Genomic DNA, 72,089 nt, shown 5'->3' with positions numbered 1-72,089 from the left:
TAGACTATAGACTAGACTATAGACTAGACTATAGACTAGACTATAGACTAGACTATAGATTAGACTATAGACTAGACTATACTATAGACTAGACTATAGACTAGACTATAGATTAGACTATAGACTAGACTATACTATACTAACTATAAACTAGAATATAAACTAATCTATAGACTATATAGTGTAAATTATACCAGATTATACGCTACACTATAGACTATTCCTTAGATTAGAGCAGTTTAATATTTGTGTTTTAATTTATAACTTTTAAAATCAATACAGAGAGTTTGTAAATCTTTTAAAATGTTCTTATTAAATAAATTTTCCATATTGCAACTGTAACTAAATAGATATGAATGTCTGTTTTTTTGTGTTTATTGCTTACAAAAATTTACCTGCTGTTCCTTTACGTTTAAGCTTTATTGTTTGGTAAACATTTTATTTGATTTCATTGCAAAATGTTATTGTGTGTATATTAAAATATTTCGACCAGTAAATTTGATCCACTCATACAATGTATCAAAGATAAATGCACACAGATACACACACACTTACCGCAATGAGACTTATGCATGGGTGTAGACGTAAAAGTTATTGTAAAGTTTTTAAGTATTTCTTGAAATTTAGACAATTTATGTTTGGTTTCTGATTAGAAACGAGAGAAGATCGTTTAACGGTTGGTACAGATTTTACTATAATCTCCTGAGCATTTAGTTGATATATTTGATCATTGACTGTTCTGGGAGCTACCCAGATTATAATTCTTAAAAGTTATGTTTGATTTGGATTATATTGATATTTACTTTTTTTCGATTGTCCTCGTAAAATTTGTATACTATTGTATCAAGTCCTGGTATTATTGTGTGAATGCCTGAGTATGTCTATTATTTAGACATTCATTTATATGCATATTGTAAATATTTGTATATCGGTATATCTATGTGTGTATGACAATCTACATGTATTTGTGTATTAAAACTACGATCAGTAGGTAGGCTCAAGTTTATCAAAACAAATATCTCTAAAGTAGCACCAGAAACTAGACTGCATAGCAGATCCTATATCTTTCAATTTCATAACCAGCTGCAATAATATATAGTTTAAATCCCATATCTATTTTTGAGATCCCCCCTAATAAATCTATATATGTTTATAAGTATACACTCAATATACATTAAAACCTGCCTTGTGTGTGATTGTGGTTTTGTTGGTTAAAGTTAAAGTGACAGCAATATTTTTGGTTAAAATTTAATTATGTTTTGTTGAATTTACAATATAAATACATTGAAACAAAATATACACATTGAAAAATATATGTCTACACACAAAATACAATGCAAAATATTTACTACTACAACAATAATAATAATACAAAAACGATACTTTAACGTTTATTTCGTTTTTTTTTTTGGACAAATACATATAATAGAGTTCAAATGTCAGGAATACATTGAGGTTAAAACAAATGATTATTGTTGACCTGATGTTGCCAAAAACGAAATAATTCGTTACAAATTTGTTGTATTTGCAAAAAAAGGTAGAATTAAATATAGATCTTATTTATTGATTTGGTTTTTTGTTTGAAAGTTAAATAGTTTAAAAAGGGTTTAAATGGAATTTATTAATAAACTTGAAACTTTATTTATATAGGAAAGTTGCTCCACCAAAAAAAAACTTTTTTGTAGAAAAGTTGCTTGTCTAAAAGACAATGTTTCTATAGAAAAGTTGCTTGTCTAAAAGATAACTTTTCTATAGAAAAGTTGCTTGTCTAAAAGACAACTTTTCTATAGAAAAGTTGCTTGTCTAAAAGACAACTTTTCTATAGAAAAGTTGCTTGTCTAAAAGACAACTTTTCTATAGAAAAGTTGCTTGTCTAAAAGACAACTTTTCTATAGAAAAGTTGCTTGTCTAAAAGACAACTTTTCTATAGAAAAGTTGCTTGTCTAAAAGACAACTTTTCTATAGAAAAGTTGCTTGTCTAAAAGACAACTTTTCTATAGAAAAGTTGCTTGTCTAAGAGACAACTTTTCTATAGAAAAGTTGCTTGTCTAAAAGACAACTTTTCTATAGAAAAGTTGCTTGTCTAAAAGACAACTTTTCTATAGAAAAGTTGCTTGTCTAAAAGACAACTTTTCTATAGAAAAGTTGCTTGTCTGCAAAACATCTTTTCTATAGAAAAGTTGCTTATCTGCAAGACATCTTTTCTATAGAAAAGTTGCTTGTCTGCAAGACATCTTTTCTATAGAAAAGTTGCTTGTCTGCAAGACATCTTTTCTATAGAAAAGTTGCTTGTCTGCAAGACATCTTTTCTATAGAAAAGTTGCTTGTCTGCAAGACATCTTTTGTATAGAAAAGTTGCTTGTCTGCAAGACATCTTTTCTATAGAAAAGTTGCTTGTCTACAAGACATCTTTTCAATAGAAAAGTTGCTTGTCTACAAGACATCTTTTCTATAGAAAAATTGCTTGTCTGCAAGACATATATTCTATAGATTTGTTTGTCTTCGAGACATCTTTACTATAGAAAATTTGTTTGTCTTCGAGACATCTTTTCTATAGAAAAATTGCTTGTCTTCAAGACATTTTTTCTATAGAAAAGTTGCTTATCTACAAGCATTTTTTTATAGAAAAGTTGATTGTTTGGAGGGTATCTCTTCCATAGATTCTTACTGATAGTTTTTTGAAGTTTAAATAGTTTTAGAGTTTTCATAGTTTTTTATAATTTTGTACATTTTTTTGTTATTTTACAAATGAATTTGTGTTATTTCATCATAATTCGTCTACAGTTTTATTTATTTTTTTTTAATTTGTTGTCGTTTTTTTTATTTAAAACTTATTTTTTTGCGCCAAAAACAACAAAAGTTTTGTTAATTGAAAGTAATGACTTCCATTAAGCCAAAAAAAAAGAACACACGAAAGCAGACACAATATCCGCAGTTTTTTAAGTTTATTAAAATTTATGTAGAAGACACCACCAGGAGGCATTAACTCACAAAAAAAGTAGTAAAATGAAACAATATACAAGATAAAAACTATATAAAATTAAAATCAAAATAAATTAAAATTAAATCAAAAGCTAAAACCTTTAATTCATAAAAATTTTGTTAAAAAATCTCTAAAAATTATTAAAATTTTAAATGCAATTTGTTCTATTACACAATTATTTCTATTTATATATTTTTCATAATCATTATTAATATTTTCTATTATTTCTTCTTCATTTCCTTCTCCTTTGACCCCCTTATGCATGAATTCCTGTAAAGGAATGTTGGCTTAACAAATTATCATCAAATCAAAAATATAGCGAGAAATATTACTCAATAATCACTTGAATTAACGCATCAATAAATAAACTTAAAAATGTATTTCCGTGCAAAATGCATTCAACAGCAGTATTACTACAATAAGGAAATACAAGGAACATTTCACCAAAAATAAGATGGTACAACAGGAAACAAAAAAAAAGGAAAAATATTCTTATTGCACAGATCCTTGAAGAATTTTTAAGCGAAATTTTTACCGTTGCCAAGGAATGAAAGTTAAACAATTAAATAGAAAAACCATAATAGAGAAAGTAAATAATAAGGAAAACAAAACCATAACAAAAATTGGAATTTATTTTAATATATAGTAAGAATTTTAACAGCATCTTCTGGCATTTGCAGAATTTAGTTTTAAACTTTTCTATAGAAAAGTTGCCTGTCTCCAAAGACAACTTTTCTATAGAAAAGTTGCTTGTCTCAAAAGATTACTTTTCTACAGAAAAGTTGCTAATCTCAAAAGACAAGTTTTCTGCAGAAAAGTTGCTTGTCTAAAAGGCAACTTTTCTATAGAAAAGTTGCTTGTCTAAAAGACAACTTTTCTATAGAAAAGTTGCTTGTCTAAAAGACAACTTTTCTATAGAAAAGTTGCTTGTCTAAAAGACAACTTTTCTATAGAAAAGTTGCTTGTCTAAAAGACAACTTTTCTATAGAAAAGTTGCTTGTCTAAAAGACAACTTTTCTATAGAAAAGTTGCTTTCTAAAAGACAACTTTTCTATAGAAAAGTTGCTTGTATAAAAGACAACTTTTCTATAGAAAAGTTGCTTGTCTAAAAGACAACTTTTCTATAGAAAAGTTGCTTGTCTAAAAGACAACTTTTCTATAGAAAAGTTGCTTGTCTAAAAGACAACTTTTCTATAGAAAAGTTGCTTGTCTAAAAGACAACTTTTCTATAGAAAAGTTGCTTGTCTAAAAGACAACTTTTCTATAGAAAAGTTGCTTGTCTAAAAGACAACTTTTCTATAGAAAAGTTGCTTGTCTAAAAGACAACTTTTCTATAGAAAAGTTGCTTGTCTAAAAGACAACTTTTCTATAGAAAAGTTGCTTGTCTAAAAGACAACTTTTCTATAGAAAAGTTGCTTGTCTAAAAGCAACTTTCTATAGAAAAGTTGCTTGTCTAAAAGACAACTTTCTATAGAAAGTTGCTTGTCTAAAAGACAACGTTTCTATAGAAAGTTGCTTGTCTAAAAGACAACTTTTCTATAGAAAAGTTGCTTGTCTAAAAGACAACTTTTCTATAGAAAAGTTGCTTGTCTAAAAGACAACTTTTCTATAGAAAAGTTGCTTGTCTAAAAGACGACTTTTCTATAGAAAAGTTGCTTGTCTAAAAGACAAATTTTCTCTAGAAATTTGCTTGTCTAAAGAACAAATTTTCTCTAGAAATTTGCTTGTCTAAAAGACAACTTTTCTCTAGAAAAGTTGCTTGTCTTTAAGACATCATTTCTATAGAAAAGTTGCTTGTCGTCAACACATCTTTTCTATAGAAATGTTGCTTGTCTTCAAGTTGCTTGTATTCGAGACATCTTTCTATAGAAAAGTTGCTTGTCTTTAAGACAAGTTGCTTGATCGAGACATCTTTTCTATAGAAAAGTTGCTTGTCTTTAAGACATCTTTTCTATAGAAAATTGCTTGTCTTTAAGACATCTTTTCTATAGAAAAGTTGCTTGTCTTTAAGACATCTTTTCTATAGAAAAGTTGCTTGTCTTTAAGACATCTTTTCTATAGAAAAGTTGCTTGTCTTTAAGATATCTTTTCTATAGAAAAGTTGCTTGTCTTTAAGACATCATTTCTATAGAAAAGTTGCTTGTCTTTAAGACATCATTTCTATAGAAAAGTTGCTTGTCTTTAAGACATCATTTCTATAGAAAAGTTGCTTGTCTTCAAGACATCTTTTCTATAGAAAAGTTGCTTGTCTTCAAGACATCTTTTCTATAGAAAAGTTGCTTGTCTTCAAGACATCTTTTCTATAGAAAAGTTGCTTGTCTTCAAGACATCTTTTCTATAGAAAAGTTGCTTGCTTTGAGACATCTTTTCTATAGAAAAGTTGCTTGTCTTCAAGACATCTTTTCTATAGAAAAGTTGCTTGTTTTCAAGACATCTATTCTATAGAAAAGTTGCTTGTCTTCAAGACATTTTTTCTATAGAAAAGTTGCTTGTCTTCAAGACATTTTTTCTATAGAGAAGTTGAGTGTTTTCAAGATATCTTTTCTATAGAAAAGTTGCTTGTCTTCAACACATCTTTTCTATGGAAGAATTGCTTGTCTTCGACACATCTTTTCTATTAAAAAGTTGCTTGTCTGAACACATATTTTCTATATCAAACTTGCTTGTCTTGAAGACATATTTTCTATAGAAAAGTTGCTTGCCTTAAAGACATCTTTTCTATAGAAAAGTTGCTTTTGTTTAAATCAATGTAATACTTAATGTATTCTATTAATTCAGTTATGTAATACCATTCTTACTCTATTTCTGTGCAATTAACATATTATATAATTTTTCTATTTTCTTGACCTTATTAATATTAATTTCCTTTAACATTATTGAGTAATATTAAAAAATATTTATTGTCTTTCATTTCATTTCCATATATATTTTTTCTCTTATATAAATTCTATGACTTTTTGTTTGACCATCTTAAACATTCTTTACTTTTCACCCCATCACCCCAATTAATTATTGTTTTAAAGAGAAGGGTGCATAAATTTTCTATTTAGTTGCCCCATCATGATTCTATAAATGATTCGAGAAAAACTTTAGTTTTCGATTAGAAACTACAGCAAAAGAAATGTAAAGAGCTGTAAGAGAAAAAAACTAAAACTTAAACAAAGGATTTTCTAGTTTGAATTTCTACTTTTCGCCAGAATCATGTTACTTTTGTACTTTTAACAATTGTCTGTTACTATTTACCATTTCAAATGAATTGAGAATGAGTGGTAAGCACGATGATGAAGAAGTACAAGAAAAAAAAACTAAAGAAAATTATATTAAAAAATAAGAAAAACGTAGAACAAAATTGCAGAGAAAAAAAAAAAACACTAAAATAAATAAAGAAATCGAATGAAAAACCCCAGAGATTGTTGCTTATACACACACACACATATATATACAAACAAATACAAATACATACATAAATGCACTGCAGTTTTCCCAAAACATACAGAGACAGACAAGCAGCGATTTGCAAACAAAGGCAGTGGGACAAAGGTAGATTTTTGTGAAGGCAAATCTTTTCTATAGAAAAGTAAATTGTGTAATATAATACTTGCTTGCTTGAAGACATCTTTTCTATAGAAAAGTTGCTTGTCTAAAAGACATCTTTTTTATAGAAAAGTTGCTTGTTTAAAAGACATCTTTTCTATAGAAAAGTTGCTTGTTTAAAATACATCTTTTCTACAGAAAAGTTGCTTATCTAAAATACATCTTTTCTATAGAAAAGTTGCTTGTCTAAAAGACATCTTTTTTATAGAAAAGTTGCTTGTTTAAAAGACATCTTTTCTACAGAAAATTTGCTTGTTTGAAAGACATCTTTTCTATAGAAAAGTTGCTTGTTAACAAGACATCTTTTCTATAAAAAAGTTGCCTGTTAACAAGACATCTTTTCTATAGAAAAGTTGCTCGTTTCTATAGAAAAGTTGCTTGTTAACAAGACATCTTTTCTATAGAAAAGTTGCTTGTTAACAAGACATCTTTTCTATAGAAAAGTTGCTTGTTAACAAGACATCTTTTCTATAGAAAAGTTGCTTGTTAACAAGACATCTTTTCTATAGAAAAGTTGCTTGTTAACAAGACATCTTTTCTATAGAAAAGTTGCTTGTTAACAAGACATCTTTTCTATAGAAAAGTTGCTTGTTAACAAGACATCTTTTCTATAGAAAAGTTGCTTGTTAACAAGACATCTTTTCTATAGAAAAGTTGCTTGTTAACAAGACATCTTTTCTATAGAAAAGTTGCTTGTCTTCAAGACATCTTTTCTATAGAAAAGTTGCTTGTCTTCAAGACATCTTTTCTATAGAAAAGTTGCTTGTCTTCAAGACATCTTTTCTGTAGAAAAGTTGCTTGTCTTCAAGACATCTTTTCTGTAGAAAAGTTGCTTATCTAAAAGACACCTTTTCTATAAAAAAATTGCTTGTCTTTAAGACATCTTTTCTACAGAAAAGTTGCTTGTCTTGAAGACATCTTTTCTATAGAAAAATTGCTTGTCGAAAAGACATCTTTTCTATAGAAAAGTTGCTTGTCTAAAAGACATCTTTTCTATAGAAAAGTTGCTTGTCTAAAAGACATCTTTTCTATAGAAAAGTTGCTTGTCTTGAAGATATCTTTTCCTTAGAAAAGTTGCTTGTCTTTACGACATCTTTTCCATAGAAAAGTTGCTTGTCTTCTATAGAACAATTGCTTGTCCAGAATGTTGTTGGTAGTATTTTTTGTTAGTATTTTTGTTGCTTTTGCTTCACTGTTTTTCCCTGCTAAACAATTGAATTTTTGTTTGTTTTTAGTATATTTTCGGTTCATTTATTTTCAACTCAAATACTTTGAACTGAGTAAAGACTAGAAGAACTCATGTTTTGAAAAGGGTCTCAATGTTAACAATTGCTTGAATATTGTAAAAGATTTTTACGTATCTTCGTTTACTTTTTTCGTTCTTGATTATTTTTTTGCTGCTTATTTAGAAAGTAGAAAAAAAAGAGAAAAATTAAACTTAAATAAAATAAACTTTAATAACAAATTAACCCTATAAAGGGTTAAACAACAAAAGTTTTTAGTGAACTTTTAAAACTTAGTTTTAAATGCATTTAAAAATTGTTTAAAAAACAAACATAAATTTAATGTTACTTGAATTTTTCTTTCAAATAGTTTTCTTATAATGTTTTTATAAATTTTTGGGTAATTAAGGGTTAAATTTTATAAACAGTTTATATAAGAGTTCATGTGTGTAAGTACGTATGTGTCTTGTTTTTGTATTTGCTTACCGTTATTTGTCCTTTTATATGTATGTATATGCTGTTTAACTAATACCAACACATTTTATATGATTTGAACTTTTGTCGAACTTCCGGTCAAATGTTAAAGCAACTTATCTCCTGCTTGAGAGCAATATTTGTTTGAATGTTTACAAAGCAAAGCAATAATAGTTTGCGGTTTATTTTAAAGCATATTGTTGTAAACTCAAAATACTTTAGTTAACGTGTAAGTAAAAGTTCAAGACAAATTTTAAAGTTTGCATATATATATATATATATATATATATATATATATATATATATATATATATATATATATATATATATATATATATATATATATATATGACTACAATCTCTCGACTTTGCTGAATTAAAATCTTAATCATTTAACGTTTAAATTAAATAATTCAATAGTTTGTCTTTCATATCCTTAAAATTATCGATTTTTATTAACAAACGCACATAAATTTCACTTAAAGTGAGTGAAAAGGAATGTAATAAAATCACAAGACCTGAGTTCTTATACCCGCTGGTACATTAAATTATTGTACCTTCACTTAATTCAACAAACAATGAAATGAAAATGAAAAAACTGAGGAACTTAAGCATTCCCCTGGGCAAATAATTCACTAGTATAACAATTGTAACATTAAACAGATGAAGACAAGGAAAATAATAATGATATAAAGAGAAAAGAATTAAACCAGGAAGAAAACAAGATTCAATACTTTATACAAAAGAAGAAAGTTCTTCTAAGATATACAGGCTACTTATGTTGAAAGGCATAAAAAAGTATTCATAAACGAATATTTATAGCAGCTACATATCGATACAAATAAATTTCTATAGAGAAGATAGGTTTTGAAGGTTACATTTCTATAGAAATGTTGTTTGTCTTAAAGGCAACTGTACTACAGAAAAGCTGTGTGCCTAACAGACAACTTTTCTATAGAAAGTTGCTTGTCTAATGTCCTGAAGACAAGCAACTTTTCTATAAAAATTATGTCTTGCAGACAAGCAACTTTTCTATAGAAAAGATGTCTTGCAGACAAGCAACTTTTCTATAGAAAAGATGTCTTGCAGACAAGCAACTTTTCTATAGAAAAGATGTCTTGCACACAAGCAACTTTTCTATAGAAAAGATGTCTTGCACACAAGCAACTTTTCTATAGAAAAGATGTCTTGCAGACAAGCAACTTTTCTATAGAAAAGATGTCTTGCAGACAAGCAACTTTTCTATAGAAAAGATGTCTTGCAGACAAGCAACTTTTCTATAGAAAAGATGTCTTGCAGACAAGCAACTTTTCTATAGAAAAGATGTCTTGCACACAAGCAACTTTTCTATAGAAAAGATGTCTTGCACACAAGCAACTTTTCTATAGAAAAGATGTCTTGCAGACAAGCAACTTTTCTATAGAAAAGATGTCTTGCAGACAAGCAACTTTTCTATAGAAAAGATGTCTTGCAGACAAGCAACTTTTCTATAGAAAAGATGTCTTGCAGACAAGCAACTTTTCTATAGAAAAGATGTCTTGCAGACAAGCAACTTTTCTATAGAAAAGATGTCTTGCAGACAAGCAACTTTTCTGTAGAAAAGATGTCTTGCAGACAAGCAACTTTTCTGTAGAAAAGATATCTTGCAGACAAGCAACTTTTCTATAGAAAGTAGCCTGTCTTCAGGACATCTTTTCTACGGCAAAGTTGCTTCTCTTCAAGACATCTTTTCTATAAAAAAGTTGCTTGACTTCAGGAAATTATTTCTATAGAAAAGTTGCTTGTCTTCAGGACATCTTTTCTATACAAAAGTTGCTTGCCTTCAGGACACTTTTTCTATAGAAAAGTTGCTTATCTTCAGGATATTTTTTCTATAGAAAAGTTGCTTGTATTCAGGACATCTTTTTTATAGAAAAGTCTCTTGTCTTTAGGACATCTTTTCTATGGAAGATTGCTTGCCTTTAGGACATCTTATCTATGGAAAAGTTGATTGTCTTGAGGACATCACTTCTAAAGAAAAGTTGCTTGTCTGTAAGACATATTTTCTATAGAAAAGTTGCTAAACAGTAAAAAGTAGCTTAATTAGGTTTTAGTCGCAGAATATTTATATAAATCATACGCACCGTAAGCCTCTATTAGAGTTTTATTTTATTTGGAATTTTCTTCTTATATAAGAGAATTCACTTAAATTTAATAGCATTTTTTAAATATTTAACTCCAATTGAAAACTATTTATATTATTTTAAATTCTCTATAATGATTTTTAACTGCATTTTAATGTCAATTATCCACACACATATGTATGTATATAAATTAACATGAGGAGTATATGTGTGCGTACAATTTAATGCTAAAATAAATGACATTTTTAACACTTAAGTCATATATATTTCAAAACATTTTAAAAACCTGTAGAAAATGTCACCTACATGGTATAAAGACTATAGTAGCAGTAGCAAAAGCAGCAGCAGCACTAGCAGTAGTTGCAGTAAAAATGTAGTAATATTTACATAAAACACACACGTTCATGTATATGCATGTAAATGAATTAATAGTAGACTCCTATACAAGTATTTGTATTTGTTGTATGACAGTCAGTGTATTTATAACTAGCATACGTACATATGTATGTATGCATGCAAGTACATGTTTGTATTTTTATGTACGTATATAAACAATACATAATTTACAAGTACCGATTAAACAACTGATACGACAGTCAGCAGCCACCGAAAAGAGAGCAAAAGAGAGAATGCAGGATTGTTTTGTGTTAAAACGGAAACAGAAATGAACAAAAACAGCAACAACAACAAGGAGGTGTTAATTTCATTTGCATATACAACAAATTAATACAAAAACAATAGTAGCATCAGCAACAAACTGTAATAAATACAGTAGAAAAACAACAACATCAAAAAAAAATTGTTTAAATAAAACAAACAACAATAACAACAATAAGAAGAAGATGATTTTATGCAACAAATAAATTGTCATTGTACAAGTACATACCAAAAACTGTGTACCATTTGTATGCAAAAACGTATTTAAATGATGCAATGCCATAGACACTCTAACACATGCACACATACACGAACTAACTAACTCTCTCTCTGTTTCTCACTGTGTCAGGATTTCTACATTTACATATAAATATTGTGAGAGATGAGTTCAGTTGAAAAAAAAAAAAACATCAACATCTACATGAACTTCATCATGGAGTGCATCAGTCACAATATACAACAACAAACATGTAGTAGATTGTACTCGTAAAGTATTAAAAATCAAAAAACCAGTCAAGTCGGAGATATAAAGGAATGCAATTATAATTTCAACACAAGATTAAAGACTATTCTATAGAGAAAAAAATAGAGTATTCTGTAGTCGAGACTATAAAAGTCGATACTATAGACTATTCTATAGTTGAGACAATAGACTATTCTATAGTCGAGACCATAGACTGTTCTATAGATGAGACTATGGACTATTCTATAGTCGAGACTGTAAACTATTCTATTATTGAGACTATAGACTAATATATAGTCGAGACTATAGACTATTCTATAGTCGAGACTATAAACCATTCTATAGTCAAGACTATAAACTATTCAATAGACGAGATTATAGACCATTCTATAGTCGAGACTATAGACTATTCTATAGTCGAGACTATAAACTATTCAATAGTCGAGACTATAGACTATTCTATAGCCGAAGCTATAGACTATTCTATAGTCGAGACTATAAACTATTCTATAGTCGAGACTATAAACTATCCAATAGTCGAAACTAAAGACTATCATATAGTCGAGACTATTGACTATTCTATAGTCGAGACTATAGACCGTTCTATAGTCGAAGCTATAGACTATTCTATAGTCGAAGCTATAGACTATTCTATAGACGAGACTATAAACTATTCTATAGTCGAGACTATAAATTATCCAGTAGTCGAAACTAAAGACTATCATATAGTCGAGACTATTGACTATTCTATAGTCGAGATTATAGATCGTTCTATAGTCGAAGCTGTAGACTATTCTATAGTCGAGACTATAAACTATTCTATAGTCGAGACTATAAACTATCCAATAGTCGAAACTAAAGACTATCATATAGACGAGACTATAGACTATTCTATAGTCGAGACTATAGACCGTTCTATAGTCGAAGCTATAGACTATTCTATAGTCGAGACTATAAACTATTCTATAGTCGTGACTATAAACTATTCTATAGTCGAGATTATGGACCATTCTATAGTCGAGACTATAGACCATTCTATAGTCGAAACTATAGACTATTCTGTAGTCGATACTATAGACTATTATAAAGTGGATACTATTGACTATTCCATAGTCGAGACTATAGACCATTCTATAGTCGAAGCTATAGACTATTCTGTAGTCGAGACCATAGACTATTCTAAAGTCGAGGCTATAGACTATTCTACAGTTGAGACCATAGAGTAGTCTATAGTCGAGCCTATAGACTATTCTATAGTGGGGACTAAAGACTATTCTATTGTAGAGGCTATAGACTATTCTATATTCAAAATTATTGAATATTCTATAGTCTAGACGATAGGCTATTCTAAAGTCGAGGCTATAGACTATTCAATAGTCGTGACTATAGAACTATTCTATATAGACTATACTATAGTCTACACTATAGACTATTCTATAGTCGAGACTATATAGAATAGTCTATAACCTCATCTATAGAATAGTTTATAGTCGAGACTATAGACTATTCTATAGTCGAGACGAAACTATAGACTAGTCGAAACTATAGACGAGACTATAGAATATTCTATAGTCGAATCTATAGACTAGTCTATAGTCCAGACTATAGAATATTTTATAGTGGAGACTATAGGCTATTCTATAGTCGAGGCTATAGACTATTCTATATTCAAAACTATTGTATATTTTGTAGTAGAGACTATAGACTATTCTAAAGTCGAGCCTATAGACTATTCTATAGTCGAGACCATAGACTATTCTATAGTCTCGACTTTATACTATTCTATAGTCGAGGCTATAAACTATTCTATAGTCAAAACTATAGAATATTCTATAGTCAAGACTATAGACTACTGTATAGTCGAGCCTCTAGACTATTCTGTAGTCGAGACCGAAGACTAAGTATTCTATAGTTGAATGTCTTTACTCCTTTAAATCTTCAATGATTTACGTAGCTCTTACTCTCATACGTGTCGCCTTATATGATGTATAGTTATTGTATAGTATACACAACCAAACAGTGCTGAGTCGTAAATGAGGATGAGGATCATGATGAGAATTGTGACTATGATGATGACGATGCTGATGCTGATTGTTGAAGAGATACTAATGTATGTGACATGGAAAAACAAATATATGTATAAGAGCAATAGCTGAACAGAATCTACAAACTGCAACAACTCCAAGAATGAATTATTTGTGGCACATACAAACAGAAAACAAACAAAATGAAAAGAAAAAAACCTCCAGCAGTAAGAGCTAAAAATGTATAAAGACTAGGAGTCAACAAAGATGTTCATAATTTATGAATACAACAAATAAATATGAACATGGTGGTTGGGAGTGGAAGAGTATAAAGTCAAGATATTACAAATACTTTTTGTACATTCACTTTTAGTTATTTTTTGTTTCGTTTTTTTGTTTTTGCACACTCACTCACTTATGATGAATAAACTTGAGTTGTGGTTGGATTTAAATATTATTTGATTATGTGACCAAACTAATGAATAAATACTTATCTGAAGAGTTTTTATGTGGCAACAGAAAACAAATAATTACATTTCAAGTTAAATAAATTATTTGCATGACTAGAGTTGTATTATTTGTTTAAATATGAAATAATGTTATAAAATTTTGGGAAAAGAATTAATATTTTTTATTTTTTTTTTAACAAAAGATTTTTAGAAGATTTTAAGGTTAGTTTTTGGTATATTATAAACATTTTGAATTTTTAGATTAAATTTAGAGGTTTTTAAATTGTTAAGGTTTATATCTCAAGTTATTTTTATACCCACCATCAAAAAAGATGGGGGGTATATTGATTTTGTCATTCCGTTTGTAACACATAGAAATATTGGTCATAGACCCACAAAAGTATATATATTCTTGGTCCTCATTAAATTCTAAGACGATCTAGCCATGTCTGTCCGTCTGTCCGTCCGTCTGTCTGTCTGTTGAAAGCACGATAGAGTCCGAATGGAAAGTGCTAGAGGGTTGAAATTTCACATAAATATTTCTTATAGGTAAGGTTTGTTTGGTATTGAAAATGGGCAATATCGGTCCACGTTTTCGGATAGCCCCCATACAAGTGGCCCCTCGAAAAGCAGCTTTAACAGCCATAACTTGTTTAAAAATACGAATATAGCGATGAAATTCGATATAAGTAAGTTTCTTATGATCCAAAATCAATATGCGAAATTTTATGAGGATCGGTCCATAATTAACCCTACTCCCCATATAAGGTCCCCCTCAGAAAATGACTTTAACGCTCATTACTGGCTTAGAAATACTAGTATATAGATGAAATTCGACATAAGTAAGTTTCATACGAGTAAAAATCTATCTAAAAAATTTTATGAGGATCGGTCCATGATTGACCCTACCCCGCATATAAGGTCCCCTTCAGAAAATGACTGCAACGCTCATTAATGGTTTAAAAATACGAGTGTAGCGATGAAATTCGACACAAATAAATTTAATACGAACCAAATTCTATCTACCAAATTTTATGAGGATCGACCCATAATTGACCCTACCCCCCTATACATGGTCCCCTTCAGAAAATTACTTTAACGCTTATAACTGGCCTAAATATGTGAGTATATGATGAAATTCGACATAAGTAAGTTTCATTCGAGTCAAACGAGGTTTGATGGTGGGTATATAAGATTCGGCATAGCCGAATATAACACTCTTACTTGTTTTTATTTAGTTTTAAAAAAGTTACGAGAAAACGTGTAAGGAATTTCATAATTAAAATTAATCATACGTCTAGGTGGTTGACATATTAAAATTCAGTTTAAGTTTTGATACACTTACAATCAGTTAATTTTACTATTAGACCATCATACCTGTAAAGAAACAAATATATTTGGTTAAAAGCAAATTTTAAAGAAATAATACTGCTAAAATTAAAAAATATATATTTTGATAAAATTTTGTTAAAATAAGACTTCATTTCTCTTAAACTTCATTAAACATAGTTTACAAATTTATCAAAAATCTTACAGTAATAATAACATTATCAAAAGAAAATCAAAGTAACACTAATTGCTCTAAAATGTTTCTAATCAATTTTCGAATATAATTGTTGCTTTCATGGAAACGTAAAACGTAATAAAATGCTTCGTTGATTTTCCAAATCGTTGTAATTTTTTTAAAATATTGTAGTTTTTCGGTCATTTCTCAAAAAAAGAACGAAAATAAAATACATACATACATACATATGTATGAGGAAAACTTTATAAATAAAGAAAATTTGGAAAAAATATAACTCTGATTAAAGAAAATTAGTTACGAAAGTAAATACAAATATTTTGTATGTGAACTTTTTCACAGAGATTCAATAATTTAATACACTGAAATAAGAACGTTAGTTGGGGATACATAGATTGTTGATTATATAAAGTAACTAGAACTGATTAGAACTGAACTAGAACTGAACTAGAACTGAACTAGAACTGAACTAGAACTGAACTAGAACTGAACTAGAACTGAACTAGAACTGAACTAGAACTGAACTAGAACTGAACTAGAACTGAACTAGAACTGAACTAGAACTGAACTAGAACTGAACTAGAACTGAACTAGAACTGAACTAGAACTGAACTAGAACTGAACTAGAACTGAACTAGAACTGAACTAGAACTGAACTAGAACTGAACTAGAACTGAACTAGAACTGAACTAGAACTGAACTAGAACTGAACTAGAACTGAACTAGAACTGAACTAGAACTGAACTAGAACTGAACTAGAACTGAACTAGAACTGAACTAGAACTGAACTAGAACTGAACTAGAACTGAACTAGAACTGAACTAGAACTGAACTAGAACTGAACTAGAACTGAACTAGAACTGAACTAGAACTGAACTAGAACTGAACTAGAACTGAACTAGAACTGAACTAGAACTGAACTAGAACTGAACTAGAACTGAACTAGAACTGAACTAGAACTGAACTGACTAGAACTGAACTAGAACTGAACTAGAACTGAACTAGAACTGAACTAGAACTGACTAGACTGACTAGAACTGAACTAGAACTGAACTAGAACTGAACTAGAACTGAACTAGAACTGAACTAGAACTGAACTAGAACTGAACTAGAACTGAACTAGAACTGAACTAGAACTGAACTAGAACTGAACTAGAAATCTACTGTACCTCATATAGAACCGGACTTAAACTAGAACCGACGTATAGTGTGGATTAGAGTCTGGTGTGGACTTTAGTCATAACTGCAGTATGTAGTCTAAATGTGGTCTAGACTGTACGTGGATTTTTGTGTCAATAGTAGTATTGTGTTTGCATTCCATTTCTTACCCTGCTATATATGTATGTATGTATTTGCATACTACTTTGCAAAATAATTACAATAATTAACATCATTAAACATCCAAATATACAACAACATATTATTGTGTTTATGCCTCATATTACTTATTACCAATTTACCATTCAAATTTCTGACACTTAATCGATCAATTTGGTCATTTCGTCAAAACTCAACACATTTCTGTTGGACATCAATCATTTGGTTTTGGTTCGGCGCGCTTTTGAATGGTAACGTTATTATTGTCATTATGTCATTTCATAAAATTTGTTTCCCTCACCCCCTTGATCTTGCCAAAACAACCTAGTATGTGGTATGTGCAACATATTTATTTTTGCAGTTTTTATAAATCAGTTGAAGAAAAAAACATATTTATAAACAATTAAAACAACACGCAATAACAGAAAAATACAATGTAGCTACAAAAACAAAATGCTAACATACTGCAACAACATAGTACTTATGTATGTTCAGACTAGTATTTGCTGTTACGCCTGTTTAAACATAGTTGCAAGTAGTACTAGTATAAAGATTGCATGTTGCATACTGACTTGAAATGGCTTGACTAATAAAGTTAGACAAACGTACAGACGGACGGACTACTAATATACAGAAATGCTTTTAAAACATTTCTTCCATTTCTTTTACCTGTTTTTACTGATTTCTTTTGCAAACAATAAATTAAAGTTTTTTCCACGACTCTTCTTGTGGCAAGTGTCTGCGCGTCCGTTCGTCTGTCTCTCACTCTATAAAGCATTTCTATGTTTTCTTCTACATCTTCTTGTGTTAGCCGCGGGCTTAATATTCACATGAATGTGTTTATGTATGAGCAAAATTATAGAAGAGGGTCAGGAGGTAAAAAATGCTGTTGGAAAAAAATCGCATGTCAGTTAAAGCGATTAAAGACACTCACATGGGCGCCTATGCTTCCATTCACCAGGTTTTCTTTCATTAATGAGTCATAATAAATGAATTTAAGACACAGCACAATAAGCGAAGAAATAAAGAGAAAAAATAGTAAATTTCTGCTTAAATAAAATTATGATGTAAAAAAAAAAACAAATATAAGGAAAGAAGATAAAAAAATAATTGTGTTTCTAATGACTGATTGAATGTATTATGTTGATAGGCTGTCATTTCAAATGATGTAAGGGGAAGTAAGCCTCATATACCTGTTAATTACTTAAAAATTGAACCGAACTAGAACTGAACTAGAACTGAACTAGAACTGAACTAGAACAGAACAGAACTGAACTAGAACTGAACTAGAACTGAACTAGAACTGAACTAGAAACTGAACTAGAACTGAACTAGAACTGAACTAGAACTGAACTAGAACTGAACTAGAACTGAACTAGAACTGAACTCGAACTGAACTAGAACTGAACTAGAACTGAACTAGAACTGACTAGAACTGAACTAGAACTGAACTAGAACTGAACTAGAACTACAGAACTGAACTAGAAACGAACTAGAACTGAACTAAAACTGAACTAGAACTGAACTGAACTGAACTAGAAACTGAACGAGAACGAACTAGAACTGAACTAGAACTGAACTAGAACGGAACTAGAACTGAACTAGAACTACTAAACTGAAAAGAAAACTGAACTAGAACTGAACTAGAACTGAAACTAGAACTGACTAGAACTGAACGAGAACTGAACTAGAACTGAACTAGAACTGAACTAGAACTGAACTAGAACTGAACTAGAACTGAACTAGAACTGAACTAGAACTGAACTAGAACTGAACTAGAACTGAACTAGAACTGAACTAGAACTGAACTAGAACTGAACTAGAACTGAACTAGAACTGAACTAGAACTGAACTAGAAGAACTAGAACTGAACTAGAACTGAACTAGAACTGAACTAGAACTGAACTAGAACTGAACTAGAACTGAACTAGAACTGAACTAGAACTGAACTAGAACTGAACTAGAACTGAACTAGAACTGAACTAGAACTGAACTAGAACTGAACTAGAACTGAACTAGAACTGAACTAGAACTGAACTAGAGAACTGAACTAGAACTGAACTAGAACTGAACTAGAACTGAACTAGAACTGAACTAGAACTGAACTAGAACTGAACTAGAACTGAACTAGAACTGAACTAGAACTGAACTAGAACTGAACTAGAACTGAACTAGAACTGAACTAGAACTGAACTAGAACTGAACTAGAACTGAACTAGAACTGAACTAGAACTGAACTAGAACTGAACTAGAACTGAACTAGAACTGAACTAGAACTGAACTAGAACTGAACTAGAACTGAACTAGAACTGAACTAGAACTGAACTAGAACTGAACTAGAACTGAACTAGAACTGAACTAGAACTGAACTAGAACTGAACTAGAACTGAACTAGAACTGAACTAGAACTGAACTAGAACTGAACTAGAACTGAACTAGAACTGAACTAGAACTGAACTAGAACTGAACTAGAACTGAACTAGAACTGAACTAGAACTGAACTAGAACTGAACTAGAACTGAACTAGAACTGAACTAGAACTGAACTAAACTGAACTAGAACTGAACTAGAACTGAACTAGAACTGAACTAGAACTGAACTAGAAACTGAACTAGAACTGAACTAGAACTGAACTAGAACTGAACTAGAACTGAACTAGAACTGAATAGAACTGAACTAGAACTGAACTAGAACTGAACTAGAACTGAACTAGAACTGAACTAGAACTGAACTAGAACTGAACTAGAACTGAACTAGAACTGAACTAGAACTGAACTAGAACTGAACTAGAACTGAACTAGAACTGAACTAGAACTGAACTAGAACTGAACTAGAACTGAACTAGAACTGAACTAGAACTGAACTAGAACTGAACTAGAACTAACTAGAACTGAACTAGAACTGAACTAGAACTGAACTAGAACTGAACTAGAACTGAACTAGAGAACTGAACTAGAACTGAACTAGAACTGAACTAGAACTGAACTAGAACTGAACTAGAACTGAACTAGAACTGAACTAGAACTGAACTAGAACTGAACTAGAACTGAACTAGAACTGAACAGAACTGAACTAGAACTGAACTAGAACTGAACTAGAACTGAACTAGAACTGAACTAGAACTGAACTAGAACTGAACTAGAACTGAACTAGAACTGAACTAGAAACTGAAAGAACTGAACTAGAACTGAACTAGAACTGAACTAGAACTGAACTAGAACTGAACTAGAACTGAACTAGAACTGAACTAGAACTGAACTAGAACTGAACTAGAACTGAACTAGAACTGAACTAGAACTGAACTAGAACTGAACTAGAACTGAACTAGAACTTAACTAGAACTGAACTAGAACTGAACTAGAACTGAACTAGAACTGAACTAGAACTGAACTAGAACTGAACTAGAACTGAACTAGAACTGAACTAGAACTGAACTAGAACTGAACTAGAACTGAACTAGAACTGAACTAGAACTGAACTAGAACTGAACTAGAACTGAACTAGAACTGAACTAGAACTGAACTAGAACTGAACTAGAACTGAACTAGAACTGAACTAGAACTGAACTAGAACTGAACTAGAACTGAACTAGAATGAACTAGAACTGAACTAGAAACTGAACTAAACTGAACTAGAACTGAACTAGAACTGAACTAGAACTGAACTAGACTGAACTAGAACTGAACTAGAACTGAACTAGAACTGAACTAGAACTGAACTAGAACTGAACTAGAACTGAACTAGAACTGAACTAGAAACTGAACTAGAACTGAACTAGAACTGAACTAGAACTGAACTAGAACTGAACTAGAACTGAACTAGAACTGAACTAGAACTGAACTAGAACTGAACTAGAACTGAACTAGAACTGAACTAGAACTGAACTAGAACTGAACTAGAACTGAACTAGAACTGAACTAGAACTGAACTAGAACTGAACTAGAACTGAACTAGAACTGAACTAGAACTGAATTAGAACTGAACTAGAACTAAACTGGAACTGAACTAGAACTGAACTAGAACTGAACTAGAACTGAACTAGAACTGAATTAGAACTGAACTAGAACTGAACTAGAACTGAACTAGAATGAACTAGAACTGAACTAGAACTGAACTAGAACTGAACTAGAACTGAACTAGAACTGAACTAGAACTGAACTAGAACTGAACTAGAACTGAACTAGAACTGAACTAGAACTGAACTAGAACTGAACTAGAACCGAACTAGAACTGAATTAGAACTGAACTAGAACTGAACTAGAACTGAACTAGAACTAAACTAGAACTAAACTAGAACTGAACTAGAACTGAACTAGAATTAAAATAACAATAAAAAATGGAAATGGAAATATCATTATTTTGTATACATGCGTACATGTGTATGTATGTATGCGGATATGTATTTTAATTCCACACTTATTTCATACTGTGCTCTTAAATATAACCTTTATTTATTTTCTTAAGAGTAAAACTTAAAATTTGTAATTAAATTTAAATAAACTACCAAAAGTTTTTTATTGAATTTACTGTCACTCACTTTAGTAAATATTCTAATGCATTTATACATTCAATTCTAAATTTCTTAAACACACTTTAAATGCGTCATCCTTTCGCAATAAGCATTCGTAAAAACTTAATAAAACTTCAAGTATTTATTTAGATTTTCATACAAATCATTAATATAACATACTAGAGCATCACACAAACACGTCCTTAGAAACTAAAATGACTAAAGGAATCCAGAAAATTCAATCACATGTGTGTGCGTATGTTTGTGTTTATGCGTCTGAGATATATTTCATAAATCTTTTAAACACAATTACTAAGGAAAACAAGTCAAGAAAGAAAATAGGGGGGGAAAACAAGAAATAAAGATTTTTGTATTTAGTTTTCCATACGTTTGCAACTTGTTCACTCATTCAGTCATTTTTGATTTTTCATCTTTTATTGTTTCTTCTTGTTGCTCGATGTATGTAAGTGTTTATGTAGGAAGAAAATGCCTTAAACTTAATCTTGCAACAATTTTGATTCTTAAGTTTTCATTCTTCTTATTATTGCTTTTGTTTTTTTTCTGCAAAACTTATTGTTTACTTGTGTTACAGCCAACGCATCAAAATGATACTTTTGTTGCTACTGTTGCTGCTGTTGTTTGTTATTGTTTGTATTATAATAATAATACTGCTGCTGTTGCACAACATATTTTCTACTTGTTGTTGCAAGAAGAATTTTAAGCGAAAGTGTAAGATTGTTAGGCGTTTTTATTGTTGCAATTGTTGTAGCTGCTGCTTCTAAATGCTTTCAAGGCATAAACAATGTGTGTATCAACTGTATCTATCACATTTTGCTTCAAACACCCATACTCATATCCTGCAACTGCCACATATTATAAAGTGGTAGTGAAATAAATAGTAAAAAAAAGAAGAAGACAAAAACAGCAACAAGCATTTTGCTACAATTGATAGACAGTGGAAGGCAAACAGATTTATTTAGAAACTCGCCTAGGGTACAGTCAAGACTATGGGCTATATATTAGACTACAGACTAGACCATAGAATAGACTATAGAATAGACTATAGACTAGACTGTAGGCTAGACTATATAATAGACTATAGACTAGACTATAGACTATAGACTAGACTATAGACTAGACTATAGACTAGACTATAGACTAGACATAGACTAGACTATAGACTAGACTATAGACTAGACTATAGACTAGACTATAGACTAGCTAGACTAGACTATAGACTAGACTATAGACTAGACTATAGACTAGACTATAGACTAGACTATAGACTAGACTATAGACTAGCTATTATAGACTAGACTATAGACTAGACTATAGACTAGACTATAGACTAGACTATAGACTAGACTATAGACTAGACTATAGACTAGACTATAGACTAGACTATAGACTAGACTATAGATTAGACTATAGATTAGACTATAGACTAGACTATAGACTAGACTATAGACTAGACTATAGACTAGACTATAGACTAGACTATAGACTAGACTATGGACTAGACTATAGACTAGACTAGACTACAGACTAGACTATAGCCTATACAATGGACTAGACTATAGACTAGACTAGCGACTAGACTATAGACTAGACTAGAGACTAGACTATAAACTAGACTAGAGACTAGACTATAAACTAGACTATAGACTAGACTATAAACTAGACTATAGACTAGAATATAGACTAGACTATAGACTAGACTATAGGCTAGACTATAGACTAGACTATGGACTAACTAAGACAGATATAGACTAGACTAGCTATAGACTAGGACTATAGACTAGACTATAGACTAGACAATAGACTAGACTATAGACTAGACAATAGACTAGACAATAGAGTAGACTACAGACTAGACTATAGCCTATACTATGGACTAGACAATAGACTAGACTCTAGACTAGACATAGACTAGACTATAGACTAGACTATAGACTAGACTATAAGACTAGACTATAGACTAAGACCTATAGACTAGACTATAGACTAGACTATAGACTAGACTATAGACTAGACTATAGACTAGACTATAGACTAAGCTATAGACTAGACTATAGACAGACTATAGACTAGACTATGTAATAGATATAGACTAGACTATAGACTAGACTATAGACTAGACTAGACTAGGACAGACTATTGACTAGACTATAGACTAGACTATAGACTAGATAGACTAGACATAGACTAGACTATAGACTATACTAGACTAGACTATAGACTAGACTATAGACTAGACTATAGACTGGACTATAGACTAGACTATAGACTAGACTATAGACTGGACTATAGACTAGACTATAGACTAGACTATAGACTAGACTATAGACTAGACTATAGACTAGACTATAGACTAGACTATAGACTAGACTATAGACTAGACTATAGACTAGACTATAGACTAGACTATAGACTAGACTATAGACTAGACTATAGACTAGACTATAGACTAAACTATAACAGACTATAGACTAGACTATAGACTAGACTATAGACTAGACATAGACTAACTATAGACTAGACTATAGACTAGACTATAGACTAGACTATAGACTAGACTATAGACTAGACTATAGACTAACTATAACTAGACATAGACTAGACTATAGACTAGACTATAGACTAGACTATAGACTAGACTATAGACTAGACTATAGACTAGACTATAGACTAGACTATAGGCTAGACTATAGACTAGACTATGGACTAAACTATAGACTAGATTATAGACTAGACTATAGACTAGACTATAGACTAGACATATACTAGACAATAGACTAGACTATAGACTAGACAATAGACTAGACATAGAGTAGACTACAGACTAGACTATAGCCTATACTATGGACTAGACAATAGACTAGACTATGGACTAGACTATAGACTAGACTATAGACTAGACTAGAGACTAGACTATAGACTAGACTAGAGACTAGACTATAACCAGACTATAGACTAGACTATAGACTAGACTATAGACTAGACTATAGACTAGACTATAGACTAGACTATAGACTAGACTATAGACTAGACTATAGACTAGACTATAGACTAGACTATAGACTAGACTATAGACTACACTATAGACTAGACTATAGACTACACTATAGACTAGACTATAGACTAGACTATAGACTAGACTATAGACTAGACTATAGACTAGACTATAGACCTAGACTATAGACTAGACTATAGACTAGACTATGGACTAGACTATGGACTAGACTATGGACTAGACTATGGACTAGACTATAGACTAGACTAGACTATAGACTAGACTATAGACTAGCTAGACCTAGACTATAGACTAGACTATAGACTAGACTATAGACTAGACTATAGACTAGACTATAGACTAGACTATAGACTAGACTATAGACTAGACTATAGACTAGACTAGAGACTAGACTATAGACTAGACTATAGACTAGACTATAGACTAGACTATAGACTAGACTATAGACTAGACTATAGACTAGACTATAGACTAGACTAGAGACTAGACTATAGACTAGACTATAGACTAGACTATAGACTAGGCTATAGAACTAGACTATAGACTAGACTTAGACTAGACTAGACTAACTATTAGACTAGACTATAGACTAGACTATAGACTAGACTATAGACTAGACTAGAGACTAGACTATAGACTAGACTATAGACTAGACTATAGACTAGACTATAGACTAGACTATAACTAGACTATAGACTAGACTATAGACTAGACTATAGACTACTAGACTAGACTATAGACTAGACTATAGACTAGACTATAGACTAGACTATAGACTAGACTATTGACTAGACTATAGACTAGACTATAGACTAAACTATAGACTAGACTATAGACTAGACTATAGACTAGACTATAGACTAGACTATAGACTAGACTATAGACTAGACTATAGACTAGACTATAGACTAGACTATAGACTAGACTATAGACTAGACTATAGACTAGACTATAGACTAGACTATAGACTAGACTATAGACTAGACTATAGACTAGACTATAGACTAGACTATAGACTAGACTATAGACTAGACTATAGACTAGACTATAGACTAGACTATAGACTAGACTATAGACTAGACTATAGACTAGACTATAGACTAGACTATAGACTAGACTATAGACTAGACTATAGACTAGACTATAGACTAGACTAGACTATAGACTAGACTATAGACTAGACTATAGACTAGACTATAGACTAGACTATAGACTAGACTATAGACTAGACTATAGACTAGACTATAGACTAGACTATAGACTAGACTAGACTAGACTATAGACTAGACTATAGACTAGACTATAGACTAGACTATAGACTAGACTATAGACTAGACTATAGACTAGACTATAGACTAGACTATAGACTAGACTATAGACTAGACTATAGACTAGACTATAGACTAGACTATAGACTAGACTATAGACTAGACTATAGACTAGACTATAGACTAGACTATAGACTAGACTATAGACTAGACTATAGACTAGACTATAGACTAGACTATAGACTAGACTATAGACTAGACTATAGACTAGACTATAGACTAGACTATAGACTAGACTATAGACTAGACTATAGACTAGACTATAGACTAGACTATAGACTAGACTATAGACTAGACTATAGACTAGACTATAGACTAGACTATAGACTAGACTATAGACTAGAATATAGACTAGACTATAGACTAGACTATAGACTAGACTATAGACTAGACTATAGACTAGACTATAGACTAGACTATAGACTGGACTATAGACTAGACTATAGACTAGACTATAGACTAGACTATAGACTAGACTATAAAATAGACTATAAAATAGACTATAAAATAGACTATAAAATAGACTATAAAATAGACTATAGACTAGACTATAGAATAGACTATAGACTAGACTATAGAATAGACTATAGACTAGACTTTAGACTAGACTATAAAATAGACTATAAAATAGACTATAGACTAGACTATAGAATAGACTATTGACTAGACTATAGAATAGACTATTGACTAGACTAAAGAATAGACTATAGACTAGACTATAGATTAGACTATAGACTAGACTATAGACTAGACTATAGACAAGACTATAGACTAGACTATAGACTAGACTATAGACTAGACTATAGACTATAGACTAGACTATAGACTAGACTATAGACTAGACTATAGACTAGACTATAGACTAGACTATGGACTAGACTATAGACTAGACTATTGACTAGACTATAGACTAGACTATAGACTGGACTATAAAATAGACATAACTATAGACTAGACTATAGAAAAGACTAAAACCTAGACTATAGACTAGACTATAGAATAAACTATAGAATGGACCTTAGAATTAACTATAATCTAGGCTATAGAATAGACTAAATGCTGCATATATAGTATATAAATTAGACCATGGACTAGCTTATATATAGAATATATACCTGTCTATAAACCACACTAAGGATTAGACTAGTTATATGCTTAACTTTAATATTAAATAAGTTTTACACTCCACTGTTTTTATCCACTGCTCCTGTTCCATTTGTACCATAAGTCTGTATGTCTTGTCTGGCATTGCAAGTTCTGTAAGTTTTGTAGAAAAGTCAAAAGATTTCATTCATTTCTATGTAGTTCACTTCAGTATGATTCAGTTTAGTTTTTTCATAGTTCTTGATAGTACATTTAATACATTGTACAACTAAATACAATATGATGTTCTTCTCATTCTGTCTCTCACTCTCTCTTTTATAACAATTTCCTTGTATTTTAGAGTATGAGCTTAGGATTGAAAATGGTTTATAATGTACAAGTTATTAGACATTTGCTGTCATACAAACCAAAATGAAAACTTGACAAACCAAAACTTTAACTAAAGCAATAGTAATGTACTGAAGATGTACTGGAAGAGAGGGAGAAAAAATACCGAAAATTAAGAAGGATAAAATTTATTCTTTTGTTGTATCCACATGTGGGGGATTTCAGTTTGAGAAAAAAACTATTTAACTTTTGCTGATTCTCTAGAGAGACCAAAATATAATTGATACGACAACCGTGATTGCAATAAACAATTGAATTTTTGGTGGATTTAGTTATGGAGGGTTTATTTTGTTACAAATAACGTAAATAATTGTTTAGCAAGTTATGTATAGAGGGAGTGGGGTTTAATTAAACAGTTTTATTTTTGTTAAATAAATTATTTAAGAAGAACTCTTAGTTGTAGTGTTCCTTAACATTCTGATTCCTTTAAATTGATGATAAAATCTCCAGTATTTTTTATTTTATTTTTTTTTTTTTTAAATACGAAATATCTCTTGTTTATTTATGTACAATACTTTTTAAAATGTGTCATAAATAAAGCAATAGGAATAATAATTCGGATTTTGTTAGTTTATTCTCACATGCACCAATTTTTTTAGTTTGTCATGGGTTATGGAGTGTCAATTAAGATTAAAAGTAAAATAAATATATTTTTTAAAAAATACAATTAAGCAAAATTTTATAGAAGTTAGACTCATAACTTAAGCAAATTTTATTATTAGTACTAAATAGTTTAGTTCTAGTTCTGTTCTGCTCTGCTCTTTTCAGTTCTAGTTCAGTTCTAATTCCGTTCTAGTTCCGTTCTAGTTCCGTTGTAGTTCCGTTCTAGTTCCGTTCTAGTTCCGTTCTAGTTCCGTTCTAGTTCCGTTCTAGTTCCGTTCTAGTTCCGTTCTAGTTCCGTTCTAGTTCAGTTCTAGTTCAGTTCTAGTTCAGTTCTTCTAGTTCAGTTCTAGCTCAGTTCTAGTTCAGTTCTAGTTCAGTTCTAGTTCAGTTCTAGTTCAGTTCTAGCTCAGTTCTAGTTCAGTTCTAGTTCAGTTCTAGTTCAGTTCTAGTTCAGTTCTAGTTCAGTTCTAGTTCAGTTCTAGTTCAGTTCTAGTTCAGTTCTAGTTCAGTTCTAGTTCAGTTCTAGTTCAGTTCTAGTTCAGTTCTAGTTCAGTTCTAGTTCAGTTCTAGTTCAGTTCTAGTTCAGTTCTAGTTCAGTTCTAGTTCAATTCTAGTTCAGTTCTAGTTCAGTTCTAGTTCAGTTCTAGTTCAGTTCTAGTTCAGTTCTAGTTCAGTTCTAGTTCAGTTCTAGTTCAGTTCTAGTTCAGTTCTAGTTCAGTTCTAGTTAGTTCTAGTTCTAGTTCAGTTCTAGTTCAGTTCTAGTTCAGTTCTAGTTCAGTTCTAGTTCAGTTCTAGTTCAGTTCTAGTTCAGTTCTAGTTCAGTTCTAGTTCAGTTCTAGTTCAGTTCTAGTTCAGTTCTAGTTCAGTTCTAGTTCAGTTCTAGTTCTAGTTCAGTTCTAGTTCAGTTCTAGTTCAGTTCTAGATCAGTTCTAGTTCAGTTCTAGTTCAGTTCTAGTTCAGTTCTAGTTCAGTTCCAGTTCAGTTCTAGTTCTAGTTCTAGTTCAGTTCTAGTTCAGTTCTAGTTCAGTTCTAGTTCAGTTCTAGTTCAGTTCTAGTTCAGTTCTAGTTCAGTTCTAGTTCAGTTCTAGTTCAGTTCTAGTTCAGTTCTAGTTCAGTTCTAGTTCAGTTCTAGTTCAGTTCTAGTTCAGTTCTAGTTCAGTTCTAGTTCAGTTCTAGCTCAGTTCTAGTTCAGTTCTAGTTCAGTTCTAGTTCTACTTCAGTTCTAGTTCAGTTTAGTTCAGTTCTAGTTCAGTTCTAGTTCAGTTCTAGTTCAGTTCTAGTTCAGTTCTAGTTCAGTTCTAGTTCAGTTCTAGTTCAGTTCTAGTTCAGTTCAGTTCTAGTTCAGTTCTAGTTCAGTCTAGTTCAGTTCTAGTTCAGTTCTAGTTCAGTTCTAGTTCAGTTGTGGTTCTAGTTCAGTTTTAGTTCAGTTTTAGTTCAGTTCTAGTTCAGTTCTAGTTCAGTTCTAGTTCAGTTCTAGTTCAGTTCTAGTTCAGTTCTAGTTCAGTTCTAGTCCAGTCCTAGTTCAGTTCTAGTTCAGTTCTAGTTCAGTTCTAGTTCAGTTCTAGTTCAGTTCTAGTTCAGTTCTAGTTCAGTTCTAGTTCAGTTCTAGTTCAGTTCTAGTTCAGTTCTAGTTCAGTTCTAGTTCAGTTCTAGTTCAGTTCTAGTTCAGTTCTAGTTCAGTTCTAGTTCAGTTCTAGTTCAGTTCTAGTTCAGTTCTAGTTCAGTTCTAGTTCAGTTCTAGTTCAGTTCTTCCTCTTGATAATGTTTTGCTAGCATTTAGAATGGTTGCGGAACAAATTTGCCTTGTCCTGTTTTAACCATCCACCCTTCACTTACTTTTCCCTTGACCCGCATCAAAACCTTAAGGTCTTTTAAACAGCCATTTAGACGCCACTCTGTTCCTGAAAATATATGCGTGAAAGTAGTTTCACATAAATTATAATTTCCCTTTTTGTAGATGTAATAAATCTTCAGCAAAGAAATTATAAACCATTCTGACATGTTTGTTTTCATTTCATTTAGAACATTTTTTTTAAACTTTACAAGTTTTCAAGTTTATCTCAGATTATCAGTTCAGTTTTTTTCTTGTTTTTTTTTTTTTTTTTACTTTGTTCCAACAAATATTTGTAGTCATTTGACTTTTACAGATGTTGGCAAAACAGTTTTGTTTTCGCTTTTCTTTTTTTATGATTTTTTGTTCCTCAAACTTCTTAGTTTTCCTGAAACATACAACGACTGTAAAAGTATATTGTGGTAATTTCATTTGATGAACAAAAAATGTGTTCAAAGAAATTTTGCAAAAAACAAAGAAACTACAGTCGAACATGTCAGACCATATGTTGACCTACAATAGTTATGAGAATTCTATATTTAAAATTATTCGGAAGGACCGATTTCAGATAAAATTAATAGGAATATGCAGATGGAGAAAAGACGTTTAAAAAGCATGGTATACTTTGAGGGGCTGTACAGCCTTTACTTATGGCAATTATCAGCACAAACGCATAATACCCACATACTGTTGCTGGTGTAGGATGGATATAACAAAGATTATTTACCCAGAAATACTTTAAGTTGTAAAGCAAGAAGAAAATATGATGTAAAACGTAAGCTTGAAGTGTAAAATAAAACTAAATATGAAATGATGAAAAAAAAAAATGAAAATCACTAACAACAAGTAGAAGAAAATTAAATAAAATGAAAAGTAGTTTTTCTTTTAGGCCATACGAAACATAAGTATACATTATGCTGCAGTTTGTTTTCATTTGGTTTCCTAGTAACTTAGTTAAACGTAGTTTTTAAACAAGAAGAGAGTAAAAAAACTTAAAGCAAAAGAATTCAGATAATTAACCGCACAACATTTATTAACCACTGTAATTTTTGCAAGTTTTTTTCTACTACTTCTTCTGTTGCTTTTCCTATTACTGTGTTATTAAATATTTCTCGGTAACAACATAACTGACGTAGTCATAACTGGGCCTTTTTTAATGCGATTATGTAACGTTGTCGGCTAAACGCAGAAAAATTTTGTAATTTTTTACTTTTACTGGTGCATGTTTAACTCTTGATTGTGATTTTTTCTGTAATTTTCACAATTTTTCATTAAATACTCGTGCTGGTTTCACTTCGATTTGTGGTAAGCTCTTTCTTTTGTTTTTCTTTTCTGTGGCACTAATCTAGTCGTCGTTTTTGTAGATAATTACTATTGCATCAGTTTTATTTTTTTAAACCATCCGTCAAAGTAAATATATTGACAGGTCTTGTTTTTTGATTTGGTTTTTTAGTTTTTCTTCTTTTTGCTTTGTCTTTATTGTCTATTAAGCATGTTGCAGTTGTGATAAGATTGTGGTTACTCTTACTTTTAGCTCTTTTCGCGCAAAGTGGGGAAGTATTCCTTATTTTCAGTATATATTCAGAATATTATAGACTATAGACTAGACTGTAGACTAGACTATAGACTAGACTATATACTAGACTATAGACTAGACTATAGGCTAGACTATAGACTAGACTATAGGCTAGACTATAGACTAGACTATAGACTAGACTATAGACTAGACTATAGACTAGACTATAGACTAGACTATAGACTAGACTATAGACTAGACTATAGACTAGACTATAGACTAGACTATAGACTAGACTATAGACTAGACTATAGACTAGACTATAGACTAGACTATAGACTAGACTATAGACTAGACAATAGACTAGACTATAGACTAGACTATAGACCAGACTATAGACTCGACTATAGACTAGACTATAGACTAGACTATAGACTAGACTATAGACTAGACTATATTGGACTTCTCTGTAGGATATAGACAAAATAATTTCTGATTTTATTCAATACTAAGCTTTGGATAATATACGTTTCTTTGTTTATTTTAATGATATTCCGAATTTATACTAAAGTCCTAGTCTATAGTCTAGTCTATAGTCTAGTCTATAGTCTAGTCTATAGTCTAGTCTATAGTCTAGTCTATAGTCTAGTCTATAGTCTAGTCTATAGTCTAGTCTATAGTCTAATCTATAGTCTAGTCTATAGTCTAATCTATAGTCTAGTCTATAGTCTAGTCTATAGTCTAGTCTATAGTCTAGTCTATAGTCTAGTCTATAGTCTAGTCTATAGTCTAGTCTATAGTCTAGTCTATATTCTAGTCTATAGTCTAGTCTATAGTCTAGTCTATAGTCTAGTCTATAGTCTAGTCTATAGTCTAGTCTATAGTCTAGTCTATAGTCTAGTCTATAGTCTAGTCTATAGTCTAGTCTAGTCTATAGTCTAGTCTATAGTCTAGTCTATAGTCTAGTCTATAGTCTAGTCTATAGTCTAGTCTATAGTCTAGTCTATAGTCTAGTCTATAGTCTAGTCTATAGTCTAGTCTATAGTCTAATCTATAGTCTAGTCTATAGTCTAATCTATAGTCTAGTCTATAGTCTAGTCTATAGTCTAGTCTATAGTCTAGTTTATAGTCTAGTCTATAGTCTAGTCTATATTCTAGTCTATAGTCTAGTCTATAGTCTAGTCTATAGTCTAGTCTATAGTCTAGTCTATAGTCTAGTCTATAGTCTAGTCTATAGTCTAGTCTATAGTCTAGTCTATAGTCTAGTCTATAGTCTAGTCTATAGTCTAGTCTAGTCTAGTCTATAGTCTAGTCTATAGTCTAGTCTAGTCTATAGTCTAGTCTATAGTCGTCTATAGTCTAGTCTATAGTCTAGTCTATAGTCTAGTCTATAGTCTAGTCTATAGTCTAGTCTATAGTCTAGTCTATAGTCTAGTCTATAGTCTAGTCTATAGTCTAGTCTATAGTCTAGTCTATAGTCTAGTCTATAGTCTAGTCTATAGTCTAGTCTATAGTCTAGTCTATAGTCTAGTCTATAGTCTAGTCTATAGTCTAGTCTATAGTCTAGTCTATAGTCTAGTCTATAGTCTAGTCTATAGTCTAGTCTATAGTCTAGTCTATAGTCTAGTCTATAGTCTAGTCTATAGTCTAGTCTATAGTCTAGTCTATAGTCTAGTCTATAGTCTAGTCTATAGTCTAGTCTATAGTCTAGTCTATAGTCTAAGTCTATAGGTCTATTCTATAGTCTAGTCTATTCTATAGTCTAGTCTAGTCTATAGTCTAGTCTATTCTATAGTCTAGTCTAATTCTAGTCTAGTCTAGTCTATAGTCTAGTCTTGTCTAGCCATATGTCTAGTCTATAGTCTAGTCTATAGTCTAGTCTATAGTCTAGTCTATAGTCTATCTATAGTCTAGTCTATAGTCTAGTCTATAGTCTAGTCGATAGTCTAGTCTATAGTCTAGTCTAGAGTCTAGTCTATAGTCTAGTCTATAGTCTAGTCTATAGTCTAGTCTATAGTCTAGTCTAGTCTAGTCTAGTCTATAGTCTAGTCTATAGTCTAGTCTATAGTCTAGTCTATAGTCTAGTCTATAGTCTAGTCTATAGTCTAGTCTATAGTCTAGTCTATAGTCTAGTCTATAGTCTAGTCTATAGTCTAGTCTATAGTCTAGTCTATAGTCTAGTCTATAGTCTAATCTATAGTCTAGTCTATAGTCTAATCTATAGTCCTAGTCTATAGTCTAATCTATAGTCTAGTCTATAGTCTAGTCTATAGTCTAGTCTATAGTCTAGTCTATAGTCTAGTCTATAGTCTATCTATATTCTAGTCTATAGTCTAGTCTATAGTCTAGTCTATAGTCTAGTCTATAGTCTAGTCTATAGTCTAGTCTATAGTCTAGTCTATAGTCTAGTCTATAGTCTAGTCTATAGTCTAGTCTATAGTCTAGTCTATAGTCTAGTCTAGTCTATAGTCTAGTCTATAGTCTAGTCTATAGTCTAGTCTATAGTCTAGTCTATAGTCTAGTCTATAGTCTAGTCTATAGTCTAGTCTATAGTCTAGTCTATAGTCTAGTCTATAGTCTAGTCTATAGTCTAGTCTATAGTCTAGTCTATAGTCTAGTCTATAGTCTAGTCTATAGTCTAGTCTATAGTCTAGTCTATAGTCTAGTCTATAGTCTAGTCTATAGTCTAGTCTATAGTCTAGTCTATAGTCTAGTCTATAGTCTAGTCTATAGTCTAGTCTATAGTCTAGTCTATAGTCTAGTCTATAGTCTAGTCTATAGTCTAGTCTATAGTCTAGTCTATAGTCTAGTCTATAGTCTAGTCTATTCTATAGTCTAGTCTATTCTATAGTCTAGTCTATTCTATAGTCTAGTCTATTCTATAGTCTAGTTCTATAGTCTAGTCTATTCTATAGTCTAGTCTATTCTATAGACTAGTCTATTCTATAGTCTAGTCTATTCTATAGTCTAGTCTATTCTATAGTCTAGTCTATAGTCTAGGCCATAGTCTAGTCTATAGTCTAGTCTATAGTCTAGTCTATAGTCTAGTCTATAGTCTAATCTATAGTCTAGTCTATAGTCTAATCTATAGTCTAGTCTATAGTCTAGTCTATAGTCTAGTTTATAGTCTAGTCTATAGTCTAGTCTATAGTCTAGTCTATAGTCTAGTCTATATTCTAGTCTATAGTCTAGTCTATAGTCTAGTCTATAGTCTAGTCTATAGTCTAGTCTATAGTCTAGTCTATAGTCTAGTCTATAGTCTAGTCTATAGTCTAGTCTATAGTCTAGTCTATAGTCTAGTCTATAGTCTAGTCTATAGTCTAGTCTATAGTCTAGTCTATAGTCTAGTCTATAGTCTAGTCTATAGTCTAGTCTATAGTCTAGTCTATAATCTAGCCTATAGTCTAGTTTATAATCTAGTCTATAACCTAGTCCATAGTATGATCTACAGTGTAGCTTGTAGTCTAACTTTTAGTCAGGTCTATCTAGTCTATTGTCTAGTCTGTATTCTAGCCTATATTATTGTCTATAGTCTAGTCTATAGCCTTGTCTAAAGTCTAGTTAGTTACATTATGGACGAGAACATGAATATGTTAGTCTATATGCCAGGCGGAATGATTAAATTTTATGATTACAATAGTATAGCAGGAAAAATAATTGGCTTTAAATATCGTTTTAAACTTAGTAAAACTTTTAAACCATCAGTTCCCCAACAACTATTTCTCCAACAATAAATCATCAAAATAATTACATGCAAACTCCTAGAAGTACAAACAAATCATTGTTAATCCATTATACGCTCATGATACAAAACAATTCTATACTTCCAGTAATTTAGAAAATAAAACCAAACTTTCAGAATAAATACTTTTTAAGCCAGTGATGGGCAACGTAAGCATAAATTGAATCATGTGAAAAACTAAATAGTATTTGTGCTGTCTCTTTACATTTGGCAGATCTTTGTAATGGGTAATTTGTTAGCTTTTCTTCATCATATAATTTTCGGTAACCCCCTTAACTGTTATACACATACATACTTACAAACCTACTTAAAAACTCCACTTTATTTAATGATCAAAAACAAATTTTTCGAAGAAATTTTAAATACCAGCTTCCCTAATTTGCCACCAACGTTTTGGCGCAACAACAACATTTAAAGTTGTTGCAATCAAATTTCACTGAAAATTTTCTGAGAAAATTTTGCAGAACACAATACAAACAACAAGTTCTATTTAAGAATGTATTGCTATGTTCAAGCCCGACTTTATGACATCCTATAACAATCTCAAGAAATTTTCAGAAACTGGAGTTTAGTGGAAACTGTCGCTTATTTTGGACCGATTATGAAAACTTAAAACAAAACCCAATACATGCTAAAGCTAGAACTCCACTTCAACATCTCTAAAAGATGTGTGTTTTAAATTGAACCCATTAATCGTAATTCGACATATAAATGTCCGAATGTTGCCTGGTTACCAACATTATATGCTATATACTAGTCCCAATATAGGACTGTAGGACCATCATTTAAAGTCGTTACAGAAATCAGCACAAATACATTATACCTCCTCTCGACTATAATGAAATAGAAACCAAAACTACTAGAATTACCAAGAAATAAATAAGAAAACGAAGATGACGAATGGAGGAAAAAAACCTCAACAAACTTCTATTTACATCCAACAAACTTAACTAAACATCATATTAAAATATTCCTACACACATGTACAACATGTGAATATAAGTATTCGTATCTGTGTGAATCCATGAAATGAATGCACTTAGAAAATACCACTGCATACTTACAATATACATTCTAAGGAACATGCATACATAAGTATTTATTTATATGCAACGGCATTGTACAACAGCAAAATATGTTGATGTATTTAACGATGAACAAAATTTTAAATTCTAAGGGAAGAATGGCGAAACCTTAAGATCATCAGAGATTAGAAATACTTTTGGGATTTAATGCCAAATTTTTTAATCAAGGAAGTTTGAAGAAAAGGTGTAAAATGTTAAGTTATAGTTCTAGTTCAGTTCTAGTTCAGTTCTAGTTCAGTTCTAGTTCGGTTCTAGTTCAGTTCTAGTTCGGTTCTAGTTCAGTTCTAGTTCAGTTCTAGTTCGGTTCTAGTTCAGTTCTAGTTCAGTTCTAGTTCAGTTCTAGTTCTAGTTCAGATCTAGTTCAGTTCTAGTTCCGTTCTAGTTCAGTTCAAGTTCAGTTCTAGTTCAGTTCTAGTTCAGTTCTGGTTCAGTTCTAGTTCAGTTCTAGTTCAGTTCTAGTTCAGTTCTAGTTCAGTTCTAGTTCAGTTCTAGTTCAGTTCTAGTTCAGTTCTAGTTCAGTTCTAGTTCAGTTCTAGTTCAGTTCTAGTTCAGTTCTAGTTCAGTTCTAGTTCAGTTCTAGTTCAGTTCTAGTTCAGTTCTAGTTCAGTTCTAGTTCAGTTCTAGTTCAGTTCTAGTTCAGTTCTAGTTCAGTTCTAGTTCAGTTCTAGTTCAGTTCTAGTTCAGTTCTAGTTCAGTTCTGTTCTAGTTCTGTTCTAGTTCTGTTCTAGTTCTGTTCTCGTTCAGTTCTAGTTCAGTTCTAGTTCAATTCTAGTTCAGTTCTAGTTCAGTTCTAGTTCAGTTCTAGTTCAGTTCTAGTTCAGTTCTAGTTCAGTTCAGTTCTAGTTCAGTTCTAGTTCAGTTCTAGTTCAGTTCTAGTTCAGTTCTAGTTCAGTTCTAGTTCAGTTCTATTTCAGTTCTAGTTCAGTTCAAGTTCAGTTCTAGTTCAGTTCTAGTTCAGTTCTAGTTCAGTTCTAGTTCAGTTCTAGTTCAGTTCTAGTTCAGTTCTAGTTCAGTTCTAGTTCAGTTCTAGTTCAGTTCTAGTTCTGCTGTGTATTTACACCATTTAAAAATAAGCACACGTTTTGTTCAAGCTGCCGAATTCAAGTGGCCTTTTTTATTTAGTTCATATTCTTATATTCTATTCTTTGTTTTTATCGCTTAATCCTATGACAGCTTATAGAGCTGCCAGATTGTTTTTCTTGTAATCAAGGTATATTAACTACAATATCTAACACGCCTCTCCTTAAAATAGTTTATGATTATTAAATTCATTTTCAGATATTTATAAAAAATTATATTAATTCTAGTAGATATATGTATATAATTTACAATATAATCATGCAAATTTCAAATAACAAATTTTAACAATAATAAATTTTAACAATAATTTTTAACATTTTTAATTAAATATTATACAGATGTGTTGATACAACGAAGTTCATAAACAATAATTAATTTATTTTTCAACATCTGAAAATGCTAAACTTGATTTAACTACCTTACCATCTCTTCTAGGTCTTAAGTTTCTATTTGATGTATCTTCACACACTACCTCTCCATTCTCATTTTTGACATTAATTGGTGGAAGACTTGCATCATTGTTGTTTTCGTTGTTTGTTTCAGACAACACATTCTCTCGTTTAGAATTATCAAAATTATTGGTGTATTGTGGATCATTTTCGTCCAAACTACGGATTTGATCTAAATGTCTTTTTATTTCCCGGTTGTTGTCTGACATAATACACAAATAATTTTGTTCTCCCAATTTTTGTTTAACTGTAGCTGGTGACCAGCTTGGTTTATTGCAATCTTTATAATTTCTGATCAAAACTTTTTCACCTTCAGAAAATTGAAAACTACGCTTTCCTTTGTGAAGAAGGACACTTTTTTCTTGACACTCCTTTATTTTCTCCTTCACCAAAGGAGGTCTTAAAATATCGAAACGAGTTTTAAGTGAGCGACCAAGAAGAAGTTTTGCTGGCGATTCGCCAGTTGAGCAATGTGGAGTATTGCGGTAATCAATTAAAAACTGATTTAACAAAACATTAAGGTCCGCATTATAATTTTCCTTTAAATTAGCCAATAGAGATTTTTTTACAGTTTTTACAATATTCTCCGCTTGACCATTAGTGGACGGATGTCCAGGAGCTGTCAAAATGTGCTTAATATTATTCATTTTCAAAAAAGTTTTAAATTCATGTGAAACAAACTGACGTCCATTATCACTTACAATGGTATTAACTAAACCAAATCTACTAAACAATTCTCTGAGCTTATTGACTGTAAAACGCGATGTTATCTCATTAGTTATGTAGACTTCAACCCATTTCGATAATGAATCAATCACAATCAACAAATACTTATTCTTAATAGGTCCTGCAAAGTCAATATGAAGACGACTCCAAACAGATTCTGTTGGACTCCAAGGTATTAAAACACTTTTTTCAGGACTCGGTAGTAGTTCTTGACATGGTCTACAATTTTTGATAAGAATTTCTATATCCTTATCGATTGCCGGCCACCAAATATAAGAACGAGCCAAGGCTTTAGTCTTGACGATACCAAAATGAGAATTATGCAAGCTCTCTAATATTGATTTTCGCAACTTCGCGGGAACTACTGAGCGATATCCCCAAAGTACACAGTCATATTCGACCGACAATTCATCTCCCTTATCCCGGTAAGGTTTAAATTCATCACCTTTTAATTGATGTACCGTGCCCATGTTAATAGCGCTAGCAACTTTCGACAATATGGGGTCACGTCTTGTCTCCTTAGCAATTTTCTTAAAATTAAAATCAAACACATTCTCCTTTTCAATCAAATTAATGTAATTACATTCGACATAGTCTTCAACTAGCGGTACTTGTGGCATTCTAGATAAATTATCCGCATCATTCAATGTTCCCTTAACATGTTCTACGGAATAGTTGAATCCAGAAAGGATTAAGGCCCAGCGCTGCAAACGAGCAGAAGCCATCAGTGGCAGACCTTTGTATTCGCCAAAAATAGTTAACAACGGCTTATGGTCTGTTTTCAAAGTAAAGTAGTTGCCCAATAAATATTGACGCAACTTTGTCACACAAAATATGATCGCGAGGGCTTCTTTCTCTAACGTACTATAATTAATTTCCGTTTTTGTGAGTGCTCTAGATACAAAAGCAATTGGCCTTACAGATTTGTCTGGAAAAATGTGTGATAATACACCTGCCACTGCTGTATTACAAGCATCAGTGGCGAGTACTATTGGTAAATTAGGGTTGAAATGTACTAATACTTGGTCTGACGTGACATCACGCTTTAAATTTTCATAAAATGTCTGACATTCTTTTGACCAGTGGAATTTTACATCCTTTTTTAACAAATTATAAAGAGGTACCATTTTCTCTGCAAAGCGATTAATAAATTTAGAATAATAATTCAGCATCCCGATTACCGCTCTGAGCTGTGGTACATTCTGTGGGGGTGGAGCATTCACTATAGAAACAATACGATCTTCATTTTTGCTCAAACCATCTTTGTCGATGGTAAAACCCAAATAAGATATTTTCTCCTCAAAAAATTTACATTTACCTACATTTAATTTGAACCCTGCATTGCGTAGTTTACTCAATACCATCTTTAAATTATTCATGTGTTCCTGTAAGCTCCTACCTGTTACGGTTATATCATCCTGATACACTACAACACCTGACACATCCCTTAACACGCCCTCTATCGTCTTCTGAAAAATTGCTGCTGCCGTCTTAATCCCAAACGGTAGCCTTTTCATTTTCAAAGTGCCTATGTGGGTACTTAATGTACATAAAAGTTGTGATTTTTCATCCAACAACAGCTGATTGTACGCGTTTGAAAGATCTAATTTAGTAAACAAACACCCACCTTGTAATGCTGCAAAAACCTCATCTATTCTGGGCAATGGATATTTGAAATCAATCAGATGTTTATTAATCGTGACCTTGAAATCACCACACAAACGAAAACTACCATCAGGTTTCAAAATTGGAACAATTGGTGTTCCCCAATCTGAGTGATCTATAGGCTCCAAAATGTCATTCTCAATTAAGTCGCGAAGTTGGTTCTCTATCTGAGATTTCCATGCAAGTGGTAACGGGCGCGGCTTAAAAAAAATTGGCCTTGCCGTTTCATTTATCGATAAAGAAATTTTAGCACACTTGTAAGCTCCTAAACCTTTATCAAATACGTCCGCAAATTCGTCTTTTATTTGCTCACCAACAGCACTTAAATCACATTTCTCAATAGTATTAACCCGGTTTAACTCGAAGTTAAAAGCTCTTAAAAATGTCCTTCCTAACAAAGGGGGGTTTTCCGTGTTTGTTATAATAACAACTATGTTTTTTGTAAGACCTTTATAAGTAATATTTGCAAGAAACTCACCAAAAATTGAAATACTGTTACCACTGTAACTTATATACGAAGTTTTACAAGGACGAATATCCTTTTCGTTTATTTTTAATTTGTGAAGAAACGATTTAGACAACAACGTGCAAGATGCTCCAGTGTCACATATAGCTTCTAAATGGTATCCATTTATCATCACTGGTAGTGTGTAAAGACTCATCTGATTGCTACTTTCAATACTAAAGATGGAAAAATTGTAAGAATCATCAAACTGGGAAAAATCTGAGTTTTCCGATACATAATTTACTTTTCTTTTGGAATGACAAACTGATGCTAAATGACCTAGTTTGCCACAAGAATGGCATTTACTTTCTTTAAATCTGCATTCTGCAGATTTGTGATTTCGCCATCCACAGTGCACACATTCTTTGCCTTTATTTTTGTGTTTGTTGCCGTAATCTCTGCCACTACCGCTGCCTCTGCTTTCAGTGCTGTTTTTGTTACCGCGCTTTTGGTCTATTCTGCTGCCTTTCCACGTGTTTCGTTTTATGAAATTAACGTCGTCTCTTTCACTCACATTACTCGATGACTTAAATTTTGTCTCCAAAATTAAGGCTTTTTTAAAAGCATCATTTAAAGATAACCTCTCATCTTCTTCACAGATTCGTTCGAAAATTCTCGACGGAAGTCCAATTAAGAATTTGTCTAATATGAAAGCGTCCAAATGCTCACCAAATTTGCAATTTAAAGCAAGTTTTTTTATACGTGCAAACCAATTGGAGACAGTTTCATTCTCACCCATAACTGCATCATGAAAATTTTTCCTTTCATGAAATATGATAGTTGGTGGCGTAAAATGTGTTTTCAACACTTCACATAAATCCTTATATGTTTTTGCAACTGGCGATTGCGGGCTACATAAGCTATGCAAAACTCCATACGCTTCTGCTCCAATAGACTTTAATAAAATCGACTTCTTTACATTGTCGTTTTTGCAATCAATCTCACACAGATATATTTCCAACCTTTCATGCCACAATTGCCACTTATCGACATTTGGGACAAAATCTGCAATGGGTTGTGTTGGCAGTAAAGTTATTGGTGATCCACCAGCTGCTGTGTTGTTGCTCGAACTAGTTTCCGGCATTTTAAATTTTCTTTTTCTTTTATTTATTAAATATGTAATTACATATGTTTGATTTAATAATATACTTGAAAACTAAAATTTTTTTTTTTTTTATCCTCGTCGCCATTTGCTGTGTATTTACACCATTTAAAAATAAGCACACGTTTTGTTCAAGCTGCCGAATTCAAGTGGCCTTTTTATTTAGTTCATATTCTTATATTCTATTCTTTGTTTTTATCGCTTAATCCTATGACAGCTTATAGAGCTGCCAGATTGTTTTTCTTGTAATCAAGGTATATTAACTACAATATCTAACAAGTTCAGTTCTAGTAGTTCTAGTTCAGTTCTAGTTCAGTTCTAGTTCAGTTCTAGTTCAGTTCTAGTTCAGTTCTAGTTCAGTTCTAGTTCAGTTCTAGTTCAGTTCTAGTTCTAGTTCAGTTCTAGTTCAGTTCTAGTTCAGTTCTAGTTCAGTTCTAGTTCAGTTCTAGTTCAGTTCTAGTTCAGTTCTAGTTCAGTTCTAGTTCAGTTCTAGTTCAGTTCTAGTTCAGTTCTAGTTCAGTTCTGTTCAGTTCTAGTTCAGTTCTAGTTCAGTTCTAGTTCAGTTCTAGTTCAGTTCTATTCAGTTCAGTTCAGTTCTAGTTCAGTTCTAGTTCAGTTCTAGTTCAGTTCTAGTTCAGTTCTAGTTCAGTTCTAGTTCAGTTCTGTTCAGTTCTAGTTCAGTTCTAGTTCAGTTCTAGTTCAGTTCTAGTTCAGTTCTAGTTCAGTTCTAGTTCAGTTCTAGTTCAGTTCTAGTTCAGTTCTAGTTCAGTTCTAGTTCAGTTCTAGTTCAGTTCTAGTTCAGTTCTAGTTCAGTTCTAGTTCAGTTCTAGTTCAGTTCTAGTTTTTAGTTCAGTTCTAGTTCAGTTCTAGTTCAGTTCTAGTTCAGTTCTAGTTCAGTTCTAGTTCAGTTCTAGTTCAGTTCTAGTTCAGTTCTAGTTCAGTTCTAGTTCAGTTCTAGTTCAGTTCTAGTTCAGTTCTAGTTCAGTTCTAGTTCAGTTCTAGTTCAGTTCTAGTTCAGTTCCAGTTCAGTTCTAGTTCAGTTCTAGTTCAGTTCTAGTTCAGTTCTAGTTCAGTTCTAGTTCAGTTCTAGTTCAGTTCTAGTTCAGTTCTAGTTCAGTTCTAGTTCAGTTCTAGTTCAGTTCTAGTTCAGTTCTAGTTCAGTTCTAGTTCAGTTCTAGTTCAGTTCTAGTTCAGTTCTAGTTCAGTTCTAGTTCAGTTCTAGTTCAGTTCTAGTTCAGTTCTAGTTCAGTTCTAGTTCAGTTCTAGTTCAGTTCTAGTTCAGTTCTAGTTCAGTTCTAGTTCATTCTAGTTCAGTTCTAGTTCAGTTCTAGTTCAGTTCTAGTTCAGTTCTAGTTCAGTTCTAGTTCAGTTCTAGTTCAGTTCTAGTTCAGTTCTAGTTCAGTTCTAGTTCAGTTCTAGTTCAGTTCTAGTTAAGTTCTAGTTCAGTTCTAGTTCAGTTTCTTTCAGTTCTGTTCAGTTCTAGTTCAGTTCTAGTTCAGTTCTAGTTCAGTTCTGTTCAGTTCTAGTTCAGTTCTAGTTCAGTTCTAGTTCAGTTCTAGTTCAGTTCTAGTTCAGTTCTAGTTCAGTTCTAGTTCAGTTCTAGTTCAGTTTAGTTCAGTTCTAGTTCAGTTCTAGTTCAGTTTAGTTCAGTTCTAGTTCAGTTCTAGTTCAGTTCTAGTTCAGTTCTAGTTCAGTTCTAGTTCAGTTCTAGTTCTAGTTCAGTTCTAGTTCAGTTCTACTTCAGTTCTTGTTTAGTTCAGTTCTAGTTCAGTTCTAGTTCAGTTCTAGTTCAGTTCTAGTTCAGTTCTAGTTCAGTTCTAGTTCAGTTCTAGTTCAGTTCTAGTTCAGTTCTAGTTCAGTTCTAGTTCAGTTCTAGTTCATTCTAGTTCAGTTCTAGTTCAATTCTACTTCAGTTCTTTCAGTTTTAGTTCAGTTCTAGTTCAGTTCTAGTTCAGTTCTAGTTCAGTTCTAGTTCAGTTCTAGTTCAGTTCTAGTTCAGTTCTAGTTCAGTTCTAGTTCAGTTCTAGTTCAGTTCTAGTTCAGTTCTAGTTCAGTTCTAGTTCAGTTCTAGTTCAGTTCTAGTTCAGTTCTAGTTCAGTTCTAGTTCAGTTCTAGTTCAGTTCTAGTTCAGTTCTAGTTCAGTTCTAGTTCAGTTCTAGTTCAGTTCTAGTTCAGTTCTAGTTCAGTTCTAGTTCAGTTCTAGTTCAGTTCTAGTTTAGTTCTAGTTCAATTCTAGTTCAGTTCTAGTTTAATTCTAGTTCAGTTTCTAGTTCAGTTTAGTTCAGTTCTAGTTCAGTTCTAGTTCAGTTCTAGTTCAGTTCTAGTTCAGTTCTAGTTCAGTTCTAGTTCAGTTCTAGTTCAGTTCTAGTTCAGTTCTAGTTCAGTTCTAGTTCAGTTCTAGTTCAGTTCTAGTTTTCAGTTCTAGTTCAGTTCTAGTTCAGTTTCTTTCAGTTCTAGTTCAGTTCTAGTTCAGTTCTAGTTCAGTTCTAGTTCAGTTCTAGTTCAGTTCTAGTTCAGTTTAGTTCAGTTCTAGTTCAGTTCTAGTTCAGTTCTAGTTCAGTTCTAGTTCATTCTAGTTCAGTTCTAGTTCAGTTCTAGTTCAGTTCTAGTTCAGTTCTAGTTCAGTTCTAGTTCAGTTCTAGTTCAGTTCTAGTTCAGTTCTAGTTCAGTTCTAGTTCAGTTCTAGTTCAGTTCTAGTTCAGTTCTAGTTCAGTTCTAGTTCAGTTCTAGTTCAGTTCTAGTTCAGTTCTAGTTCAGTTCTAGTTCAGTTCTAGTTCAGTTCTAGTTCAGTTCTAGTTCAGTTCTAGTTCAGTTCTAGTTCAGTTCTAGTTCAGTTCTAGTTCAGTTCTAGTTCAGTTCTAGTTCAGTTCTAGTTCAGTTCTAGTTCAGTTCTAGTTCAGTTCTAGTTCAGTTCTAGTTCAGTTCTAGTTCAGTTCTAGTTCAGTTCTAGTTCAGTTCTAGTTTCAGTTCTAGTTCAGTTCTAGTTCAGTTCTAGTTCAGTTCTAGTTCAGTTCTAGTTCAGTTCTAGTTCAGTTCTAGTTCAGTTCTAGTTCAGTTCTAGTTCAGTTCTAGTTCAGTTCTAGTTCAGTTGTTCAGTTCTAGTTCAGTTCTAGTTCAGTTCTAGTTCAGTTCTAGTTCAGTTCTAGTTCACTTCTGTTCAGTCAGTTCTAGTTCTAGTTCAGTTCTAGTTCTTGTTCAGTTCTAGTCAGTTCTACTTCAGTTCTATTTCAGATCTAGTTGACTTCACAGATCGGATATAAGTGAAAGTATTTAGTAAGTAGGCATAAACTCTATATTAAATTTCACTTCAGTTCATGTCATTTCATATTTCCCAAACTATTTCAATGAAAAGTTTTCAACGTCAAACTTTAAATGTGGCATACCCACACATTCAAACATATTTACATGTATTACAAATGTGTATGCCTGTGTTCAAATGCAGTATAAATGTTAGAACTAAGTAATATGAGGATTTATATATACATACATATATTTCTTGTAAACTTTTTATTCCGCCATTTTTTTCTCAAGAAAGAATCCCAGTGTGTGTATATAGACATGTGATTAACAAATCATATTGAAATAAAGACGAGCAGGCAGAAAGAAGTATTTTTGAATAAATTCAATTAAGACATACTTTTGTACACAAAAAGATGAAATGCAAATGTAAATAATAAATAGAAATGTGGATAAAATGATTTTAAATCAAAAAGTTTCTATAGCTGCTGGAATTTAAACTTAAGAAATGAAGGAAGGCATTTCAAATTAATGTAATTAGGAAATGTGTATAAATAAAGGTTGGTTTTGGTTTCGTTTTTTGGAATTGCATAAGAGATAAATGAAAACTAACTAAATTGGGTTTCTGGGAACGTAATATAGATTTAAATTAAATTTTATAATAGAAACTAAATTTAAGTTTATTGGAGAAGCTTTTCGTAGGATGCCTCAATAAAGTAGTTTAAACATTGATTTTTTACCATCCACTACATTTGTTTAAAGTCTAATTTTCAAAACTTCAGAAACTGAAACTCTCCTCAATTTCAATATAATATTTCTTTTTTACCAACTGCAACATAGTTTCCACAAGTTAAACCAAGCACTTACTAACAACTTTTAAAACAATCCTGTTGGATTCCCTTTGCCTGGTTGGTTGCTTAATAAACTATCAGACAAAAAAACTGTAACCAGAAACTAAATTGTTGTGTTTTTCCATGGATCTAACATTTTGAAATAAAACAAAACATGAATAGAAGCTTTCGAGCAAATGCAAAAAAAGCAAAACCCAACTATTTCAAACCCAGCCAACAGCCAGTCCTAGTTAGACAGTGCAACATTTATCTAACCAACCAAGCAGCTAGTCAGTCACTCAGTCAGCAGCCAACCAACTAGACTTCCAACCAATCTTCATTTGATTCTTTAAGGCTAAAGAAACTTTCCACCACCCCTCGACATGTAGTGTTTGCGTCATTTACTTCCGCCACAGAAAACTGCCGTAACAAATGCGACATCAAGTATTATGTTAAAAAGTATACAATTGCAATATCTCTTCTGGAGTTTTACCACTTGCTGCTGGCCTCCATCTACTCACTTTCTCATAGATGCCACCAATATGGATGATCTAAAACAAGGATAAGAATGAGAACTACACCAATTCCAAACGATAAGAAATATTCTTCTAGTTTAGTTCTAGTTCAGTTCTAGTTCAGTTCTAGTTCAGTTCTAGTTTCAGTTCTAGTTCAGTTCTAGTTCAGTTCTAGTTCAGTTCTAGTTCAGTTCTAGTTCAGTTCTAGTTCAGTTCAAGTCAGTTCTAGTTCAGTTCTAGTTCAGTTCTAGTTCAGTTCTAGTTCTGTTCTAGTTCAGTTCTAGTTCAGTTCTAGTTCAGTTCTAGTTCAGTTCTAGTTCAGTTCTAGTTCAGTTCTAGTTCAGTTCTAGTTCAGTTCTAGTTCAGTTCTAGTTCAGTTCTAGTTCAGTTCTAGTTCAGTTCTAGTTCAGTTCTAGTTCAGTTCTAGTTCAGTTCTAGTTCAGTTCTAGTTTAGTTCTAGTTCAGTTCTAGTTCAGTTCTAGTTCAGTTCTAGTTAGTTCTAGTTCAGTTTCTAGTTCAGTTCTAGTTCAGTTCTAGTTCAGTTCGTTCAGTTCTAGTTCAGTTCTAGTTCAGTTCTAGTTCAGTTCTAGTTCAGTTCTAGTTCAGTTCTAGTTCAGTTCTAGTTCAGTTCTAGTTCAGTTTTAGTTCAGTTCTAGTTCAGTTCTAGTTCAGTTCTAGTTCAGTTCTAGTTCAGTTCTAGTTCAGTTCTAGTTCAGTTCTAGTTCATTCTAGTTCAGTTCTAGTTCGTTCTAGTTCGTTCTAGTTCAGTTCTAGTTCAGTTCTAGTTCAGTTCTAGTTCAGTTCTAGTTCAGTTCTAGTTCAGTTCTAGTTCAGTTCTAGTTCAGTTCTAGTTCAGTTCTAGTTCAGTTCTAGTTCAGTTCTAGTTCAGTTCTAGTTCAGTTCTAGTTCAGTTCTAGTTCAGTTCTAGTTCAGTTCTAGTTCAGTTCAGTTCTAGTTCAGTTCTAGTTCAGTTCTAGTTCAGTTCTAGTTCAGTTCTAGTTCAGTTCTAGTTCAGTTCTAGTTCAGTTCTAGTTCAGTTCTAGTTCAGTTCTAGTTCAGTTTCTAGTTCAGTTCTAGTTCAGTTCTAGTTCAGTTCTAGTTCAGTTTCTAGTTCAGTTCTAGTTCAGTTCTAGTTCAGTTCTAGTTCAGTTCTAGTTCAGTTCTAGTTCAGTTCAGTTCTAGTTCAGTTCTAGTTCAGTTCTAGTTCAGTTCAAGTTCAGTTCTAGCTCAGTTCTAGCTCAGTTCTAGTTCAGTTCTAGTTCAGTTCTAGTTCAGTTCTAGTTCAGTTCTAGTTCAGTTCTACTTCAGTTCTAGTTCAGTTCTAGTTCAGTTCTAGTTCAGTTCTAGTTCAGTTCTAGTTCAGTTCTAGTTCAGTTCTAGTTCAGTTCTAGTTCAGTTCTAGTTCAGTTCTAGTTCAGTTCTAGTTCAGTTCTAGTTCAGTTCTAGTTCAGTTCTAGTTCAGTTCTAGTTCGGTTCTAGTTCAGTTCTAGTTCAGTTCTAGTTCAGTTCTAGTTCAGTTCTAGTTCAGTTCTAGTTCAGTTCTAGTTCTAGTTCAGTTCTAGTTCAGTTTAGTTCTAGTTCAGTTCTAGTTCTAGTTCAGTTCTAGTTCAATTCTAGTTCAGTTCTAGTTCAGTTCTAGTTCAGTTCTAGTTCAGTTTTAGTTCAGTTCTAGTTCAGTTCTAGTTCAGTTCTAGTTCAGTTCTAGTTCAGTTCTAGTTCAGTTCAAATTAGTTCAAGTTCAGTTCTAGTTCAGTTCTAGTTCAGTTCTAGTTCAGTTCTAGTTCGTTCTAGTTCAGTTCTAGTTCAGTTCTAGTTCAGTTCTAGTTCCGTTCTAGTTCAGTTCTAGTTCAGTTCTAGTTCAGTTCTAGTTCAGTTTCTAGTTCAGTTCTAGTTCAGTTCTAGTTCAGTTCTAGTTCAGTTCTAGTTCAGTTCTAGTTCAGTTCTAGTTCAGTTCTAGTTCAGTTCTAGTTCAGTTTCTAGTTCAGTTCTAGTTCAGTTCTAGTTCAGTTCTAGTTCAGTTTCTAGTTCAGTTCTAGTTCAGTTCTAGTTCAGTTCTAGTTCATTCTAGTTCAGTTTTAGTTCAGTTCTAGTTCAGTTCTAGTTCAGTTCTAGTTCAGTTCTAGTTCAGTTCTAGTTCAGTTTCTAGTTCAGTTCTAGTTCAGTTCTAGTTCAGTTCTAGTTCAGTTTCTAGTTCAGTTCTAGTTCATTCTAGTTCAGTTCTAGTTCAGTTCAGTTCAGTTCTAGTTCAGTTCTAGTTCAGTTCTAGTTCAGTTCTAGTTCAGTTCTAGTTCAGTTCTATTCAGTTCTATTTCAGTTCTAGTTCAGTTTCTAGTTCAGTTCTAGTTCAGTTCTAGTTCAGTTCTAGTTCAGTTCTAGTTCAGTTCTAGTTCAGTTCTAGTTCAGTTCTAGTTCAGTTTTAGTTCAGTTCTAGTTCAGTTCTAATTCAGTTCTAGTTTAGTTCTATTTGATTTCGAGAACAAACGCTTAAGTTCTCAGGAGTCAAAACTGCGTATACTTAATATTTCGCCTGAGCACCTGCACATGCATTTGTATACTTGCCCTTAGCTGCTGTAAACATAATTAAAAACAAAACTGCTTATTTCGCCGTTTTTATATTATACCTTAATTCCTTTTAATTTCACACAAAAAAATATATAATTTTTTAATTAAAAAATCTTCAAAGTGTTTATACCTACACTACTTTGAAAACCATTTGGAATTGGTTTAAATTTCGGAGAAAGAGACAGATAAGAAGAACAAAAAAGAAATCACCTCAGTTTTATTTCATTCTTGTAGATTTTTTTTCGAGTCAGTGGTTGAAGAGAAAGTAGTATAACGAGTATAACAAAATAAGAATGTAAGCAGTTTTCAGTTTTTTTCTCTGTAGATTTTTTGATTATTTTCAGTTTTTTTTTTTTTCTTTAAAGTTGCTATTGTTGTTGGTATGCTGCTTATCCTTGCTTGTGTTGTTGTTGTTTTGTAAAACATTTATTCAAGATTTTTTTTGTGTGTTTGTTACCTCTGGAAAATATTTGGGTATTGGGTATAAATTTTTAAGCAGACATGCAGTACATTTAATGTCATGTTTGAGAAAAAGTTTTGAGACGCCAACATGTTACAATTCTTTTTTTTTTTTTTTCAATTTCATTCTTACTTTTTTGGTTATATATGTACATAGATTTAGAAGGAGATATATATGAAATCATATATTCGTATGTATCCCTGCAGTCGACTAACTTCTTGTAAATTGAAGTCTTTTTGGATCGGAGGGAGAAGTGTCCCCTTTGTGTCGCCTAGTAAACTAGCAGGGAATCAGTAGTCTCTATAGTGTTCTTAAGTAACCTACCCTTAATACATTTCATTCTGCGCTAAACTTTATAGAAAAGGTATTTCTTCAAAAGTCACTTTTTACTGTTGCATTCGTAGTCACTAGTTCCGTTCAGTCATTTCGAACTGCAGGGCTGTAAATTTTAATGTTTTATAAAATTTTCTTAAACAAAATTTGTTGTTTCATTTTTGTGTTTCGGGAGGGGAATTTTCCTTCTAACAATGTCTAACTGACTGAGTATTCTTTCTTCGTATTGCTGCAGTATGATGGCATTTTTATTTATATTTTGTAAATTTGTTTTTTTATGTTGTTGTTCTCATTTTATCCCCATTTTTACAAAATATTTTTATTATAACAAAATTAAGGTTAGAAAAAAATACGACTATATGTTTGAATCCTATAAAGTTATTTTTGTCCATATGTGTGTGTGTGTTGGGGGGGTTTTATTGTTGTAGTTGTTGGAAAATTTAAATTTTCATTTTTCCTGGTTATAATATTGAATGTGTGAGGGTATTGTTCCAACAGTTCAACAAGGAGTCAATGTCTCTCTCTGCCTAAACTTAGTGTCACCGAGTAATGCAAAGAGAATTAATCGCCACTTTGATATACCTAAGAAACAACAAAGAAGTAATTTTAACCAGATATCGGGAGTACCAAATGCATTCTACAACTGATTTTGTTTCTTCTTTTAATATATGAAACCTTTCAGGTTTAAGCAAGAGAGCAAATCACCTCAAAAAAGTGTCCCTTGTTTACCTCCCTCTACGCAAGTGTCAATAGAGAGTTAAATAAGTTCTCTAATTAATAATGTTGTAACTTACCACTTTACCGATATCTTTATAGTCTTCATATTTACATCGAGTATTTGAGACAGTTAACCAGTTCTACAGGGGTTTACAAATTTGCAGGCGATTAAATAAACATGTTTGTGTGTGTGTAAGTAATTATAATGTTACATTACATTAATTTGTTTTTTCTTTAAAACAAATTCTGGTTATAAATTCTTTAAGATTTAATAAAAACAGCTGTTTAAGACATTGCAGTAAATTTATACTGGAAATTCATGTTAAAAGAAATTTATAATTTTCAAAGAGAAGATAACGAAAAATGTAACAAATTCAAGAGAAGGCCACAAGATTATAAAGATATTTTGTGGATAATATTCAGTTCTAGTTTAGTTCTAGTTCAGATCTAGTTTAGTTCTAGTTCTACTTCAGTTCTAGTTCAGTTCTATTTCAGTTCTAGTTCAGTTCTAGTTCAGTTCTAGTTCAGTTCTAGTTCAGTTCTAGTTCAGTTCGAGTTCAGTTCTAGTTCAGTTCTAGTTCAGTTCTAGTTCAGTTCTAGCTCAGTTCTAGTTCAGTTCTAGTTCAGTTCTAGTTCAGTTCTAGTTCAGTTCTAGTTCAGTTCTAGTTCAGTTCTAGTTCAGTTCTAGTTCAGTTCTTGTTCAGTTCTAGTTCAGTTCTAGTTCAGTTCTAGTTTAGTTCTAGTTCAGTTCTAGTTCAGTTCTAGTTTAGTTCTAGTTCAGTTCTAGTTCAGTTCTAGTTCAGTTCTAGTTCAGTTCTAGTTTTGTTCTAGTTCAGTTCTAGTTCAGTTCTAGTTCAGTTCTAGTTCAGTTCTAGTTCAGTTCTAGTTCAGTTCTAGTTCAGTTCTAGTTCAGTTCTAGTTCAGTTCTAGTTCAGTTCTAGTTCAGTTCTAGTTCTAGTTCAGTTCTAGTTCAGTTCTAGTTCAGTTCTAGTTCAGTTCTAGTTCAGTTCTAGTTCAGTTCTAGTTCAGTTCTAGTTCAGTTCTAGTTCAGTTCTAGTTCAGTTCTAGTTCAGTTCTAGTTCAGTTCTAGTTCAGTTCTAGTTCAGTTCTAGTTCAGTTCTAGTTCAGTTCTAGTTCAGTTCTAGTTCAGTTCTAGTTCAGTTTAGTTCAGTTCTAGTTCAGTTCTAGTTCAGTTCTAGTTCAGTTCTAGTTCAGTTCTAGTTCAGTTCTAGTTCAGTTCTAGTTCAGTTCTAGTTCAGTTCTAGTTCAGTTCTAGTTCAGTTCTAGTTCAGTTCTAGTTCAGTTCTAGTTCAGTTCTAGTTCAGTTCTAGTTCAGTTCTAGTTCAGTTCTAGTTCAGTTCTAGTTCAGTTCTAGTTCAGTTCTAGTTCAGTTCTAGTTCAGTTCTAGTTCAGTTCTAGTTCAGTTCTAGTTCAGTTCTAGTTCAGTTCTAGTTCAGTTCTAGTTCAGTTCTAGTTCAGTTCTAGTTCAGTTCTAGTTCAGTTCTAGTTCAGTTCTAGTTCAGTTCTAGTTCAGTTTTAGTTCAGTTTTAGTTCAGTTCTAGTTCAGTTCTAGTTCAGTTCTAGTTCAGTTCTAGTTCAGTTCTAGTTCAGTTCTAGTTCAGTTCTAGTTCAGTTCTAGTTCAGTTCTAGTTCAGTTCTAGTTCAGTTCTAGTTCAGTTCTAGTTCAGTTCTAGTTCTAGTTCTAGTTCAGTTCTAGTTCAGTTCTAGTTCAGTTCTAGTTCAGTTCTAGTTCAGTTCTAGTTCAGTTCTAGTTCAGTTCTAATTCAGTTCTAGTTCAGTTCTAGTTCAGTTCTAGTTCAGTTCTTGTTCAGTTCTTGTTCAGTTCAGTTCTAGTTCAGTTCTAGTTTGTTCTAGTTCAGTTCTAGTTCAGTTCTAGTTCAGTTCTAGTTCAGTTCTAGTTCAGTTCTAGTTCAGTTCTAGTTCAGTTCTAGTTCAGTTCTAGTTCAGTTCTAGTTCAGTTCTAGTTCAGTTCTAGTTCAGTTCTAGTTCAGTTCTAGTTCAGTTCTAGTTCAGTTCTAGTTCAGTTCTAGTTCAGTTCTAGTTCAGTTCTAGTTCAGTTCTAGTTCAGTTCTAGTTCAGTTCTAGTTCAGTTCTAGTTCAGTTCTAGTTCAGTTCTAGTTCAGTTCTAGTTCAGTTCTAGTTCAGTTCTAGTTCAGTTCTAGTTCAGTTCTAGTTCAGTTCTAGTTCAGTTCTAGTTCAGTTCTAGTTCAGTTCTAGTTCAGTTCTAGTTCAGTTCTAGTTCAGTTCTAGTTCAGTTCTAGTTCAGTTCTAGTTCAGTTTTTCAGTTCAGTTCTTCAGTTCTAGTTCAGTTCTAGTTCAGTTCTAGTTCAGTTCTAGTTCAGTTCTAGTTCAGTTCTAGTTCAGTTCTAGTTCAGTTCTAGTTCAGTTCTAGTTCAGTTCTAGTTCAGTTCTAGTTCAGTTCTAGTTCAGTTCTAGTTCAGTTCTAGTTCAGTTCTAGTTCAGTTCTAGTTCAGTTCTTGTTCAGTTCTAGTTCAGTTCTAGTTCAGTTCTAGTTCAGTTCTAGTTCAGTTCTAGTTCAGTTCTAGTTCAGTTCTAGTTCAGTTCTAGTTCAGTTCTAGTTCAGTTCTAGTTCAGTTCTAGTTCAGTTCTAGTTCAGTTCTAGTTCAGTTCTAGTTCAGTTCTAGTTCAGTTCTAGTTCAGTTCTAGTTCAGTTCTAGTTCAGTTTTCTAGTTCAGTTCTAGTTCAGTTCTAGTTCAGTTCTAGTTCAGTTCTAGTTCAGTTCAGTTCAGTTCTGTTCTAGTTCAGTTCTAGTTCAGTTCAAGTTCTGTTCTAGTTCTGTTCTAGTTCTGTTCTAGTTCTGTTCTAGTTCTGTTCTAGTTCTGTTCTAGTTCTGTTCTAGTTCTGTTCTAGTTCTGTTCTAGTTCTGTTCTAGTTCTGTTCTAGTTCTGTTCTAGTTCTGTTCTAGTTCTGTTCTAGTTCTGTTCTAGTTCTGTTCTAGTTCTGTTTCTAGTTCTGTTTAGTTCTGTTCTAGTTCTGTTCTAGTTCTGTTCTAGTTCTGTTCTAGTTCTGTTCTAGTTCTGTTCTAGTTCTGTTCGTTCTGTTCTATTCTGTTCTAGTTCTGTTCTAGTTCTGTTCTAGTTCTGTTCTAGTTCTGTTCTAGTTCTGTTCTAGTTCTGTTCTAATTCTGTTATAGTTTTGTCCAAGTTCTGTTCTAGTTCTGTTCTACTTCAGTTCAGTTGAATGCATTATGTACAAAAAACTTTTTCTTTTAAATTCATTCTCCGATCCCCTGCCTCTACTTAAAATTTAAGAATAATAATCCAATAATTGCTTGAAGTTATTTAAAATCTTTAATAAAATTTGTTTCACTATTTTTTTAACTTCGTATTGAATACCACTTGCTACAACTCCTCCCACAACTCTCACTGCAGCAAAATTTACTCATACTCGTGCATATGTACATTTAACTGCTGTTGCAGCTCTCATATTACAATATATGCAACACTATACATAAATATATACTGTTGCAAACATACTACATAGGAAAACCCCAAAAGTTATGTTCGGTAGTTTGATTTTGAGGAATTTTTTCCATCTTTCTTTTTGGGGTTTTTTCTTCGGCTGTTACTCTTTTTTATTTTTTGCTTTCTTTCTTAATTTTTTTTGGCTCAAGTACCAGTAGTTTCAGTTGTAGTTCTACAAGGTGTTGTTAGAAAATTTGTTTCATTTTTAAACAACAACAGTAACAATAAAATCTTTTAAAATTGTTTAACAACAATACGTAAGTTCGAGAATATTGTAACAGTATGAAGATGAACAACTAATATTTTTTCTACTTTTGTGTTTTGAGAATTCTTAATGCATTTGAGTTTGGAATATATGAAAAAAAAACAAGTAAGAGTGTTATATTCGGCTATGCCGAATCTTATATACCCACCATCAAACCTCGTTTGACTCGAATGAAACTTACTTATGTCAAATTTCATCTATATACTCGTATATTTAGGCCAGTTATAAGCGTTAAAGTAATTTTCTGAAGGGGACCTTATATAGGGGGGTAGGGTCAATTATGTTCGATCCTCATAAAATTTGGTAGACAGAATTTGGTTCGTATTAAATTTGTTTGTGTCGAATTTCATCGCTACACTCATATTTTTAAACCATTAATGAGCGTTGCAGTCATTTTCTGAAGGGGACCTTATATGGGGGGTAGGGTCAATCATGGACTGATACTCATAAAATTTTGCATAGTGATTTTGGATCATAAGAAACTTACTTATGTCGAATTTCATCTATATACTAGTATTTTTAAGCCAGTAATGAGCGTTAAAGTCATTTTCTGAAGGGGACCTTATATTGGGGGTAGGGTCAATTATGGACCGATCCTCATAAAATTTTGCATAGTGATTTTGGATCATAAGAAACTTACTTATGTCGAATTTCATCTCTATATTCGTATTTTTAAACAAGTTATGGCTGTTAAAGCTGCTTTTCTAGGGGCCACTTGTATGGGGGCTATCCGAAAACGTGGACCGATATTGCCCATTTCCAATACCAAACAAACCTTACCTATAAGAAATATTTATGTGAAATTTCCACCCTCTAGCTCTTTCCATTCGGACTCTATCGTGCTTTCAACAGACAGACAGACAGACGGACGGACAGACGGACAGACATGGCTAGATCGTCTTAGAATTTAATGAGGACCCAGAATATATATACTTTTGTTGGTCTATGACCAATATTTCGATGTGTTACAAACGGAATGACAAAATCAATATAACCCCCATCTTTTTTGATGGTGGGTATAAAAAACAGTAGAGAAAAACCCAAAACAAAATGTATTTCTAGGTTGGGAAAGTGTACAGTTTAAGTTAAAAATTAGAAAAAAGAAAAAGAAAAAGTTTAAAGGTAACAAAACTTTTAAATTTAATTTATGTTTTACAGAAAAATTTAATAAATTAAAAATACAGCTTAAGATTTCTATACGAACTTTTAACGATTTTAGAAACTGTTCACTAAAATTTTTGAAAAAAAATTAACTGGAACTACAATAGAACTGAACTAGAAATGAACTAGAACTGAACAAGAACTGAACTAGAACTGAACTAGAGCTGAACTAGAACTGAACTAGAACTGAACTAGAACTGAACTAGAACTGAACTAGAACTGAACTAGAACTGAACTAGAACTGAACTAGAACTGAACTAGAACTGAACTAGAACTGAACTAGAACTGAACTAGAACTGAACTAGAACTGAACTAGAACTGAACTAGAACTGAACTAGAACTGAACTAGAACTGAACTAGAACTGAACTAGAACTGAACTAGAACTGAACTAGACTGAACTAGAACTGAACTAGAACTGAACTAGAACTGAACTAGAACTGAACTAGAACTGAACTAGAACTGAACTAGAACTGAACTAGAACTGAACTAGAACTGAACTAGAACTGAACTAGAACTGAACTAGAACTGAACTAGAACTGAACTAGAACTGAACTAGAACTGAACTAGAACTGAACTAGAACTGAACTAGAACTGAACTAGAACTGAACTAGAACTGAACTAGAACTGAACTAGAACTGAACTAGAACTGAACTAGAACTGAACTAGAACTGAACTAGAACTGAACTAGAACTGAACTAGAACTGAACTAGAACTGAACGAGAACTGAACTAGAACTGAACTAGAACTGAACTAGAACTGAACTAGAACTGAACTAGAACTGAACTAGAAACTGAACTAGAACTGAACTAGAACTGAACTAGAACTGAACTAGAACTGAACTAGAACTGAACTAGAACTGAACTAGAACTGAACTAGAACTGAACTAGAACTGAACTAGAACTGAACTAGAACTGAACTAGAACTGAACTAGAACTGAACTAGAACTGAACTAGAACTGAACTAGAACTGAACTAGAACTGAACTAGAACTGAACTAGAACTGAACTAGAACTGAACTAGAACTGAACTAGAACTGAACTAGAACTGAACTAGAACTGAACTAGAACTGAACTAGAACTGAACTAGAACTGAACTAGAACTGAACTAGAAAAACTGAACTAGAACTGAACTAGAACTGAACTAGAACTGAACTAGAACTGAACTAGAACTGAACTGAACTGAACTAGAACTAGAACTGAACTAGAACTAGAACTGACTAGAACTGAACTATAACTGAACTAGAACTGAACTAGAACTGAACTAGAACTGAACTAGAACTGAACTAGAACTGAACTAGAACTGAACTAGAACTGAACTAGAACTGAACTAGAACTGAACTAGAACTGAACTAGAACTGAACTAGAACTGAACTAGAACTGAACTAGAACTGAACTAGAACTGAACTAAACTGAACTAGACTGAACTAGAACTGAACTAGAACTGAACTAGAACTGAACTAGAACTGAACTAGAACTGAACTAGAACTGAACTAGAACTGAACTAGAACTGAACTAGAACTGAACTAGAACTGAACTAGAACTGAACTAGAACTGAACTAGAACTGAACTAGAACTGAACTAGACTGAACTAGAACTGAACTAGAACTGAACTAGAACTGAACTAGAACTGAACTAGAACTGAACTAGAACTGAACTAGAACTGACTAGAACTGAACTAGAACTGAACTAGAACTGAACTAGAACTGAACTAGAACTGAACTAGAACTGAACTAGAACTGAACTAGAACTGAACTAGAACTGAACTAGAACTGAACTAGAACTGAACTAGAACTGAACTAGAACTGAACTAGAACTGAACTAGAACTGAACTAGAACTGAACTAGAACTGAACTAGAACTGAACTAGAACTGAACTAGAACTGAACTAGAACTGAACTAGAACTGACTAGAACTGAACTAGAACTGAACTAGAACTGAACTAGAACTGAACTAGAACTGAACTAGAACTGAACTAGAACTGAACTAGAACTGAACTAGAACTGAACTAGAACTGAACTAGAACTGAACTAGAACTGAACTAGAACTGAACTAGAACTGAACTAGAACTGAACTAGAACTGAACTAGAACTGAACTAGAACTGAACTAGAACTGAACTAGAACTGAACTAGAACTGAACTAGAACTGAACTAGAACTGAACTAGAACTGAACTAGAACTGAACTAGAACTGAACTAGAACTGAACTAGAACTGAACTAGAACTGAACTAGAACTGAACTAGAACTGAACTAGAACTGAACTAGAACTGAACTAGAACTGAACTAGAACTGAACTAGAACTGAACTAGAACTGACTAGAACGAACTAGAACTGAACTAGAACTGAACTAGAACTGAACTAGAACTGAACTAGAACTGAACTAGAACTGAACTAGAACTGAACTAGAACTGAACTAGAACTGAAACTAGAACTGAACTAGAACTGAACTAGAACTGAACTAGAACTGAACTAGAACTGAACTAGAACTGAACTAGAACTGAACTAGAACTGAACTAGAACTGAACTAGAACTGAACTAGAACTGAACTAGAACTGAACTAGAACTGAACTAGAACTGAACTAGAACTGAACTAGAACTGAACTAGAACTAACTAGAACTGAACTAGAACTGAACTAGAACTGAACTAGAACTGAACTAGAACTGAACTAGAACTGAACTAGAACTGAACTAGAACTGAACTAGAACTGAACTAGAACTGAACTAAGAACTGAACTAGAACTGAACTAGAACTGAACTAGAACTGAACTAGAACGAACTGAACTAGAACTGAACTAGAACTGAACTAGAACTGAACTAGACTGAACTAGAACTGAACTAGAACTGAACTAGAACTGAACTAGAACTGAACTAGAACTGAACTAGAACTGAAACTAGAACTGAACAGAACTGAACTAGAACTGAACTAACTGAACTAGAACTGAAACTAAAACTGAACTAGAACTAAACTAGAACTGATCTAGAACTGAACTAGAACTGAACTAGAAATGAACTAGAAATGAACTAGAAACTGAACTGAAGAACTGAACTAGAACTGAACTAGAACTGAACTAGAACTGAACTAGAACTGAACTAGAAACTGAACTAGAACTGAACTAGAACTGAACTAGAACTGAACTAGAACTTAACTAGAACTGAACTAGAAATCCCTAATATTAAAAATATGTATGTATGTATGTATGTATGCATATACAATTATGTATAAATTAATTTATAATTGATCCAAGAACCAGAACAATGCTTGCATTTTTGAAGAAATATTGGCCACTCTAAAATTCTTTTGATATACTCTTCAAACAAGTACGTATGAAAAACCGTACAATATAAAAGAAAATAAATTATTACCCACACAAACTTAAATTTACTTAAGTTTCCTTTATTTTTTATTTTCTTATTCATTGTTTTTTATTTCTTTCAACTAACATTTTGAGTTTATCTTCTTAATTAGTGGCAAATCTTTGATTGTCTTTGGTGTATGGGGAGCGGGGCGTCAGAAATGTTCAACAGCAAGTAAATGTGTGGCAACAATTAGTACAACGAAATTAAACAGAAGGATATGGCAAACATATCCTGGCTATAAATATTAAGTAAATAATGAAAAATAATTGAAGATTTTTTTTAGCAAATACGTAAAGTAAATTAGAACTTTCTTAGCCTCTATCTTATGCTCACAAATCAATCAATTTTGTATAATTTGAACTGCGAATATTTATGTTGTTTGCTGGGTTATTTGAAGTTTAAAAATATTAGTTTGAGTATGTGTATTTATCTTTGTAAATCATTAAACTAAGTAAATTTTCGCCTTCATTATTCTTTCTTTCGTTTTCTTTCATACTTATTTTATCATAATATTGGTCTACCTAAATTGCTAACAAGAGTCATCGCTACATTATCTCTTTATACTCATCTTCATCAGTATTCATTTAGTGTGTCAGCAGCGCCATCAACTTGCTCAACATTGCCAAAGAGTGTGTGTGTGAGAGAGAGGGCGAAAATCTGTAGGACCAACTTGATGACAATTGTTTGAAATGTTTATTTTTCCAACTATAACGAGATTTGTACTTTAGTTGCTGTAGTTGCCCATTAGATTTATAAAAAGTTAATGGATCACTTTTCCCGAACGCCTTTGAGATTAGTCCATTGCAGAGAGGAATTCATACGACACACAAGCAATGCTGTTTGAAAATATAGTGTTTTATTCATGTCGCTCTGTAACCTTTAGCGATCATATTTTAAAACTTACCTTAGAATTTAAAGAGTAATTATTTAACTCCCCAGAATTGACCTATACTTAGTAGAGTCAGTTGTCCATTTGGACTCAAAGTCAAGAGTGTTTGTACTTTATAAAGGTCGAAAGGTTTTCCCACTAAAATCATTACTGGATAGGAAACAGCTTTCCCAAACTGCTGGGTACTTGATGTATGTATTTGTATCTCGTCTATGATGAATAGTTTATTGTACTTGTAGTGGTAAAACACACACTATATTAAATGTTTCTTAATTTCAAGGGTACAATATTTATTTAAAATATTATGATTATCTTGCAATTAAACGTTTGTCTTTTTACTTATGAATTCATTTGATAAAATCCAAATAGAGAAAAAGACAGTAATAACTATTAGAGAAGAGAGCGAAAGATACATACATACTGAAAGCAAACCAAAGGATATGACTCACAAAACTTCTGTGTGGAAAATTGTTGCATACTCTTGCAATATTTTATGATAGATTACAAAATGATGAGCACAGAAAGGGATTAAGTCATAAAATTGAACTAGAACTGAACTAGAACTGAACTAGAACTGAACTAGAACTGAACTGAACTAGAAACTGAACTAGAACTGAACTAGAACTGAACTAACTAGAACTGAACTAAGAACTGAACTAGAACTGAACTAGAAACTGAACTAGAACTGAACTAGAACTGAACTACAACTGAACTAGAACTGAACTAGAACTGAACTAGAACTGAACTAGAACTGAATTAGAACTGAACTAGAACTGAACTAGAACTGAACTAGAACTGAACTACAACTGAACTAGAACTGAACTAGAACTGAACTAGAACTGAACTAGATGAACTAGAACTGAACTAACTGAACTAGAACTGAACTAGAACTGAACTAGAACTGAACTAGAACTGAACTAGAACTGAACTAGACTGAACTAGAACTGAACTAGAACTGAACTAGAACTGAACTAGAACTGAACTAGAACTGAACTAGAACTGAACTAGAACTGAACTAGAACTGAACTAGAACTGAACTAGAACTGAACTAGAACTGAACTAGAACTGAACTAGAACTGAACTAGAACTGAACTAGAACTGAACTAGAACTGAACTAGAACTGAACTAGAACGTGAACTAGAACTGACTAGAACTGAACTAGAACTGAACTAGAACTGAACTAGAACTGAACTATTAGAACTGAACTAGAACTGAACTAGAACTGAACTAGAACTGAACTAGAACTGACTAGAACCTGAACTTAGAACTGAACTAGAACTGAACTAGAAACTGAACTAGAACTGAACTAGAACTTGAACTAGAACTGGAACTAGAACTGAACTAGAACGGACTAGAACTGAACTAGAACTGAACTAGAACTGAACTAGAAACTGAACTAGAACTGAAACTAGAACTGAACAGAACTGAACTAGACTGAACTAGACTGAACTAGAACTGAACTAGAACTGAACTAGAATGAACTAGAACTGAACTAGAACTGAACTAGAAACTGAACTAGAACTGAACTAGAACTGAACTAGACTGAACTAGAACTGAACTAGAACTGAACTAGAACTGAACTAGACTAACTAGAACTGAACTAGAACTGAACTAGAAACTGAACTAGAACTGAACTAGAACTGAACTAGAACTGAACGAGAACTGAACTAGAACTGAACTAGAACTGAACTAGAACTGAACGAGAACTGAACTAGAACTGAACTAGAACTGAACTAGAACTGAACTAGAACTGAGCTAGAACTGAACTAGAACTGAACTAGAACTTAACTAGAACTGAACTAGAACTGAAATAGAACCGAGCTAAAACAGCCCATAGTCCTCTCTGACTAAGACTGACTGTGTACTATTGCCTATGGAGATGGCAATTTTCTCTTGATGATATATTTGAGACATATCCGATGCAATTTCTCACATTCCGAAAGTATTACCTTCATATCTGTTCCTCTTTTTTTAGCACTTATAAAATATACATATTTATGTAAATTTGTATATTTGTGACTTTTGCTGTACAACGATATTGTTTAACTTTCAATTAATTTTGCATAAAATTGTATAATTATCACTCTCTGTTATTTTTTTCCTCCATATTATCTACTTATGTATATACAATCATATACTTTTTTATGCAAATGCATACATACCGACATACATACATATAATGCAACATTATTTACTTATGTAAATCTTCTATGCAAAATATACATAGTTTCTGTATTATACGAATGTAAATAATAATACAGCGAACATTTTGTAGTGAATTTCGATAATAGCTAATTTGCTATATCATAGTAAGTTTATGACTTCATAGCAATTGTTTGCTGGACTTGGCTTTTGTCATACAAGCCATTCAATAGACATTTTTACCTTTGCTCTATATTAGTGCGTTTATGTGAACATTTTCAATGGACAGTGGGACTGAATGTAGGTAAATTTGGAGAGAATATGTTAAATTTTAACAATAAACTTATAAATAGAGGAAATGATTTGCTTAGATTACATTTATATATAACGAATGGAAATTACACAAATTTTTCCCCATTTGCTCCACTGTTCAATATGCTATACTCAAAATACCCATAATTTACATTGAATATTTTCAATTGCATACATTCGTATGTACGTATAAACAAATGTAGACAATGAACTACGACGCATTTAACTGTTTGTCTGTCTGTCCGTCCGTTTTTATTGATGAGGCAGTGTGTGCACACTTTTGTGTTTGAATATCTTCTGTTCGCATCCATATATATGTATGTATTTGTATGTTTATATTGAGTATAATTTACTTATTGTTGTTTCTGTTGTTAGTTTACATAGATTAGTTATCATTGCTCATATCATACAAATACACATACTCATACATACCCAGTAGTTAGGAGTGGCGGCCCTGACTTGTGTATTTAAATATCATTTTGGCTATACATTTGATTACGTTTTTAACTATTTTAATATTTGCCTGCTCTAGAAGGAGACAATTAAGAAAGTTTAGAAATGATTTCCTCTAGAAATAGAGGCACCAAAATGACTTAATATATAAAATATAAAACTTTGCAATGCCTCCTTTCAAAACTGCCGAGTCCATAGTATAGACTATATACACATTTCATTTGATACCTATAATGATATGAATGTAAATACATATAGACATTCACTCATACAGAGTACATGAACAAATATCCATTAAGTATGTGAGTGTTATTTTTTTGGAAAATGTATAGTGTCTATATAATTATATGTATGCATTTAGGCATTTGAGTAAAATTTACAGTGAGGGCGAGAAAATAAGAATATTTATTGAATTTTGAAAAAATAAATCTTAAGTTTGGCTCTATCAAAATTCCGTAATATACTTAGTCACTCCCAAGCAAGTTACCTTGGTGAATCTTCCATCAGACCTAGATCAGACCTAGATCAGAACTAGAACAGAACTAGAACAGAACTAGAACAGAACTAGAACAGAACTAGAACAGAACTAGAAGAACAGAACTAGAACAGAACTAGAACAGAACTAGAACAGAACTAGAACAGAACTAGAACAGAACTAGAACAGAACTAGAACAGAACTAGAACAGAACTAGAACAGAACTAGAACAGAACTAGAACAGAAACTAGAACAGAACTAGAACAGAACTAGAACAGAACTAGAACAGAACTAGAACAGAACTAGAACAGAACTAGAACAGAACTAGAACAGAACTAGAACAGAACTAGAACAGAACTAGAACAGAACTAGAACAGAACTAGAACAGAACTAGAACAGAACTAGAACAGAACTAGAACAGAACTAGAACAGAACTAGAACAGAACTAGAACAGAACTAGAAAGAACTAGAACAGAACTAGAACAGAACTAGAACAGAACTAGAACAGAACTAGAACAGAACTAGAACAGAACTAGAACAGAACTAGAACAGATCTAGATCAGAACTAGAACAGAACTAGAACAGAACTAGAACAGAACTAGAACAGAACTAGAACAGAACTAGAACAGAACTAGAACAGAACTAGAACAGAACTAGAACAGAACTAGAACAGAACTAGAACAGAACTAGAACAGAAGTAGAACAGAACTAGAACAGAACTAGAACAGAACTAGAACAGAACTAGAACTGAACTAGAACTGAACTAGAACTAGAACTGAACTAGAACTGAACTAGAACTGAACTAGAACTGAACTAGAACTGAACTAGAACTGAACTAGAACTGAACTAGAACTGAACTAGAACTGAACTAGAACTGAACTAGAACTGAACTAGAACTGAACTAGAACTGAACTAGAACTGAACTAGAACTGAACTAGAACTGAACTAGAACTGAACTAGAACTGAACTAGAACTGAACTAGAACTGAACTAGAACTGAACTAGAACTGAACTAGAACTGAACTAGAACTGAACTAGAACTGAACTAGAACTGAACTAGAACTGAACTAGAACTGAACTAGAACTGAACTAGAACTGAACTAGAACTGAACTAGAACAGAACTAGAACAGAACTAGAACAGAACTAGAACAGAACTAGAACAGAACTAGAACAGAACTAGAACAGAACTAGAACAGAACTAGAACAGAACTAGAACAGAACAGAACTAGAACAGAACTAGAACAGAAATAGAACTTAACTAGAACAGAACTAGAACAGAACTAGAACAGAACTAGAACAGAACTAGAACAGAACTAGAACAGAACTAGAACAGAACTAGAACAGAACTAGAACAGAACTAGAACAGAACTAGAACAGAACTAGAACAGAACTAGAACTGAACTAGAACAGAACTAGAACAGAAGTAGAACAGAAGTAGAACAGAACTAGAACAGAACTAGAACAGAACTAGAACAGAACTAGAACAGAACTAGAACAGAACTAGAACAGAACTAGAACAGAACTAGAACAGAACTAGAACAGAACTAGAACAGAACTAGAACAGAACTAGAACAGAACTAGAACAGAACTAGAACAGAACTAGAACAGAACTAGAACAGAACTAGAACAGATCTAGAACAGAACTAGAACAGAACTAGAACAGAACTAGAACAGAACTAGAACAGAACTAGAACAGAACTAGAACAGAACTAGAACAGAACTAGAACAGAACTAGAACAGAACTAGAACAGAACTAGAACAGAACTAGAACAGAACTAGAACAGAACTAGAACAGAACTAGAACAAAACTAGAACAGAACTAGAACAGAACTAGAACAGAACTAGAACAGAACTAGAACAGAACTAGAACAGAACTAGAACAGAACTAGAACAGAACTAGAACAGAACTAGAACAGAACTAGAACAGAACTAGAACAGAACAAGAACAGAACAAGAACAGAACTAGAACAGAACTAGAACAGAACTAGAACTAAAATGAAACTAGAGGTGAAGTGTATTAAACATCTGGCAATGTATATCTGTTATTATCCACACTGTAACTACAACTCTTTACTCTTATACTAAGTATTAATATCTATAATAATTAACATACACACTGACAAAACATATCAATGTTAGAATTTACATTATTTTCAATGTATTTGTATTATATTCTGTAAGGATGATTGTGTATGAGCATGCTTATTATTGATTTATTATTTGAAGATACAAATCCTTTTAAATAGTTTTTTTTCTTCAATTTCTTCATCTTCTTGCAATGATGTATCTTAACTGATTATATAATCTTTTAATTTATAAGTATGTGTTGGAAAATACATATTTGTATGTATTGGTTCATAAGTTTGGATTTGTCAATGTATTTAGCGTAACTGTGTGATTTGTTGCATTTTCAAAGGGTACCAACTACTTATTTACATAGATATTTTATTGACTTGCTTTCGCATTTAATAAATGTATTTATTTGGTTCAAGATTTTCTAGTTTCTTCTCTGCCATCTAATTATATTGACAATTATTTTACTTTCTTTGTCTTGAGGCCTTCTTATAAACTGATAATGACAGTTAAACAATAAAATGATTATAAATTATTATAACAATTGTCATATTAAATTAGACGTTGCAGCGTCTGTGTTGTGCGTTACGTAAGTTGATGGCAGGCGAAAAGGGAGGGTATGTAATCAGAGGTAACATTTACATGACCAAACATAAAATATTTATATGTATGTATAGACTGACAAATAAAATAGTTGATTTAAAATATTTATTTCAAGGTTTTTATTGACAAATTTATTGTATGGGATTTGCATTTTAATTTGTCTTAAGGATATTTGTGATGCTGGCTTTAAGTCATGTTTTGGATAGTTTAGCTAAAAGGAAATGTAGCAAATACAAGAAAGAAAACAAACGATTCGTTGTTTGTAGTTATTTTGTTCTCATATTGTAGGGTTTAATTTAAAACTAATTTTTAACTCAATTAAACTAGAAAACAAGACCTTATAAAACTTACTCTGCAAATGGTTATTTCATCGAATTTACCTGCAAAGAAAAATATATTAATAAAAATTTTATTTAATAGCAAAATTAATAAAAAATAGTATTAAATATCTCTAGTTGTAATTTTAGATAGTCTAAGTACATATCTAGTTCTGTTCTAGTTTATATCTAGTTCTGTTTCACTTCTCTTCTAGTTTCGTTCTAGCACAGATCTAATTCCGTTGTAGTCCAGTTCTAGTTTTGTTCTAGTTCTGTTCTAGTTCTGTTCTAGTTATGTTCTAGTTCTGTTCTAGTTCTGTTCTAGTTCTGTTCTAGTTCTGTTCTAGTTCTGTTCTAGTTCTGTTCTAGTTCTGTTCTAGTTCTGTTCTAGTTCAGTTCTAGTTCAGTTCTAGTTCTGTTCTAGTTCTGTTCTAGTTCTGTTCTAGTTCTGTTCTAGTTCTGTTCTAGTTCTGTTCTAGTTCTGTTCTAGTTCTGTTCTAGTTCTGTTCTAGTTCTGTTCTAGTTCTGTTCTAGTTCTGTTCTAGTTCTGTTCTAGTTCTGTTCTAGTTCTGTTCTAGTTCTGTTCTAGTTCTGTTCTAGTTCTGTTCTAGTTCTGTTCTAGTTCTGTTCTAGTTCTGTTCTAGTTCTGTTCTAGTTCTGTTCTAGTTCTGTTCTAGTTCTGTTCTAGTTCTGTTCTAGTTCTGTTCTAGTTCTGTTCTAGTTCTGTTCTAGTTCTGTTCTAGTTCTGTTCTAGTTCTGTTCTAGTTCTGCTCTAGTTCTGCTCTAGTTCTGTTCTAGTTCTGTTCTAGTTCTGTTCTAGTTCTGTTCTAGTTCTGTTCTAGTTCTGTTCTAGTTCTGTTCTAGTTCTGTTCTAGTTCTGTTCTAGTTCTGTTCTAGTTCTGTTCTAGTTCTGTTCTAGTTCTGTTCTAGTTCTGTTCTAGTTCTGTTCTAGTTCTGTTCTAGTTCTGTTCTAGTTCTGTTCTAGTTCTGTTCTAGTTCTGTTCTAATTCTGTTCTAGTTCTGTTCTAGTTCTGTTCTAGTTCTGTTCTAGTTCTGTTCTAGTTCTGTTCTAGTTCTGTTCTAGTTCTATTCTAGTTCTGTTCTAGTTCTATTCTAGTTCTATTCTAGTTCTATTCTAGTTCTATTCTAGTTCTAGTTCCGTTCTAGTTCTGTTCTGTTCTAGTTCTGTTCTATTTCTATTCTAGTTCTATTCTAGTTTTATTCTAGTTCTGTTCTAGTTATGTTCTATGTTCAGTTCTAGTTCTGTTCTAGTTCTATTCGAATTCATTTCTAGTTCCGTTCTCGTTATGTTTAACTCTGTTATAGTTCCCTTTTAGTTTTGTTCTATTTTAAGCCTTTCAAATTTAGTTTTTTTCTAATAGAAAAGATAAGTGGAATTAAGCAATAAATCGTGTTATCTTAAAGTACTCCAACCTTCTAATATTACTATAACAAAAATCTTTAAACTAAAACCTTTTCGTCATTCTCTTCAACAATTTTCTAATAAACATTCCAAACAATTTGCATCAACACGATGAAACTCAATATTTCACAAATTCGAAAAAAAATAAAATGTTGCCAACAAAATATTAAAAATTCATTAGTTGCCAGTGTAGAAAGTTTGAAAAAAAACTGTTCTGCTTTTTTTTTTTTTTTTGCTGTAACAGAAAAATCTTGGTAATATTTCAAATTTTGATTGACATTTTCTGTTATACTTCAATGATGTATAACAAAATGAAAATAGAAAAGAATAGAAAAAATTAAACCAAAAGCTGAATAAAGCACAAAAAATTAAACTAAATAGATGACGAGGACAAAAATACATATAACGAACAAAATTCCAGTCAACTTGCAAAAAAAAAAAAACATAGAATAGCTTAGCAACTATTGGATAAGGGGAAAAGGAAGTTCGAAATTTCAAAAGATTCACTTTGCTAAGCTTACAATATAAAACAAGGCTTTAACCAATAATTTAAAATAACTCCTTGCTCCTTTTTATCGCAATCTTTGTCTCTGTGTGTTTTCTTCTTTTTCTTTCTGTGTATTTAAACAAACTCTGTAAGTATGTATTTGTGTTTTATATTATTCTTGTTATTGTTGTTGGTTTCAATATTTTGTTTTTGTTGTATAGAGCAAAAAGAATAAATATATAAGAGAAAAGGATTTTACTCAATTTGTTAAAGATAATGTAACATGTTGGATAAATTTGTTCAATCGAGTGCATATAAAACCAAGTAAATTGATTGCAATTGATGGTTGACATTTTTATGTTGTTCTTGTTCTTATTTTTTTTTACTTTTCATTTAGTGTTTTTGTTGTAAATCCTCTTTAGTTCGTGTTCTCGTTATTTTTATTTATATAAAAATTGTGTTTTTGTTGTTGTAGTTTATGTTTCTGTATGTATTTCTTTTTGCCAAAAGGGAATTGTAACTTAATATAAATAATTGAAATAAATCAGTTGATTTCTTGTCGGTTGCTTTCTGTTTTGATACTGGTCCATTACTAAGAAAATAATGAATATATTCATTGGTTAAAAGGCCAAAAAAAAAAATATATTCCAAAATACTCGGCTAAGTAAATGGAGACATCAAAAATTTGATGAGATTAATTAGCAAAATACATGTATAGAACAATAGAATTTGAGCTAACAGCTATGGTTTGCACTAAAAGTGAAGGCATTAGTTTGAAAGACAATAGGGAGATAGGCTATAGCAAACAAAAAAATATATGGAATTGTGTAAAGTCTATTAGACAGGAGTTCAGTTCTAGTTCAGTTCTAGTTCAGTTCTAGTTCAGTTCTAGTTCAGTTTAGTTCAGTTCTAGTTCAGTTCTAGTTCAGTTCTAGTTCAGTTCTAGTTCAGTTCTAGTTCAGTTCTAGTTCAGTTCTAGTTCAGTTCTAGTTCAGTTCTAGTTCAGTTCTAGTTTAGTTCTAGTTCAGTTCTAGTTCAGTTCTAGTTCAGTTCTAGTTCAGTTCTAGTTCAGTTCTAGTTCAGTTCTAGTTCAGTTCTAGTTCAGTTCTAGCTCAGTTCTAGTTCAGTTCTAGTTCAGTTCTAGTTCAGTTCTAGTTCAGTTCTAGTTCAGTTCTAGTTCAGTTTCTAGTTCAGTCTAGTTCAGTTCTAGTTCAGTTCTAGTTCAGTTCTAGTTCAGTTCTAGTTCTAGTTCAGTTCTAGTTCAGTTCTAGTTCAGTTCTAGTTCAGTTCTAGTTCAGTTCTAGTTCAGTTCTAGTTCAGTTCTAGTTCAGTTCTAGTTCAGTTCTAGTTCAGTTCTAGTTCAGTTCTAGTTCAGTTCTAGTTCAGTTCTAGTTCAGTTCTAGTTCAGTTCTAGTTCAGTTCTAGTTCAGTTCTAGTTCAGTTCTAGTTCAGTTCTAGTTCAGTTCTAGTTCAGTTCTAGTTCAGTTCTAGTTCAGTTCTAGTTCAGTTCTAGTTCAGTTCTAGTTCAGTTCTAGTTCAGTTCTAGTTCAGTTCTAGTTCAGTTCTAGTTCAGTTCTAGTTCAGTTCTAGTTCAGTTCTAGTTCAGTTCTAGTTCAGTTCTAGTTCAGTTCTAGTTCAGTTCTAGTTCAGTTCTAGTTCAGTTCTAGTTCAGTTCTAGTTCAGTTCTAGTTCAGTTCTAGTTCAGTTCTAGTTCAGTTCTAGTTCAGTTCTAGTAGTTCAGTTCTAGTTCAGTTCTAGTTCAGTTCTAGTTCAGTTCTAGTTCAGTTCTAGTTCAGTTCTAGTTCAGTTTCTAGTTCAGTTCTAGTTCAGTTCTAGTTCAGTTCTAGTTCAGTTCTAGTTCAGTTCTAGTTCAGTTCTAGTTCAGTTCTAGTTCAGTTCTAGTTCAGTTCTAGTTCAGTTCTAGTTCAGTTCTAGTTCAGTTCTAGTTCAGTTCTAGTTCAGTTCTAGTTCAGTTCTAGTTCAGTTCTAGTTCAGTTCTAGTTCCATTCTAGTTCAGTTCTAATTCGCTTTGTTCTTAAATAAAAAAATAAATTATTAAAACAAAATCCTATTTTTACATTTAACATGCAGCAACAGAAAATAAGCTAAATCACAGATTTAAAACAAACAATTCAAGAGCAAAAACGAAAAATCTATGCTTTTTCCATTTTTATCTATTCTTCACTTTGTAATCAATGGCTGTCTCATGTGTCACATACAAAAGTGTTATGATACAATATCGGAAACGAAATGAAACAAAAAAACAGGAAAATTATAAATAAATTCGTCTTTTTTGTTACTGGAAAATCTTCTTTTACTTTTTTTGCGAAGACAAAGATTTTATCTCTATCACTCGGTCTGTCTCGTCATCATCATTTTGTTGTTGTGGTTTTTTTTTTTTTGACTATGTGTTGCGACTATTATTATGGATTATGGTTGTATGTAGTATGTCCGTCCATCCATCGTACTGTCTCACTCATTGCCTGTGTAAGTGTGTGTAGAAGGAGTAGGATGAGCAGGAGATTTTATTATCCTGCTTCTTGTGTTTTTCATGTATGACAATATTGACACAAAGGATTCACAAGTTATTAATGTGGTGGATATTGAGGTAAAAGAAAACACACAAAATGATTTGTTATACTCGATGATGATGACGACGACGACGATGATGAGACGATGATTATGATGGTAATACTTGGGGATGACAATCATGCTGCAAACCGAAAAAATAAAGCAAATAATAAAAGCGGGGAATAATACGACAAAAAGGAATATCAACATGATTGATGGATAACATGCAAGAGGAATCACATCACTACAAAAAATGGCAAAATCTTTGATATGATTATTAACTTGATATTAAAAATTCAAGAGACACAAATGCACAAGATTGAGTGTTATAGATAAAAGTGTACGAAATCTTGCAACAGTTTTGATGAGTGGAAAAGTGGTGTACTGTAAAATGTCATAATTTAAATAAAGATATTATATATTGTTTCAACCAGCAAAGCAAACATGTTACACTTTGTAAAACTAACACAACGTATTAATTTTTTAAAGTTTTGATTTTTTAAATTTAAATCAATATCTTGCATTACTTCACATAGAATAGGTCTCATTTTTAACTTTCAATAGAAAATTAATTGCTTTCCGAACTGAACTAGAACTGAACTAGAACTAAACTAGAACTAAAATAGAACTGAACTACAACTGAAATATAACTGAACTAGAACTGAACCAGAACTGAACTAGAACTGAACTAGAACTGAACTAGAACTGAACTAGAACTGAACTAGAACTGAACTAGAACTGAGAACTGAACTAGAACTGAACTAGAACTGAACTAGAACTGAACTAGAACCTGAACTAGAACTGAACTAGAACTGAAACTAGAACTGAACTAGAACTGAACTAGAACTGAACTAGAAACTGAACTAGAACTGAACTAGAACTGAACTAGAACTGAACTAGAACTGAACTAGAACTGAACTAGAACTGAACTAGACTGAACTAGAACTGAACTAAACTGAACTAGAACTGAACTAGAACTGAACTAGAACTGAACTAGAACTGAACTAGAACTGAACTAGAACTGAACTAGAACTGAAACTAGAACTGAACTAGAACTGAACTAGAACTGAACTACTGAACTAGACTGAACTAGAACTGAACTAGAACTGAACTAGAACCTGAACTAGAACTGAACTAGAACTGAACTAGAACTGAACTAGAACTGAACTAGAACTGAACTAGACCTAGAACTGAACTAGAACTGAACTAGAACTGAACTAGAACTGAACTAGAACTGAACTAGAACTGAACTAGAACTGAACTAGAACTGAACTAGAACTGAACTAGAACTGAACTAGAACTGAACTAGAACTGAACTAGAACTGAACTATAACTAGAACTGAACTAGAACTGAACTAGAACTGAACTAGAACTGAACTATAACTAGAACTGAACTAGAACTGAACTAGAACTGAACTAGAACTGAACTATAACTAGAACTGAACTAGAACTGAACTAGAACTGAACTAGAACTGAACTAGAACTGAACTAGAACTGAACTAGAACTGAACTAGAACTGAACTAGAACTGAACTAGACCTGAACTAGACCTGAACTAGAACTGAACTAGAACTGAACTAGAACTGAACTAGAACTGAACTAGAACTGAACTAGAACTGAACTAGAACTGAACTAGAACTGAACTAAACTGAACTAGAACTGAACTAGAACTGAACTAGAACTGAACTAGAACTGAACTAGAACTGAACTAGAACTGAACAGAACTGAACTAGAACTGAACTAGAACTGAACTAGAACTGAACTAGAACTGAACTAGAACTGAACTAGAACTGAACTAGAACTGAACTAGAACTGAACTAGAACTGAACTAGAACTGAACTAGAACTGAACTAGAACTGAACTAGAACTGAACTAGAACTGAACTAGAACTGAACTAGAACTGAACTAGAA

General features: G+C 32.2%; 1 protein-coding gene across 1 annotated transcript; it reads right to left on the bottom strand.

Annotated features, from left to right (window-relative positions):
- Window positions 1-37,425: 37,425 nt before the first annotated feature.
- On the bottom strand, window positions 37,426-41,478 carry LOC119610822 (uncharacterized protein K02A2.6-like). The gene is made up of 3 exons (XM_037966203.1): window positions 41,357-41,478; window positions 38,077-39,118; window positions 37,426-37,998 (listed from the first exon to the last, which is right to left on the bottom strand). Exons 1-3 carry the CDS (start codon window positions 41,476-41,478, stop codon window positions 37,426-37,428), a joined length of 1,737 nt encoding a protein of 578 aa, XP_037822131.1.
- Window positions 41,479-72,089: the final 30,611 nt, after the last annotated feature.

This window comes from Lucilia sericata, unplaced genomic scaffold, assembly GCF_015586225.1.
Source record: "Lucilia sericata isolate MDLA Ls3-8-SP2 unplaced genomic scaffold, ASM1558622v1 Contig001284F_arrow, whole genome shotgun sequence".
NCBI classification, from domain to species: domain Eukaryota; kingdom Metazoa; phylum Arthropoda; class Insecta; order Diptera; family Calliphoridae; genus Lucilia; species Lucilia sericata.
This window is presented reverse-complemented; position numbering and strand designations above follow the sequence as displayed.

Coding starts and splice junctions, on each gene's coding strand:
- LOC119610822 (XM_037966203.1), bottom strand. CDS start 41,478: ATGCCGGAAACTAGTTCGAGCAACAACACAGCAGCTGGTGGATCACCA. Junction 39,119..41,356: donor TGGCAATTGTGGCATGAAAG/GTTGGAAATATA, acceptor TTTTGTATCTAG/AGCACTCACAAAAACGGAAA. Junction 37,999..38,076: donor ATGGTCAAGCGGAGAATATT/GTAAAAACTGTA, acceptor TTGTTAAATCAG/TTTTTAATTGATTACCGCAA.